The sequence below is a fragment of the Asparagus officinalis genome, chromosome 1, assembly GCF_001876935.1.
Source record: "Asparagus officinalis chromosome 1, Aspof.V1, whole genome shotgun sequence".
Classification (NCBI taxonomy): domain Eukaryota; kingdom Viridiplantae; phylum Streptophyta; class Magnoliopsida; order Asparagales; family Asparagaceae; genus Asparagus; species Asparagus officinalis.
The window spans coordinates 126,371,531-126,443,619 of NC_033794.1; the positions used below are offsets into that span (position 1 = coordinate 126,371,531).

The 72,089-nt window shown below is 34.1% G+C and overlaps 5 protein-coding genes across 10 annotated transcripts in view; 2 read left to right on the top strand and 3 right to left on the bottom strand.

Moving 5' to 3' along the window:
- Window positions 1-3,750, bottom strand: part of LOC109835383 (protein EMSY-LIKE 3-like) — a 17,252-nt gene extending 13,502 nt beyond the window's left edge. For all 3 annotated transcript variants that reach the window (XM_020403426.1, XM_020403471.1, XM_020403379.1), the window contains exon 1: window positions 3,601-3,750. In XM_020403426.1, coding sequence (XP_020259015.1) covers window positions 3,601-3,616 — 16 coding nt within the window. In that variant the 5' untranslated portion in view covers window positions 3,617-3,750. The remainder of the gene's footprint in view (window positions 1-3,600) is intronic.
- LOC109835541 (UBP1-associated protein 2C-like) lies at window positions 5,190-15,950 on the top strand. The gene is made up of 6 exons (XM_020403539.1): window positions 5,190-5,633; window positions 12,824-12,944; window positions 13,141-13,284; window positions 14,239-14,435; window positions 14,510-14,585; window positions 15,415-15,950. Exons 1-6 carry the CDS (start codon window positions 5,494-5,496, stop codon window positions 15,733-15,735), a joined length of 999 nt encoding a protein of 332 aa, XP_020259128.1. The 5' UTR covers window positions 5,190-5,493; the 3' UTR covers window positions 15,736-15,950.
- On the bottom strand, window positions 15,855-17,522 carry LOC109835627 (polygalacturonase inhibitor-like). The gene has a single exon (XM_020403628.1). The coding sequence runs from the start codon at window positions 17,204-17,206 to the stop codon at window positions 16,220-16,222; it is 987 nt and encodes a 328-aa protein (XP_020259217.1). The 5' UTR covers window positions 17,207-17,522; the 3' UTR covers window positions 15,855-16,219.
- On the top strand, window positions 22,487-23,731 carry LOC109835701 (polygalacturonase inhibitor-like). The gene has a single exon (XM_020403731.1). It carries the CDS (start codon window positions 22,490-22,492, stop codon window positions 23,504-23,506), a length of 1,017 nt encoding a protein of 338 aa, XP_020259320.1. The 5' UTR covers window positions 22,487-22,489; the 3' UTR covers window positions 23,507-23,731.
- LOC109835780 (G patch domain-containing protein 11) lies at window positions 23,367-32,682 on the bottom strand. Of its 4 annotated transcripts, none has more exons than XM_020403916.1 (5): window positions 32,517-32,682; window positions 30,992-31,522; window positions 26,595-26,660; window positions 26,348-26,446; window positions 23,367-23,496 (listed from the first exon to the last, which is right to left on the bottom strand). In XM_020403916.1, exons 1-4 carry the CDS (start codon window positions 32,625-32,627, stop codon window positions 26,387-26,389), a joined length of 768 nt encoding a protein of 255 aa, XP_020259505.1. In that variant the 5' UTR covers window positions 32,628-32,682; the 3' UTR covers window positions 23,367-23,496; window positions 26,348-26,386. The 4 variants fall into 4 exon arrangements, with proteins under 4 accessions (XP_020259505.1, XP_020259431.1, XP_020259551.1 ...); XM_020403842.1 differs by having other exon boundaries at window positions 23,494-23,592; XM_020403962.1 differs by lacking the exon at window positions 23,367-23,496 and adding an exon at window positions 24,914-25,307.

Below are 72,089 nucleotides of genomic sequence, written 5' to 3' on the forward strand. Positions count from 1 at the left end.
GCATGTTCAGTGACATCATCAACAGTACTAATTGCAGCTTTATGAGATAGGATGATGTATTTGGTGTTTATCATGAAAGTAAAGTGCCTCAACATAATGTTCAATGAATAAACCACAACCGTGAGGATGGGCAAAGCAGAGACCTACTGAGTCAGGGACAAGAAATCTTTCATGGAACCTGCCCTGACATGTTAACCTTAACTATAACTGATTTGGGTTCCCCATCCTTGTAAGGATGAAAGGATAATGAGACACGACAACGAAGCAAACAGTTCATGGATAACAAATGCTTCGTTTGGATACCATGGTGTTTTGCTTATTGTGTTCTTGTAAAAAAACCATGGTGTTGCGAGTGTTTTCAAAACACCATGTTGAGTGTTTTTGGTCAACACTATTTGACCCGTTACAATATTAGTATTAAGCATATTATTAATATATTATATTAATTATAATAAAATATATTATAAATAAAATGTTATAATATTTAGTTTATATTATTATAGTATTGTAAATTATAAATATTAGATATAACACAATATAATATTTTATAATGTATTAAAATATTATGCTATGCTTTAATGTGTTATATTATATTATAATTATTACATATTATTTGAAGATAATAATATATTTAACTAGTTTGGTATATCAATTTGTAATTGATATATATTATATAATATTTGTAAAATAACCTTATTTTATTATTAATATAATTTTAACAATTGTTAATATAATATAATATTATTAATAATGTTAATATTATGTTATTACTAGTATATTATTAATAAATTAGTATATTATAAATATTTTAACATTATATATATTATAGTTTTTAATATGTTAGAGTTTATTATATATGATATTTTATAATTATTAATTTATTACAATATATTTATTAAAAAGGTAATAATATTATAGTAATTATAAAATTGTATAGTATATTATATATCATTATTTATTATCAATAACTTTTTTATTATTTTTATTAGAGCATTTATATTTTATTATTATTTATTATTATAAAATACATTATCAACATATTAAATACTAGTATTTAATATGTTACTATATTATTACATAAGATATTTTGATTATTATATTAAATATTACCAATATATTAGATTAACTATAATATAGTATAGTATAATATAATACAATATGATAAGCATGTCGATAATAACTATATATTAATTACATTTAATACATTATGTTAAATATTATATTAACATCTCCTCAAACTCAAAACCAAAACACAAAACTTAAAACACCTAAAAGGTGTTTTGAAATAAGTGTTGTGTTTTTGGCTTGAGGATAATTTAGCTCAAAAAACACAATAGTTCCCAAACGCATAGTGTTTTGTTTTTGACAAAAACACCATGAAAACAAGTAAAACTCCATGGTATCCAAATGGAGCCAAAGAAACCAAAGCATCAAAAATTGCGAAGGAAATATTGGATAAGAGATGATAATCAGAGAACAACTTAGCAGTTGAATTGAATCTAGTGAAACAGTCTTAACACATACTCATCACCATTTATCCAAACCAAACAGCTAAGGGTAATAGAATTAAGACTACAATTAGAACCCACCACCCCCTCGATTTGGAATCCTGATCAACAGCACCAAGAAATGGTTAACAAAGCAAGTCAACATATGCTTAAGCGCTTATGAGGATCTTCTACCAAATAAGAGGTGAAAACCCCAGTTCATAGAATTAAACAGTAGGTTTCCATTTTTAGATTGAGATAACTGCTACAAATAAGTGGAAAGACTCCTAGGCCTCAGATTTTATACAACTTCAACAGATCATAATTGCTAGCCAAGAGAACAAGGTTGAAAACAACCCAACAAGCAAACATAAACATAACTTCTTGACCTGGAACGTTAATAAATAATTAACCAGATATTGGTTGAATTTCGATGATTTGATCCAAGCTTTACACATCTGCCTTTTCCAAAATGAGAAAAAATTGATTACAAGTTGAAGCTAAAACTTTACATACTAGTAATATGGACTGGAAGTATCAAATAAAAACCAGAGTATGAGAATTTGCTATAACTGACCGAGCATATGAGGGAACTGGCCAAGTTCTCCAATATCAATAAATGTGAGTCCTAATCACGCATATCTATAACCAGTGGGGGAGACATTCATTGGCAAGAGGGGGAGCCCCCCCCCCCCAACCAATCTAATTTTTTAATAGAAATTTTATGAGGGCGGTTAGTTTTGTATAAGCCATTCTCATGTTTCATTTAGTTTTTCAATTTGGCCCCTCCTCTGTCAAACCAAAATCAATTTGGCCCCTCCACTCCACCATCAGGTTTGACAAACCCTCACCCACCCAAGTCAAATTACATTCAATTTAATAAACAAAAAAATTGAAGCTACTATGCACGAGAAAAAAACAAAGTCTTCTCTAATTTCCTTTCTCTATTTTATCTTTCACAAACCTTAATCAAAACTACACATAAATCTCTCGATTCTTCTTTCGCCATCCCAAATTTCACTTCTATTTAACAAATCTAACCTTAATTGTCATTTACCTTGTTGGCTTGGGCGTCCGAAAGATTTTTGCCGAATCTTGAAAGCCCTTTTCGATTAAGGTGAAGAATCACAATATCCCTTGTTTAATAAACTTATTTGTTCTATTTTTTTATTTAGTAGTATTGTGTTAAAACAAAAATGCCCTTAGTAGCAAATCTTAGTTTTTATTGTTCTTTGTTTTTGTAGTGGAGCCAAATTGATAATTTATTAGCTTGTTGAAAATTTTAAATCTTAATTATTCTTGTATGTTATTTTTCTCTCCTCTTGATAATAATGCTTTATATATGCTTGTTCTGATCTATGAATTTTTTTTATTTATTGACAATTATTATTATTTGCAATTAATGGAGGTAACATTGTCAGATTTTTATTGTTAATGTTAGCTTGTTGGCATTAGCAATTGATTTCCTTTTTCCTTTGATAGTTTGATGCATTAGCAACTAATTCATTTATGATTTTTCTTTGATGCATTGCAACTATATATTTGTATTTTGACTGATAGTTACTATTTGATATAATATTTTATTTTATTCTGATGTTTATATATATACACAGTTACACACACACACTGAACTTGGAATCTTGGCTCTGCCACTGTCTATAACAATATGAGATACTCGTACAGCATTAAGCAATAAAAATTCTAACTGCTTTCTCCAAGTCGTAGCTCGAACTTTAATCAGAGTAAACCCTAATTCTCTAGAAATAAAAACCTAAACGCTAACTTAGATAACGGGAATCTTAATGAGCTAGAGTAATGCTATCTATCACGTGCTAATTTCTAGCATCCCTCGTAAGAATTACAGTAAAAAGAACAACTTCCACCCTTTTTCGAGATTTCCTACCCCAAAAGAAAGTAAATTTGCTCCAATTTCATCTTCCAGAGGCATCTCTCAACCATGAATTTCCACTAAATTTGCTTTATTTCCAGTAATTCCCTACCATAAGCCACTAATCTAAGCTCATCACTTCAAAATTGAACAGCATTAGAGGCAATGAACACAAACTAGTGAAAGAGAGAGTAAAAGATTAAAAAAGAAAAGCTCAAATCGAACCCGAAGAAGCGCTCATCTTCGTCGTAGAAGCTTCTACCTCCGATGGCCGGAGAATTTTAGCCGTCGTGCGATGCTCAGCTCGCTGCCATCGAAGGGATTTTTGTGCCCTAGAGAGAGATTTGGGCGGCTCATTGGGGTCGAATTGCGAGTTAAAAATATATTTAAGGAGGACAAATTTTCAAAACCAACCCATTTGATAAACTAATTGTAAAAAACGACCCGTTTCAGATTTATTTAGAGAAACCGACCTGGTTTCAGCACTGTCGCTGAAACCAGGTCGGTTTTTCTAAAAAACTTTACGAAACTTCACGGGAGTTCAACTCCCGTGAAGTTTTTTCTCATAACAAAACTTCACGGGAGTTGAACTCCCGTGAAGTTTCGGAAACTTTTTTTCAAAAACCGACCTGGTTTCAGCGCTGAGGCTGAAACCAGGTCGGTTTTTGCAAATAAAACTGAAATGGGTCTTTTTTTGGGAATAGTTTATCAAATGGGTTGGTTTTGAAAATTTGTCCTATTTAAGGATACCTCACTTAACTTTGGATATTTTGCAGTGAACCCGCCTGAAGTTAAAAATTAGAGCAAACTACATAACTTTGGAGGTTTGCATAAACCCCCCTGACTTTTAGAAATCAGAGAAACTGCCCTCAAAATTTGAAGAGTTTCACAATACCCTCTGAACTTCTGAAGTTTCACCCACACTTTAAAGCAGGTTATTCTATGATTTGTTAGGAAGAGAAGGTAGGAGGAAACAAATGGTGAAAATAGAAAGCGAGTTCTTTTTTAAGTTTTACTCAGAGCGTAGATTATTTTTTTCTAAAAAAGAATATTTCAATGATAGACGGTTGGATGGATTTGATCCTTTCTCAATTATTTTAGATTTGAATATCTTACCGGTTTTCTCAGAATTAAGTTGAATTTGAGGTAGACTTTAATTCTCGAGTTTTCTTAATTGGATTTAGTATTATGATGTGAGGGCTGGTCTAACCCTCCGACACATGAGTTCCCTAACCAAGTTTCACACGTTAAAAAATTCAATTTCATAAATGAAAGTGAGCAAACTTTTTTTTTAAAAATTTTGTGTGTTTTAGAAAACCACAGACAATCCAAATGATTGGGAGCCAAACTCTTGGGTTCGATTCCCTTATAAAAAAATTGTATACTTTAAGCTTTTCTTAGATATTACTCCCTCAAATCTTGAATAATTCCATATTACTCTCTCTAATCTTTAAAGATACTCACACATCTGGTAAATACATATTAGTCGCTTTGAAATTTTGTGACTGTAAGGGCTTGTTTGGATTTTAAGCGAGTGAAAGAAAGTAAGGGATATTAAAAAGAACTTGTTTCACCCAGTTTGGAAAATGTAATAAAATGATGGGAAGGAAAGGGAATATATATAAAATAACATAAATATCATTCCATGTTAACATAAATAACATAAATGATAGGGGTTAAATTAGTCTCTCTACATTTGCTTTGCTCCCCTTATGTACTTTCATCCTGGTTACACCCCAACTTGGGGGTGGGGGGGACTGTGGTTTTCTTCCCTCCTTTACTTTCCCTTCTCCCCTGCTACTTTGCCCAATTTGATTCCTAAACAAAGTTAAAACTTACCATACTCCTGCCTCTCACTACCCCCAATCCAAACACACACTAAATCAAGGGATATTTTAGTCACGTCGGGGCCTAATTGCAAGACCCTAAGAATTAGCGGAACTTATGAGCAATTTCAAAGATTATAGGATGTAGTATGGAATTATTGAAGATTTAAGAGGCTAGTAGGGAAGTTATTGGAGATTTATAAAGACCTCGCTTTTGTTCTTTCTCTCCTCTCATCGAGGGGAGAAAAAAACCCTAATTATCCGCACAAAGCGAATCTCGCCCGCGACCGCCATGGACGATTCCAAGAAGAGAAAGCTTGAAGAAGAAGAAGGAGGCAACGGGGAGCTCTCTCTCATCAATTCCGATCAACAGCTGCGCCTTCTTCTCGATCCTCTTCGAAAAGATCAGCTCGTCGACCTCTTAGCCAAACTGTAAGAATTTCCAGCAGTAAAGAACAGAATCGTGCATGAATTCTCTTTGAGAGTAGAATTCCTTGTTTTTGTGAGATTTTCTAGATTGAGGAATCCTGGGGTCTTTATATTATTCTCTCCAATTTACTAACTTGTGGGAGATTTGATGAGTTATGAGGTCTCAACTATCTTCTTTTTTATCTATTATTTTCATGGAGTTGCTTGAACTAAAAAAGTTCCTTTCTTCCTTTAATTTAAGCTAATGTTTCCATTGTCATTTGTTTTTTCACAAAATAAAAGATGAAATTTACAGGATTATCTAAAGAAGTAAATGGCCCCCTCCCCTCTTTATATATTGGTAATGCTCGCGTCGATGTACACACAAGCAGACAGACACATACACGGCTACACCGGACATGGCGGCCGACATTTAAAACACTGCATACACCTATGTACATATATAAAAAGTGGGCATAAATTTTTTTCATCGCATGAGTGAGCATAAATTTTGTACATTGTTATAGTTTTATGAAAAATGATACACAATAGAAACTACTAGTTATTCTGTTCAATATACACGTGCCTATTGCATAAGAAGAGCCATAGGGAGTTTCTACCATGACAATATAGAAAACTAGTAGATGATGCATCATGCATATTCTAGTTCTTGATATTAAAGATGAAGTTCCTTATGGTCAAAATTCTACCCCTCTCTTTACTTTAAATGTAGAGAAAATATCCCCACCTTAGAAAATTTTGTCAATGAGAATAACCTAGACAGTAACTGTTATTTGATCGTAAGAACATTAGCGGTTAATGTAATTTTACCTTCTAATTGTAGCCTTAATCCTTCATAAAGTGAAATGAACATATTTTGAATTCCATTCAGATGATAATACCTTGTAATTTTCAATTTTTTTCTTTATTCATGTTGAGAGTCCTACCATGGAAATGATTAATCTCTCTTATTTGTATGCTAATAGGAAATGACAACTAACAAAAATGCCCAATGAAACCTTTGTGACTTGACATAGAATCTCTTGTTCTGTACTTTTGATCAAATATCTGTGGTAGTACTTTCCAAAATAACCAGTCCATTTAGCCTCTTCCCCTTTTTGATGACGAGAAATAATCTCAAGTAAAGACATAAGGCAGATTCTTGAACCTGGGATCTTTCATAAACGAGGCTTACTAGGATAAAGAAGACTTAGGCTTTCTCCAGCTCTGCTTACTTTAAATCGCATTTTAATATGCAATTTCATATGTCTTCTTTACTAATATAGCAATATTTATGCTACTTTATTAATCATGTTCTTTTATATTACTTATATAATTTTATTTCCTTAAATAATGCAAACCATTACCTTGGTGTTCCATTTCTTTAACTTAAAACTTACAAAAGAGCGAAAATTACTAATTAAGCAACAACATCTACTATGTTTACCATTTGATTACAAATCAAATCCATTATAGGAGAATACAACTCATTAGCATCTATTTATAAGACAAGCCATGTATCTGCTCCTACTACAAGCAAGAAACTTAATTCTATAGCTATTACATAAAGAAACTAACTTACCTACACTACTTCATCATCGTAATAAGAAAACTAAACCACCTATCACAAGCTTGCCCATAGTTGCATGGAATTCGATTCATTGCGGTTCATAGGACGAGAACGGGAGCGTGGTATATCACTTTTTTAGAATTGCGTACGAGGGGTAGGCTTATATGCAAGGTTTTAAATAGCTGATATTGAGGAAATATCAGATGGTGAAAATCCATATCATGTTGCGGATATTTAGGAAATATCAGGGATATGTAGTAAATATCAGAGGGCCATATTGGATGATTTGAGTATGTAATATTATATCTAAAATGTAATCTAAACATACTTAATGAAATCAAAGAAAACAAAAATATAAATAATATATATGTAGGGCCACTAAGCAATTATGGAATCTTACTAAGTAAGGTTACAGAAAGCGCTAGGCGGCTTAGGCTTTGGACCTGACGCCTAGAGCCTAGGAGCCTAGACGGAAGCCTAAGTGGGGTCTAAGTGTTTTCTTATTTTTTTAGTTTTTATTACAATTACTAATGCCAATGTTATAGAAAGCTTAGGCGTTGGTCTGACACCTAGGAAGATTTCTTAAGTGGTGGTGGAGGATGTTTTGTTAAAGGTCGGGAGAGGTGGAGGTGTTCATAGTTGGAGTTTCGAGGAGGTTGGTAATATATATGTAGGACCACTAAGCAATTATGGAATCTTACTAAGCAAGGTTACAGAAAGCGCTAGGCGGCTTAGACGTTGGACCCGATGCCTAGAGCCTAGGAGCCTAGGCGGAAGCCTAAGCGGGGTCTAAGTGTTTTCTTATTTTTATAGTTTTTTATTACAATTACTGATGCCAATGTTATAGAAAGCTTAAGCGTTGGATTAACACCTAGAAAGATTTCTTAAGTGGTGGTGGAGGATGTTTTGTCAAAGGTCGAGAGAGGTGGTGTTCATAGCAAGGTTGCTGATAGCGGATTGCGGCGCGTCGTGGCGAGGTATCGCTTAGGCTATTTCGGGCTATTACGGCAAAATAACGGCAATAGCGCACAGTCAAATAACGGTCAAATATAAATATATTTAAATATTCTAAATAATAAGAAAAATAATATAAAAATTTTATAAATGCATACTTAATGCCTAAACATGAAATAGATGTGTAATAATTACATAATATTAACTAAGTACTATAATTATAAAGATTAAAGAATAAAAAAACGTACTTGTTTATCCAAAAGACTGTTATTTGTCCCATTTCTTCAACTTTCAAGTCTCTAATATAAAAATGCTCAACAATAAAAAACAATAAAAAAACATTGATTAGTTGCCAGAGGGAAGCTCGTCGGAGACCCGGAAGTCGTCATTGGAACTGTGGAAGTCGCTGGGAGCTAGAGCGGAAGTCGCTGGAGAGAAGCAATCGGGAGGCGCTGGAGCGGAGACTCGGAGAGAAGGAATCATCGTGGAAAGAAGGAATCATCGTGGAATCGGAGAGAGGCGGAAGTCGCTGGAGCAATCGGGAGGCAGCTAGGGCTCGGGAGTGGGAGAGAAGGAATCGTCGTGGGAGAGGGTTTAATTGTAACGAGTTGGGTTCGGGGCGAAAAACTTCATATATGTGTGATAGCGATTTAGCGGGTTTAACCGTTTTTAAACGCTTTTACGCGCTATTCGAATGAATAGCGGATTTTCCCACTTAAGCCAGCCGCAAAACCCCTACGCGTAGCGCTGAAGGGTCGCGATCGCTATTCGCGCCGCTATAGCCCCGCTATTCGCCGCCATTTACAACACTGGTTCATAGTTGGAGTTTCGAGGAGGTTGGAGACTACAAGGAGGAACTCATGATGAATGCCTAAAGGTGCAGTTAATATAGGCAGACCACACTCACTTAGGTGCTCCCAAAATATACGTGGGCAACCTAGGTACCGCCTAGACGCTAGGTAGGTGGCCAAGGTACCGCCTAGGCCTATACGTCGGTCTAGGCGGAGACTTTTTAAAACATTGTTACTAAGAGAAAAGAAACTACTAGAATTTTACTAAAAAGCTTCATGGGGCTAGATTTTTTGCTAAAACACATTAAAGAAATATTACAAAACCAAATTTTTTTTTGCAACAAGCTATATAAAAGGATATCGGCTAACATATTAACTGATATATCGATCATATCGGGGATATATCGTCAAAAGTTACCAAAAAGCGGTAAAGGATATAGAGACCATATCATTTTGTGGAAAGCCTAATAAAAGAATATATCGGCCGATATATTAGGCTATATCGAGGATATTTAAAACAATGCTTATGGTATGGACCGTATGGTAGGGAACGTGGTATACTTTATGTTCGGTTTTTAAATGTAGGACTCCGAATTTTTCTTTCTTTCTTTCTTTTCTTTCTTTTGATTGCATATAACTAAGCAAATGCAAATAGTACCACGATTCTGATTTCCAACATGTAAAAATATAATAATTAATATCTATACTGATACACATCATATAAATGGAGACGTTGAAAACCATTACATAACAAAGTTGCAAATAAGTATTTCTGTTTTTTAAATGCTAATTTTAAAAAATGATAACTAGCTTGATTTGTAAATCGGGTCGCCAGAGTTGGCGAACTGGGTCATGGTGGAACATGATCCAAGTCACTAGTGTTTTGTGTTCTAGGATGATTGAACATGGGTCGCAGTTCACTACTGTCTCGAATTCTCGACATCTATGTAAAAAACATTGATCAATTTGTAAAAGGGAAAGAAATTTATGGTACTAGTTTAATTAAATAAAGGATACCTGTGCTCTCCTCACATGGCTATAAAGTGCTTGCCTAAAAAAGATAACTAAGAGAAGAATCCTACTCATTAATGGAGATGAATAACCTAAAGAGGAAATAACTAAGCAAAGGAGGAAACTAAAAAATAGTCGCTACATTGTTCTCTCATCGTAATACATCCCTAGCCCAAAAAGGGCTTATCTAGAAATAGGATTCCCATTAGATTAGGAGTTCAAGTGGGTATAAATTTAAATCAGGACAGGTGAGCTATTAAATGGGGGTAGGCGTGCATCATTAAATTTGAGTTATTTCTTTTTCCTAAATATGGAACTGAAATTGATGTAACCTTTTTTGCTGTTGACCATCTTTTTAACTTGTACCATCTAGTTATCTTTTTTAGTTTTACTCCAATCATCTTAACATGTTTCTACTACAAGTTAAAGCATTTTCATTTTCTTATAACTTTTCTAATCCAAACGTTTGGGCATCTAAATAGTACTATGGAGCACGTGATAAAACGCATTTCAGTGTGGTTGAGGCCAAACTATCTAGTTTGGTTTTTGGTTTCAATAGAAACCATGTAAAATGGGTTTAGTCCTAATTTGACCCACATAACCATATTATTTGATTGAACCCACCTCTTTTCAGTTTCATTTTCCCTTCCTTAATTGTTATCAGTATCAAGATTCTCAACGAGGAGGGGGAAAAATCATGGAGTTGGACCACGCAAGATTGAAGAAAACTCAATGTTGTATTGCTTCCTCATCCCCTTGATTAGTCCACCTAGTCGCTTATTGAACATCAGAATAATCTTATCAAATCGAGCTTGTACACATGTTTTGTCGCTTTGTCCCTTTATTTACGGAAGAGGAAATGAGGACATTTTTTCTTTCTTTCAACCAAATTCTAGCCATATTGTTTTTATTAATTTCCTTTCTGTCATTTTCTGGTGCTTGATATGTTGCACCGGGACCAGTTAATGATGCCCTTTTTTCGATTAAGTACCTCAATGGTGGATACATATCCCTAAATCAATATTTCAAGCCATGTGCATATAGGAATTATGGCATCAGATTCTGTGAAGAAATTAATGAATTTTTTTAAAAGAAGGGCCCAAAATAGAATTTTTAAAAACATTAAATGAAAGTTACCTGACCTATGGTATAGGTTGCAGCCCTGCAGGAATGTGGTTTAGGGCTTATTTGGTGGATGCGAGAGGAAGTGGGGCTTTTATTTGCTATCGAGATTGAAAAATAGCGCAAATTGATTAAACAATTTTAAAAAGAGAAGAACAATGGAGAAAAGGAGAAAAGGAGGAATTTGAGGCTCATTGTTGTCTAGAATGAAAAATAGTGCAAAATGATGAAAAAATAGAAAGAGAAGAAGAATAGCGAACAGGTGGAAAGACATGAGTCCTGACTCATTAATCTCCCTGAAAACACAACTTTCAGGTATTTCACTTTTATATTTCAGTACACTACTGCCTTTACATAGGTTAGACTTGTGGCACCCTCTGAAGCACAGAGCCCCCGGAGGCCACGAATCTGTGTCCGACTCGAATCGGACACGGATTCGTCACGACACGTGTCGGATACGGTCAATCCGTGTCCGATACGGGTCAACGGTCAAACTAGGCTCGGACACGGTCAAAGGAGCTCGGACACGGCTCGGATTCGCCGAAGACCGATTCATTCGGGTTGCGGGTTTGGTTAAAATCCAACCCGAACTGTTCGATTAAAAAACTCATCCTTATTTCTCAAATCTCCCATTCGATTCGATCCTCAGCTGATTCAAACGAAAGAAAAAAAGAAAAAAACCCTAACCCTAATCCTCTCTCTGAATCTCTCAGCCCACTCCCGTTCGATTTGATCACATTCGCTGTTCCGACCCGATCCCGCCGACCGACTGCTCCTCCCTCCGACTCCTCAAGTTCACCCTACATTTCTCCTCCCCGTCCAGCACAATCACCACCACTGTCATCATCTCCTCCGGTTTTTGAGTTCGAGCAGCAACCCAGCGTCATATTATTATCATAAATCTGATGAAGAAAGTTACAAATAATATATTTTAGATTGTTATTTTGTTATAGATTCATATTTTAGATTGTTAGTTGAATTTTATAAATTTTTCTATATATAATAATAATTTAAAAAAATCCTTGCCATATCCCCGTATCCTATTTTTTTGGATTTTGACGTATCTCGTATCCGTGTCCGTGTCGTATCCATGTCCCGTATCCGTATCCGTGCATCATAGGTGGCACCCACCCATACCTTGTGGTGTGAAAGATTCATATTCAGCACTCAAAACATCTTGAAATTTCATTCAAAGACCTCACAGTACTACCATTCGCTTGATGCCAACTAAGGGTCATGTCAGTCTCAAAAATACCAAATTGTGACCTTTCTAGGCTTTTAGTCACACGTTCAACCCATCTGCAGTAGGCTTTAGTTCATCTATGAACCCTAGTGATCATATAGTTGATACATGATGTGTACTTTCAATTTTGTTTCTCTGTTAATGATGTCAGAGCATCATGTATAATTGGAACTTGTTCATATGTGGTGCGGGGTCTTGACTTTGATGATGTAGTCTTTAACGAAATGTTGCGTTATTAGTTACTGTGCTTTAGTTGCTTCTAAATATTTAATGGAGTTTTGAGTAGGAAATGATTGTCCTTTCTTTTGTCACTAGCTGAGGACAATTAATAGTTTCAGCTGCTTCTTAACCATTCTTTTGTTCTCTGTATTATAAGTGATGGCACACTGATACTCCTGAATTCTAGTTTTCGCTTTTTTTTTTGCTCATACACTTTATATCAAGGGAGTTGAATTTTGGAACTGATTGCTCCACAAATTGACATTGCCTGTATGTGTGCATGTATGCATGTTGAGCCATTCAGAGGTACCCAGTATGCTACAGTTGCAGATGAAATTAGAGGTGTGGCAAGCTCCGATCCTGTTCATCGCAAGCTTTTCGTTCGTGGGTTGGCATGGGAAACTACTTCAGAAACCTTGTGTGCTGTGAGTGCTATGATGTTTGCTTTTTGATGCTTGTGTGTTGGGAGTGCTTGATTTCTTCACCATTACACAATTGCATCTTCTCTTTTGTCTTCATAATACCTTATGCATAACTTTTCTGTTACTTATTCAATAATCTTGGTGAAGTCTATTTATATAGTTCCTGACAGCGTTGAAATTTTCTTCATCATATCTCAAGGCATTTTGTGATCATGGTGAGATCGAAGAAGGAGCTGTCATAGTTGACAAGGCGACTGGAAAGTCTCGTGGATATGGCTTCATTACTTACAAGCATATGGAATCTGCTCAAAGGGCCTTGAGAGAACCAAGCAAATTGATTGATGTAAGGAATATCATTAACCATATGTAACGTATATTTATGTCTATGCCCTATATGTTATGTTTACTTATTCATTTGCATAACACTGAAATACGCTAAATACATTCTGTCAAGTGCCCGCAGCTTGTTTTTTATTTTTTTAATCTCCCTTGCGTGGAGTCATTAGTCCTACCAAGATGAACACATGTTCATTCTCATTCAGATACACAAATAAACAGCCATAGCAGAAGAAATTATTTTCTTCAAAATTGTGTTGACTGCTGGATATATATTTTTGCCATAAGGGCCTGTCTCCGTCAGATTAAAAATAGTATTGCCTACCTCAGTCTTGACAACCATTCCCCTTCTCTCTTTCCTTGATACCTTACCCATTAAACTTATACTGTACCCTATATATTTTGAGTCTTTGTATTTCATGGACTTGTGTTCTCTTATGATTATGAACAATCAGGCATCATGCTTACCTGAAGAAGTCTAGAAAATTAGTTTTTTACTAGATGATTATCAGTCATCAATAACCATAATCCTGAATTTTGTCTTATGATTATGATTAGGAGCAAACATAAGTTAACAATCCACATCAACAGATTACAAAATTCAGGCAATAACATAGGCGATTTCTCGGGATTCATTAGATAATCTTTCATTGGGATTTTAACTTTTCTCATTTAAATGATATTTGGAAACTAGTTTCTATCTGGATTGGAGTTTTCTTAATCCTGAATCTCTTGGAACTTCAATTTGGACAATTTTTTGAATCACTCTATATAATTCCTGTACTTACTAGTGGTTACAAAATTTCTAGTGTCATATCCATTTATGTCTTCTTTGTCAAATATAACTTTAGCTCTGACATCTGTCAAAATGTTCTCTCATACTCAATTTTACCTTTTTGTTGGGCTTAAACAGAATGGTATCCGAAATTTTAACTGCATTTTTATTTAATTTGTATTCCAGGGTCGATTGGCAGTCTGTAATCTTGCTTGTGAGGGTCTAAACAGTGCATCTGTAAGTTCTGATATAGCGCTTAGGAAGATATATATTGGTGGACTCTCTCCAGACACTTCAACCGAAGTTTTGCTCAATTTCTTCAGCAGGCATGGGGAAATAGAAGAAGGTTCAGTTGCTTATGATAAAGAGACAAACAAATCAAGGTAAATTATAAGCTATTAGTGTAGCATTCTGTTTCTAACTATTAATTATTCATCATGAATCTTTAAAAATGCAGAGGATTTGGCTTTGTCACGTACAAAACTGCTGAGGCTGCAAAGAAGGCTATAGATGATCCAAATAAAATACTTGGGGTGAGTTGACCAAAGCATAATCAACCAGCTTACTATTATTAGTATAGTTAATCGTTAACTGGTCGTAGTAATGGAAATAAATTGAAGCAAATACAAAGATGTTCATATTTGTAGTGGTTAAATTTTTTAGATTCAGATCCGAATTCAAACACCCTTTCTTGATTTATTCAAATCTGAATTTAACCATGAATATTCATCGAATTTTTATCAAATATTAAACATGTATAATTTGTATTCTGTTGTTTGGGAATTATTAACTGAGAAGTTATTTTTATTTGGTTACAGAGATACTTTCATTTTTCCAAAGAATTTGATTATTACTGAGAAGTTATTTTTATTTGGTTACAGAGATACTTTCATTTTTCCAAAGAATTTGATTATTAAATGATAGCAACTCATAATTGAAAATTGTTTTTCCAAAGAATTTGATTATTAAATGATAGCAACTCATAATTGAAAATTGTTTATCTATAATTCTGAGTTATAAATGTGTAATTTGAATATTGGGTTAAGAAACCGATTTGAGACTCTTAAATCTCAAAATTAATGTAGAAGCTAAACTAAAAAATGCAAGGAAGGTGGAAACATACATTTGTTGTGTAATAATACAAGTCATGAAGGATCATACGTGTCAAGCCTACCAATCGAATATGCTAATGCTCATGTTTGATTCTTCTAATACCCGAGTACTAATAATCATTTGATTTCCGTTAGATAATCCTCTGAATTGAATTTGAGTGAATAATAATCAAATTATGATACTGTTCGATCAACGTACGTACCCAGCTTGATCCTTTGTTCTAACCTAATATGCCTATTTGTTTTGCAGGGGAGAAACATAACTGTGAAGCTTGCAGACACCAAGAACAAAGCTACACAAGGCCAGCTTCCACCAACTCTGCTTCCAATACCCATTCCCATTTCAGCTGCATATTCACAGCCTGGAAAGAACCAGGTTTCAACTGCAACAGCCTATGCTCCTTATCCGCAGCTTTTGCCATCATATCCTTCTGCTCCATATCCAGGTGCACCAACTCAGTACCCTCATCAATCGCACGGCTCATATTCACCGCTCTCAGCAAAGAAGGAACACATCGGTTTTCCTTCAGTTTCACCTACTGGACTTTCTGGATACCCGTATTATCGCTAGATTTCATCATGTTCAGGAGTTGTGTTAAATATTTTAGCAGTCTTGAGACAAATTGGCCATTTTCGCCAGAAAACCAAGAAACAACAGGCCATCTGCTGTGAAACATATTTAGTCTTGTATCTCTACTCTTGACCTATTTGCTCTAAATAGATTTTGCTAGTTCTGCACCCTCTGTAGTTTGAAACATATGTAGAAATTTAAAAACTCCGACATTTCACATGTGCATCATCAAATATAGTTTTTTACTGCATATAAATTAATATATCTGTTTTCTGGGTATAATACCAAGTTAATTTATCTCACAATCTTATTTTGTTAGCAAAAATATCAGGGTTTGATAAGCTCTTTTCTTTTATTACCTTCTCTATTTTCTATGCTTTGTAGTCATTGAATTCAAAAACTAAAGGAAGAAATTGAAATCCGTACATAGCAGCATTATAACTTCGTCATACAAACACGAACAAGATACGCGAAGTACTATACATCACATTTCTTGCTTGCATGAAGGCAGCGGTGCTCCACACAAGCACTTGTTATGCGCAAAGAATGAAGAATTGAACTGAGCAAGTTTCTTCGGTATTTTGCCACACAACCTGTTATAGCTCACGTCCAAGTACTGCAGGCCAGCAACATCAGCGATTTGACTTGGTATTCTCCCGTAAATCTCATTATGACTAATGTCTACTCTATCCAAGCTCTTCACAGGGAACTCCACCTTTGAAAGATCGAAGGTGAGCTTATTGCTTGCCAGTATAATATCAGAGACGAGCTTAGATTTCCCGAACAGTACTGAAGCATCCCCCGTTAACTGGTTATTCGCCAGGTTTACAGTGATAAACTTCCTATCGTCGAAAGTTTTTGGTATGTCGCCCGTTAGCTTGTTATCAGAAAGATCAAGCTGAATGTGCGAGACCTTTGTTTTTCTGAAGAGCGTATCGGGGATGCTCCCTGATAGCTGATTGTCCGATAAATATAGTAGGCTGAGGCTAGCAAGATCCCCGAGGGATGCAGGGATTGGCCCTGACAGTTTGTTTCCGTTCAGATTGATTGCCAGTAAATTGGATGAAAACTTTGAAAGGAACGAAGGGATGGCACCCGAGACGCTGGTATTGGATATTATTAAGAACTGGAGGTTACGGAGTCTTAGTAGTTGGTGAGGTATTGAGCCAACAACGTTGGGAAGATCTCGGAGGATCAGGAACTGGAGGGCGGAGAGGCGGCTGATGGACGGAGGGATCGGACCGGCGATGCCGGCATTGTCGGTGATTTGGAGGACGTCGACGCGGCCGGTGGTGGCGTTGCACTGGATGTAGTCCCAGTTGCAGCAGTCTGAGGATGAGTTCCATGTTGCAGGGAATGAGTTCGGAGGGAAGGAGTTCATGATGGAGAGTAGAGTTTGGTGGTCATGTTTGTGACACGCAGAGGAGAGGGAAACGAGAGTGAAGATGAGGAGAGTGAGAATGTTGGCCATTTTTATCGAAGTTGGGTGGTGTTTTTAGCGTTATTTATAGGGCTTGGTCTTTTTTTTGGTCGTTTTTGATGGCTCGTTCAAATGCTTGGGGCGTGTTTGGACCAGGAACCAGTGGGTGCATAGGTGCTGGATTTGAGCCAGATTGAGATTGCATGGTGGGGTGTAGCCGTGTAGGACATCAAAACTACTGGGGAGGATATTTAAGGAGGTAAAAGCCTTTACACATGGGATTCCACTGATCGGATCTCATGGTTGGAATTATATATATTATCTTGATGTTGAATGGTTGCCTATGAATATTCTGATAATCAAACGAATCGAATACCCGTTCAATTAATTCTACTCGTTTATAAGCGGAATACTAAAGTATTTGTTTATTGTTAAATAAACAGTCAAATGGGACATAATTGTAAGTCGCTGGTTGCAGCTAGAACTCTTTTTTGCGGATGCTGTTGTTGTATTTGTCGGTCATATTTGGGGAAAGAGACAGCTTCTACAGTTGCAGTTGCATTAATTATGTAAAAAAATTTACGGATGCAGCTATGAGATCTTGTATCCAGAGTGTAGCATATCCGTATAAGACTTCGCTCTACGCTCATATAATGTTGGTGAGGTACGTGTTGCTTATATCGTTAAGCTACATATCTCATATAGATCAGATGATTATTGTGGCAGAGTACGTAATTGTTGTTGAGGATGTGTATAATTTGATTAGTTGATTTTATAAGACTCGTATTGACTGCAACGCTGAATAATGGGGTATATTGTATAATTGTAGGTAAGTTGGATTTATAGAGGCTTTAGCTTTGTTTATCTTAGTTCTTCACAAATGACAGAAAACTGCCTAAAGTTTTCAGATGGACATTTTTACCTCCGAACCTATAATCAGAAATCATGAAGTTTTTTTGCCCCCTCTTCAAAAACGATCATGTACGTGTTTATAAGCTTAGAGGTAATTGTCATGTTTTGTTAATATATAAAATTCTACATTCAAATTAACTTTGAGAAATTGAAATGAAGGGAGGATCTTTTGTGATTTCTACAAACCGTAAAAAGTTTTGAGGAATTTTTTTGCAACTCAACCTTAGGCCATGTTTGTTTAATATTATTTGATGGCCTTTCATTATTGCGATAGTTATTCTAGCCTAAGTAGCACTTATATACCTTAGGCCATGTTTGTTTTTTATCCGGGGACTAGTGGGTATTATATAATCTTGGGACCATAGTCCTCAAATTGGGTCATCCTAGGACTATTTGAGTCTACTCTAATATTTATTTTTACACAGACTAACATTCGGACTAGCTCAAAATAATCCATATTAGTGTTTGATTTTAGGGGGATTATGAATGTTTAGACTAATATCATAGTCAAAATAACTTTTTCGCACTCTAGTCAACTCATATTGTATTAATGCATTTGTTAAGCGAATTTTTTCATCATGTGCATTAAGCGTACTTGGACATAGTATCAATAAAGTGGTTCACCGTGTCCAATTCAGTGGCTAAGCAAGCAAACATGATATATTTGATGTTCCTAAAGTTTGATCCCATATTTTTTGTTGTTGTCTGCTACTCGTGATTTTAAAATATATCAAAACTCCCTTAAAAATAATGGAAAAACTCCCTTAAAAAAGAAAATAAGTGGGCAATTTTGTCAAATAAATCTTAATACCCTAGATAATTAGTACCTAGATTATAAAGATAGGGGATGAGATGAGTTTAGTCTCTCTTGTGAGTATAATTAAGTAGTTCCAGCTTGAAAATAGTCCGAACCAAATAAAAAATAAACATAAGCTAAAGAGGTGGGTCTGGACTATTTTAAAATAGTACCTTGTCAAAAAAGCAAATAGGGCCTTATAGTTTTACACACTTTGCACTTATATACTCTTATTTGTTTTCCGCAGCATTTGTATACTCTAATCGTCTAAAATTGGCACATAGTACCCTCTATTGTGCAAACGGGAAAGTTTCCACCTAAATGTTTTCATTTGATACTCACGTGCTAATTGATTCTATCGTGTCTTATGAGAACATTCAGATAAAACTTTTCTCATTTACATAATAGAGACTACTAACATGCGTATGTAAACAACTTAGGATACATAATGCTGCTAAAAAACAAATGAGGATATATAAATGCATAGTGATTGAAACTATAAGGTAGTTAAATGCTATTTTGCCAATTTTTTTTTTTTTGAATAAACTAGTATCATGTAGCTCAACGGTAGCACGCTAGCTTCCCTAGCATAACGGTATAGGGATTGATACCCGCATCTAAATTTTTGTTATATAACTTAAATGTACAATTTTTCCAACCATAAAAGTTTATAAACTAATTACTTTGTAAAAAAAGTTTTGCAGCCTTTTCTTTTATGTACTGTTTGTCCGCTTTGATCATCCTTTCATCTCTCTGAACATATTTTCTTAAACAATAATATGAATGTGGATGTGTATCAAAGCAGACGCATTATTTTAACATAAGATTTTAAAAAAAATGAAAAGGCATATCGACATCACTTCTCAAAATTTGTTATTATTCACTTTCCATCTTTCTATCATTTATGTGACCTAAATGTTCTCTTTTACCATGTATTGGGATGTAGCTCAATTATAAGTTAAAATTTACTTTGTAGAATGGTTTTTTTTTTTTTTGCCTTTCATTTTATTTATTATAAATTTACTCATATCGTTCTTTATTTTTTTCGTTTGGACTTAGATAGTTTAAATTAAGAAAAAAAAATATTTTGGCCCCAAAGAAAGATCCATATCAAGAAGTAGGTGAAGGAAAAATGTGAAGGAAAATGTGAACAGAAATTTATTGATTAGTGAAAATAAAGGGAATATATGTTAAACAATTGAGAGAGCGGTCAGTTCGGTTTGTCCTGATGAGAATTTTTCTCAAATACAATCAACCAATATTTTTGTAAAATTGAACTGATCCAGCAAAATTCAGTTGGTCAAGTCACTTTAGTCACAACTGCTTATGTTGCAAAAACTAGTTGCATATAAACTGGTCGTTATTACGTAACTACAGTTCATGAACTGTAATTTTTTATAAAAATAAAAAAATTTACAGTTCATGATTCAGTCTCACAAGCTTAGCAGAAGCTGAATCAGGTCGCTGCCATCTGATGCAGTTTAAAAAAGTCATGAATCCCTGAACTTGACCTGCGGGGAACGCTTCTGCAATCCTTAATCAGTCGATTTTTTTTTTTGGCGTTTTATCTTCATTTTATCTTACTTTTATTTTGGACCTCCAAACTTTCATATTTATAACTTACACATCTAAATTCATTAACTTGTTTTAAATAGCACCCCTGATATTTGCGATTCACACCCCTAAATCAAATAGATTGCCTTAAGGGTAATTAGTATTCAAATCCCTTGTGGTTTCCTCCACTTGGCACATTTATATCCTCACTTGTTTTTCACGACGCTTATATATACCGTAAAATTTTAATATAAAACTTGCACTCTAATACCTTCAATTATGAAAACATGAGAATTTTCCCTCCAAAATTCCCACAGACACCCATATGCTTAGTTTTAGACCTATTAAATCCTTAATTCTGTTTTCTATTTTAAATCTACTTGAATTCTAAACAGAATTTGAATAGGTTTAAGAGTGAATTTTAATAAAAATTAAGAGCTAAAAAGTTTTAAACTTAGCACAAAAGTGTCACATAAGAATTTTCGGGAAAATATTCCCATGTTCGTATAACTCAAGACGTTAAAGTGCAAACTTTAAAAACTTTAGGGTATAGAAGCACAAGCCAGATGAAACTAGAAGGTATCCGAGTGCTGATCAGCCTCGTTTTAAACAACACCACCTTTCAAGCAAATATAAACATTTGGATACAAACATGAAGATCGATCTATTAGGGGCAAAAATAAATGTATAACAGAATGCGGGGTCTAATGTGTGAAGCCCATATTTATTTCAGAGCATGAAAATAGTCAATAGGCGACTATTGTCATTACCGTCCTTTGTTTTTTTAGAAGCTCTCGCTCTCACCAAACTTCAAAAGGAAAGAAGAAGGGCTGCTTTGCTTTGAAACACAGCTGGCTCTGCCCAATCTGGTCACGAGATGATGTTTCCAGCTGCAGTATGTTCATACCTTTTTTTTTTACTACAATTGAACTTTTCTTCTGCGTAATAATTTAGGTTCTTCAATGCATTAGATTTTGAAATATTGGTGTTTTGAATTTTTACAATATATAGTTGTTTAAATGTGAAGAAAATTTGCTTTTAGAAAAGAGAGAAAGATGGAGATAAAATAAGAGTTAGACTAGTAGAATATACTCTAATCAAGGGTATTGAAGTGAAACGGTTGCTTGTTAATTAAGATTTAAGCAATTATATAATAGATTTAAACCAAATTTTCACTTGGGTTAGTTGTGTGAAGTCTACTCTTTCACTCACCATGACTAAGGGCTATCTCCTCTACTAGATAACTAAAACGTATAAAAATGAATAACACAAGTGTTGCAATGCCTAATGGGTAGAAATCGGGAATAGGGGTGCTATTGACACAGGCCAACTCTTGACTTTTTTGGGACAAAGCCCTAAGCCCCAACCACTAGGCCGCTTGTAGGGGGGAACGTGAGCTTATTTGATTTCAATGGAAGTGAGCAATAGACACAATACTCCTCAAGTTTACACAATGCATAGAAAGATCAAAACATGTCTAGAACACACAGTAGCCTCTGGATCAGCTAGTGAATGTTTCACAAACTTCTTCACTTGGATGCATGCCTTTCTGCATAATTTTCATTCGCTTCCCATTAAATTTTAGAGAAAGTGGAATTCGCTGAAGTGTTGACATGACATCCGCACTTCTTGATAGGTATTTTTCTTTCTTGTATGAATTTCGATTGAGAATTTTATATAAGGTCTTATTTCTGTTCCTCATTGCATTCTATGCATGGTTCAGAACCGCCCGTTTGCACGCGGACGGTTCTGATATGATCCATAGGGTCTCATTTCCTGGTTGTAAATAAATGCTATAACAATAGCAACAATGTGTTATATGAACCAATAGCATATCTTCTTTATGCGGACCCCATCAAAGGTATTTATTTGCATTAATTATCAAGGGAGATTTGTAGCTGTAAGACCCACGGTAAGGAACAGTATTTCTCTACAATCAGCAATGTACGTAGAGAGGATTATCAAAGCTCAGCATATGCCCATTCCTTTCTCTACCCCTGCTTCCCTCAAAGGTCTCGTTCAAAGCCCTATAAAACAAACCCCCAGCCCTCTCTCTTTCTCTACATTTCTCTATGCTCAAAGAGGCAAACATTACTTACAAGATGGCTACCAACATTATCATTTTCACCACCTTTATCCTCTTCACAACCTCCATCTCCTCGGCATGCAACCAGCAAGACAAAGCAGCTCTCCTGTCCTTCAAGAAGTCCTTCCCCTCCGCCAACTTCCCCTCCTGGACCCCACACACTGACTGCTGCCGCTGGACCGGCGTCGAGTGCGACGACTTCAGCGGTCGTGTCAGCTTCCTCTCCCTCCATGAAAAACCCGCCCTGAACGGCACCCTCCCCTCCTCCATTGGCGACCTCGTCGGCCTCCAAGTCCTCAGCCTCAGCAACTTCCCCAACCTCAAAGGCCCATTCCCTCCCAAATTCAAAAATCTTAAGAACCTCCAACATCTCACTATCTACAAGACGTCTCTCTCTGGCTCCATCCCTAAATATTTCTCCACCTTCACTCAACTCAAACAACTCAGTCTCATGGCCAGCCGGTTCACGGGCCCCATCCCTTCTTCCCTCGGCGAGCTCAGCGAGCTCTCTATTATCGACTTCTGGGGGAACCGGCTCGCCGGAAAAATCCCTGGTTCTCTCTTCAGCATGTATAAAGGTTCTGATCTGGTTGGGTTTGATCTCTCTCAGAATAAGCTGACAGGCAACATCCCGCAATCTTTTGGTAATGTTAGTTTCACGAGTGTGAACTTGATGAGCAACAAGCTCACCGGCGATGCCTCGTTTCTGTTTGGGAGGTCGAAGCCTGCAACCCAGATAATTCTGGCTTCGAACAGGCTGGCGTTTGATCTTAGTAAAGTTGAGTACCCTGAAAAGAATTTGGAGTATGTGGATATCAGCCATAATGGGATTTATGGGAGGATATCAGAGAATATTGTGAGATCGACGAAGCTGGGTCATTTTGATGTGAGCTACAACAGGCTTTGTGGCAAGATACCGGCGAAGATGAGGAACACGGTGGATGCCTCGTTCTTCGAGCATAACAAGTGTCTCTGTGGGAAGCCACTGCCGGCCTGCAAGTGATTGTAGCATGGAGGAGGCTTTAGATTCTGCACATCATCAATCAATGACATCCTTCCTTTTACTGAAGAAGTATTAGTTCACTGTTTCTGCAGTAGTTTCATGATTCGTGTGTTAGAATGTAGCTAGCTGTTGGTTGGTGATTAGTGTTGATCCCAAGTAAGGCACTAATATCTGAAATAGTTCCTCTATCTCGAGTATCAGATTATGTTAGTTATCTTTGATAAAGCTTTTACTTCATAATGTGCTAATTTTATATGAACAATTGCTTGGGTTTACAATCTTAATTAACTCATCACATGTAGATATCAAATGGGTTTCTCATTAAACTAGGGATCGGGTCTTAATAGTGGTATTTATGCATAACCCTTACAATGACAAGGGTACTTCACAACATATTAAACCAGGTGGTTCTTTTAGGTCTCGACCATCCATCATCTGTGCTTACCTTCTCCATGTAAATCAGCACCAATAGAATTCTACCTATCCTAGGTCCATATTCTTAGCTCCGATCATGCTTATTTTAAAAATTTTTTCCCTATTTTGTTTTCAGATTTACTCTCCAAATTTGACTATTTGCTAATTTACCCTCGTATTCTTGACATTGGGCTAAGACACCCATTTCATCTCACGCTGTTAGGGTTAGTAACCCACTTTCTGAAGGTTGAGTATAATTTATTTGTGACAAGCTGGACATACACGATGCTTATGTGCATCTTGAGGAGCAGGACTAAGGATATATTAATATATAGGAAGTATATATTAAAGAAATTATGATTGAAAGCAATATATGAATATGATTAGGAGAATCTTAAAGATAATTGAGTTTAGTCTGACATTACGCAGCACAAATACTCCTTCATAGTAGTGTAGACAAATATATATATAATATATATATATAATATATAATATATATATATATATTTATATATATATATATATATATATAATGTGTGTGTGTGTGTGTAGAGTACTCGTCGGCTTTATATCAATGAGAATCTACAATTCATATTATTTAACATCAATTATTAATCAATGAGAATCTTAAAGATAATTGAGTTTAGTCTGACAATACGCAGGCACAAAACTCCTTCATATCGTGTGAGACAAAATATATATATATATATATATATTAATATATATATAGTATATAATTACAATACATACACATAACATACATACATACATAACACATATTATATATATATATATATATATATATATATATTATATATATATATATATATATATATATATATATAATATATATAATATATATATATGTTGTGGAGTAGTACCCATAGGCTTTTATCATCAATGAGAATCTACAATATCCTATTATTTAACATCAATTATTAATCAAACTTCTTATAAAAGAGAATCCCTAAAATATTATTCTCATTTTTTAACCTATTAGAATGGTGAAGAAGTAAACCGATGGATGAAAACTAAATAGTTTTAATCAAAGGAACAAAAGAGAAAAATAGATCCAAATGACGGAAGAGGAATTAGATGGTGGAGTTGGTAGTGATCAAGAGATTAGTCAGATGGAGATCAAGAAAATGATGAACAATAAAAGCTACTATGCTTGCCAGTTGCCCCTCAAAATCATAATAAATTCAAACATAACAGTGGAACTCTAGAAATGAACTAAATTGCCAGGAGGAGAGAGATAGAGAACGAAAACTGGGGATTTGCTTACAAAGTGTGTCATCCTATTCCAAAAAAAAAGATCTGGAATATCAAAGGTTTCTGCATGATTGTACATTAGACGCCCAAGTGTTTCCATACATACAATTTACACCTGTAAATTCATTAAATTAGTTCAAATAATACCCTTGAATTCGCAATATGCACCCCTAAAACAATTAGGTTGTTTTAGACAACACCAACATATCAAACAAATATGAAGATTTTGGGCAAAGTTACAAATGCAAAGTTTTTGGGGGAGTAATATGAGAAACCTTTTATCTTTACAGAGTGTGATTGCACGTGACTAGGTATGCTATCAGTTCTCTAGGTTCCACTACTCTCATTTACTGTTCTATAGTTTGAGGAAGCTCTCACACTCAGCAATCTCAAAAGTAGAAAGGCTTTGCTTTTCAAACACAGCTGGCTCTACCCAATTGGTCACTATAATGATTTCAGGAGCAGTACGTCCTTAACCCCTGCACTATAATTGAACCTAATTCTGCATGCGCCACTCTGTAGTATTGGACTCCTACTTTTATTGTGGTAGGTCAATATAATAATTAGGGTTCTTCACTACCATTGCAAACAAACAAGATTTTGAAGTATAAATATTTCAAAATAGAAAATTTTCTGGAGCTTATAAATGGACCAGAATGTTAGTCATCTGAAATTAGTTTATCTTTCTCTAATATCAGAGCATGTTCGTTATCTTTGACAAAGCTCTCCTTTCATAATATACTGCTTCTAAATGATCAATTTAATGGGTTTACAATCTAAATAAACTCATCACATGTAGAAATCAAATGGGTCGCTTATCAAACTATGGATTGGGTCTTCAAAGTGGTCTTTCTTTATCCATAACACCTGGAGTACTTGATAGGGTACATTTGTTTTAGAGAAAGAAACACCCCGCAAAGATAAATGATGAGGTTTCAAAGTAACTTCTCTTGGTATTATGCCCCCAGGTTTTTCTATCTTCAAAATTTGAAAATAGGTACTTAAGAAGTAACCTGATAATTCTATTTAGGTATTGAACCTCCATTATCTAATTCACACAGAGAATAACAAACAAATACATGAAATAAAATTGCTAATCCGTACAGGGGAACAAATCATCAGTAAACTAAAATAGATATATTTTTCAGTACTCACAAAGTATATCATGCGAACCAAGTCAGTCAGGACTGAGATCTAGTGGTCATCTTCATACAATCCAGGGCAATTGACTTCCAGTGCCTCCGCGGATTCATACTGGAAATGGAACCGAAAACAATTAAGAGTAGACAAGTAGTCATTCTACTGGAAAATGAATATAAAAAAGATGAATCTAAACAAATTTGAACTATGTCAAGTATGTGTTGTGTAAGTTGAATAATTATCTAACAATCGAATCGAATACCTGGCATCCACAGTAGAGGCAGTATCGGTGTTCGACTCTCAGCTTCATCAAAATGTCATTCAGATCCTGCAAGGGAATCACACATGTCAATCACTTCAGTAAGAGTGTAAGTTTCAAAGACTGGATAAAATCAGGATATATCTCAAGGTAGAAATTATCTTTTAAGGATCTTGAATAGTCTTTGATGAAAACACTACTAAGGTTGAGCTGTAGCCAAAGAACAACTTTGCTCTTATGTAATATTTGACCAACATCAACTCATTTCTTAAAGGATGTTTGCATGTAGAAATATTATTCCATATAAGTGATTTTTATACATATTTTATACATACAAAGTACGATTTACATAGCCCATTTATGACTTTGATATTACTTGCCCATCATCGGGATTTCACAAGAGCAGCAACATTGGGATTTTACAACTATCAGTTTCCATTAAAGAAGTTGCATATTTTGATCAAACCACCAAATATATCCAAACTATCTCCATTCCACCAAAGAGACTATACAGAACTAGGTTAATAATCACAGGAACTAGTTTAACCATCAGCAACTGATACTTTGCTGTCAATCATCTGAATTAAAAGTTATCACATTCCAAATTCCAATTAACTGGCTATCACTCCAGAAAAAAAAACATAGTAGTATTTTGGCACATCAACTGAACGTTAGAAATTGTATCCCAAGGGTTGAGCATATTTAATCTTTGCTTCAGGTGAAAAGCTACAGTCTATTATATATTATTATGTCTGTTTTCTTTCTTGTCTTCTTTTTAATCTGAATTTAGCTTGCTATACAAAGGAATTATAAGGCACAGCGCAAAATAAATAAAGTTTTGAGAAAGTAACCATGAAGCATTAATAATGGCAAAATTAAGTGCAGGACTAAGTATTTAATTATGGTTCTGAAGAAGACACAATTTTTAAGGATGATGGATAGTTATTACCAAAAGCTAGAATATGAGCATAGGAAACCCCTCAGAATCAAGGTGAGATATAAGGGAAAATATTGTAACAGAAAAAATATAAATCTAATAAGAAAGAGGAAACTTCATGTATGACCCACAGAATGGAGGTGTTAAAATTCTAATGTTCTGGATGATAATGAATATACTCCTACACTTGAGAGTAATCACCACAAGAAGCGGTACTAAAAGTGAAGCACAGCTAATTGCAACTCAGAATACTACTTGCAATATCACATAAACCGTTTGAAGCAAAACGTAGTTTTGTTCCTAAATGTTACAAAATATAAGACTCATAGTTCCCAAATCACAAGCCATTTTTTGCACTAATAGACTTTATCTGACTGAGTTGACTTCTATGTAATATTCACAATCTACTATTGCATAAAGCACTGTCCTCTCATGTTTTTGACTTGAGAATTCTATAAGATCCAAGATATCCTGAGGTTCATAGTGTGAAGGTGTCAAACAAGTTAACATCATTTAACCTCTATTAGGCCTTTGATGATTTGTCAAAGTAAACATAAAAAAAGAATTTACAGCAACGATCCACAGTAAAAGGATTATATCAACAAAATGAACAATTGCAATTTTGTTTGTTTTATAAACAACCTCTAGACTATTATGAAAGTATTACACTGATGAAGTGCATATAGTCAAGGCCTTTTATGCAAGTAGTAAAAGGTGTTAGTAAGTATATAGAAAGAGCACAGAAGGCTATCCAAACCCAACGCTGTAAGACAAGTCTAGATTTTCAATAAAAAGAGAGAAAAAGTTCTTTCCAATTTCATAAGCACATGATCCACTTTCGGTTTCATGGTCCTAGATGTTTCCGTTCCATAAACAAAACAACTGATATTCCTCTAAAGGTTCGACGCATTTGAATACTTCTAAGAGTTTATTGCTGTTATATGCAAGGGGTATCCCGAGACTCTAGCATAATGTACTCTCTCAAATAAACAATAGAAATATAGTTTCAGATTCATGCAGGCAAAAGTCTATTCCTTTCCTCCCATCATTCATAAAAGACTTTAAGAGGGGTATAGATTGAATTGAGTAATTATTGATAGACTCCCAAAGGAACTCAACATCAAGATATGGTTTAACAGTTCGCTTCTGTTCCACATAAAGCACAGTGCTCGTACTCGGAAAGGAAAAAAAAAAGGTGGAAGCATAGTTACAAAGTGGGAAACATCAAGACCAATGGTCAAATTACTTCAAAAAAAGTGAAAAGGCTGGCATTTTGTAATGACACCTGAAGAATTAAACAAGTTCCAGAAGGTTATCGACTACTGAAAGTTTGAAAATTTCCTCATTAAACAATAGGGCTTATTTAACATCCCCAACATACATGAATAAGTTAAGTACATCCTTTAAAGGATTTAGTCCATACGAATTTTCTATAAAATATGAATATGAAGAGAAGTATGGAACATTAAATTTGACGAACCAATTAAATACAGTTAATAGAGTTATAAGTAAAAAGGATTAAGTAATTCAAATATAAAGACTCTAGTATTCAACTCAGACTCCTATATGATCTGATAACCTAAATGTTCGAGTCTGTTAGCCCCTTGACAGAAATGGTTTAACTTTGTAGTGTTCATTTAAGAATGATCTCAAGTTATGGTACGGTAAATTAGTTACTAAAACACCATGTAAGAATTTGATCTCCTTTAGCTTTGCATATGAGCATGCATTTATAAATGTGTTTTTGCACATTTGAATGTTCATAACTGTTCATATTGCATTAAAACTATGATAGCATTTGAGTGTTCATATTGCACTAAAACTATAATAATAATGAAGAGTAAAGGTAGTGTAGGAGACCTGGTTTAGAGCCTTATTATCATAAATAGACCTCGACAAGCAAAGTATAGAAACTATATCTATATCAACCAGAGGTGAACAACAACCTATTTATAAATATTAAACCAGAGGTGAACAACAACCTATTTGTCAATATTAAAGGCCTGCTAGGAGCTTCATAGTGAACCAAGAGTTGGAGCTGAAGCACTTCAATCCTTAATGTTAGGTCTCATGTTTATGAGCCTACTCCCTAATCTTATTTTGATGATTTACAAACAATCGTTAACATCGTTTGTCTAGTATTTGTGTTTTTGTTTATTAGGTATTCTAGACAAACATCGATGTTGGAGATTGGTTGGAATTACGCTTTTTACAAGTGTTTAAGGGTGTTTTAGGTTTGTTTTACAAGTGTTTATGTGAAGAGAGTTTCACAAGAGGAGGAGACCATATCTTTGATGTTTGGGCTTCAATCTCAATCTCTCTCACTCTTGATTCTTGGAGAAATTTTTCTAAACTTATCTTCTAGCATATTTACATTTTGATTCTTATATATATATAAATATATTTGTGCTAGTTTGATTTAAGTTTAGTTTTATTGTTATTTATTATTTCACACAACCATTGAGCTTGAGTATTTTCATACATTGTATAATTTGGGTTGGTGGTGTGATTGAGTGAGCTTACATTGAGTTCTCATCCATTGTAGAGAACAAACCCTTGTATTTGAGCTTATTTGTGAGATCACTTTGTAATACACAAGTACACCGAGAGAAGTGTGTGGTGAGAGACGAGGTCGATTCCAAGAGGAGTGACATCGGTAATAAAGCCTAGGGAGAGGTTATAAATCCGAACACTTGAGGAAGATGACACATGAGAGGCCAACACTTAGAGGGTATATTGTGTGATTGCATTTGTGAGAGTTGTGAAAGTTTTCGGTGAGCTAGAAAACCGATTGTGTGAGTTGTAAACGTTTTCGATGAATGTTAAAAACCGGTTATGATAGTGGAGTTTCTCATGAAGAGTGAGGAGCAGAGACGTAGGTCGAGGGTGACCGAACTCCATGATCATATTGTGTGTTTGAGTTTACCTTGGCGTATTATTTTTGTGCTCATTGCCTATCATATTTCTATATCGTCATTGTCTTATAGTTATATCACCATTTGTTTATTTGTTATCCTTACATATATCACATTGTATATCATACTTGCTAGGATATTGTTAATAAGTTTTAGTTTGGCATTAATATCGGATTAGATTAGCAAATATCCTATTCACCCCCCTCTAGGGTAATTTCACTTAAAACAAAATGACTTTAGAAATAAAACAATAGGGTTACCAGAATTTTGTAAACAATGTATAAGGGGAACAGACTAATTAAAAAAGGTAATAAAAAACCTTGAGATGAAAAGAGTAGATTACAAGTCTTTCTCTTTCTAGTTAACTTTGAATGACATAGCACTCTTCAACATTTTGTTGAATTTATCAAGGTTTGTTATCACTTAGATGACTATAGCATGCTCTATGACAGTTAGGAAAAACGCCATTCCAGCAACACATTTACAAAGTCTTGGCAAATGAAAAGAGTACATATAATGATATAAACACTGATTATTAGTAAAGTTACCTCCTCTGTGATCTCCTCTTCCTCCTGTTCTTCCTCTACCTTCTCCTCATCATTGGCATCCTTCTCAGGCTCAACAATTTCCCTATTCTCCAACTGAGCTAGTGCGCCCTCTGCCTTCTTATAGTCCCAAAAAATCCTCTTATTTCTCCACTGATTCTTCTTCCTTGATCCAAACTCCTCCATCAATTCCTCTTCATTCCTCCTCTGCCTTACCTCCTTAACTCTCTCTGTCCTCTTTGCCTCTTCCCGTGTACCAATCCCTTCTCTCGACCGTCTGATGTCAAGCCCCACTGGTTCCGACCGTCCAACCCCACCCTTCCCAAGTGCGGAGCCGGGATTGTAACCCATGTTCTTTAGCATCTTGAACCCTATGTTTGACTCAGGGATCGCCGATTCTAGCCCAGCTAGGGTTCGCTCATCCTCTTCTCTTTGCTTCTGCTCTCTCTCAAGTTTCCGCCGTTCTTGCCAATTAAGGCCTTTGAGTTTCTTTGCTTTAGGGATTTGAGGTGGTTGAGTCTTGACAAGGGGTTTCTACAAAGAGTGAATGATCAAGGTTGTGGTTAGCTCCTTCGGCTACCAAATAACTAGAATTAGTAGGTCAATCAAAATTTGGCAATTTTATCCCTTCAAACATGGAAGCGTTAATTTCGCACCCCTAATAAAGATCTAGGATAAATTACAGAAAATTCCTTAGTTTTGCAGGATTGACATAAAACCTCTTAAGGTTGCAGGATCGACATAGAACCTCCTAAGGTTGCAGGATCGACATAAAACCCCTCGAGGTCCTAAAAGTGACACTTTACCCTCTCTCTTTAACTTCTTCAAAAATATACTTGGATGTAAATGCTAATAATAACAGGATATGGCAAATATATGTACCTCTGTATAAAACATATATGTGATCCTTATTCTAAAAATTTGATGATTAATTGCTTAGATATCGAAAACGAGAGAGTCAAATGGCACTTCTAAAACCTTACGGGGGGATCTTCTATCAATCATGAGAATCTTAGGGGAACTTTGTTTTGTTATTTACCCTAATATTTAAGATCAGGGATAGAGTGTCCTTGAGTTATATCCAGAGTACGAAAATTTACACGTCTGCTCAATCAAGTTGACACTAAGGCTTTTAATGCCTAAATTTCAATCTGACATGAAAATTTAAGGATTTACGTTCCATCTGCTTAAGAGAGTAGAAAATCTAGGGTTAGGGTTCGTGGGGACAAGAGAGGTAAAAAAAAGAAAAAAAGTACTATTTTGGAAGTCAATCTAAAGTAGGAATATTAGTTTTACATCCACTAATTATGGTTTAGGATTAGGGTTAGGCTGATCTCGCATTTATATGTCCAATTAGGGTTTATCTTCTTAAAATCTGCCCAATTGAAGAAAAAATTAAGGCTCTGGATGCCAAATTTTTGAATTGAACATGCCAATTTAAGGGTTTAGGTTCTATCTTCCCACGACAATAGGAAGACTAGGGTTAGGGTTAGGGTAGACGGTGACAGATGATGAAAAAAGAGAGTACCTTTTTGGAGGTGGAGGACGAGGAGGAAGTAGAGACTTCTGGCGGGAGGAAGAGGGAGAGATCGCCCATGTAATCTTCTTCCCCATCGCACGCGTTCTCGTTTCCCGCCATTGATGACGGATTAAAAGCTCGGAATCCGTTGCAGCCGAGGAGGCGAAATGCTAGGGCTGGGCGTATTCGGTTCGGTTCGGTTTTAAGCCCAATCCGCATCCAATCCGAATTTTTCGGATTCTCAAAACTCTCATCCAGATCCAGATTTTTTTCCCTTCATCCGAATATTCGGCCTAACCGAAATTCGGTTTGGTTCGGTTCGGTTTCGGTTTTGAACCGAATTAACTCTATTTCATAAAAAACTGGGTAAGTTTTAGTTATATCCAAAACTGAAAAGAAGCAATCAAAACTGAAAAGAAACAATCAAAACTGTACTAAGCCACTTAATCAAATTGTATGATCTGAATATAACTAGCTTAATACACTAGGAGGACCATGTAATTATGTAGCCTTTTTTAGAGAAAGAACAATGTTTGGCAGGCACACACACCTTTTGATGATTTTCGTTAATTTTTAGCTGCCTTTTTCTCATCAAGAATTATCTTATATCCTTGACAGCCTATACTATAGGTTAATTTGATATCCAGCACCAGCAAGCTGTATTCATGTTATCACTGAAATTTGACCAAAACACTAAATTTATCCTTCAACCTCAACATCTTGTATTGATTTACGGAAATCTCACTTAACTATATCAGCGTACTCAAATATATGTTAGTATAAACTCCACCCCACAATTCTTAAATGCTAAACATTCAGCCATAAATTTTCTTCACACCCAAGGCTCGCAGCTACTTTTTGTTTAAGAATTCGGTTCGGTTTTTTTTGGGCGGTTCAGGGGTTCAAACCGGATCCAGACCGGTTTAATTCGGTTCGGGCGGTTTAGAGACTTCTTCTCATCCATTTAATTCGGTTCGGTTAACCGATCCGTTTTTTCGGGCGGTTTTTTCGATTGAACCGGTTTGTTTCGGTTTTTGCTCACCCCTACGAAATGCCGCAAGCCAGGGAGTGGGGTAATATATATATATATATATTTCTATGTAAATATTAGTATTAACTATTTTAAATATTTTATTTATATCTTAGTCTGTCCTAATCATAATTATATCTTATCCTAATTTTATGTGAACTATCTATAGTTCAACAATTTAAAAATATATATTCATAAAACATATAAACCATATTTATAATATGGGAAAAATGTGTCCAGGCCCCAAAAACAGAAAGTTCATGTGACCCGCCCCCTTGTATTTTGCCCCATGTGATTCAGCCCCAAAAAGTACCATTTAATATTTCAAGGCCCCTCCACGTCAGCGGTATAAAAAAAGAGATTGTATTTTGAAAAAAAACCCAAAATTACCCATCCACTTATCTTCCCTAGACGTCTGGTCCACAAACTACATGGAAAGTCACGCCCATTAATGCGATCTGATGGAAAAATAGAGGGAAATTTCCCGCCCTTTTTTGAACTCTATCATGAGCAATAACTCATGTTAGTTCTACCGAATAGATCTAACATGGTACCTATTAGAACTAACAAAACAGACAATAGAACTAACAAGAGCGTTAATAGAACTAACAGAACTAACACACTGAGCATTAGAACTAACAAAACAGACAATAGAACTAACAAAACAGACATTGTACCTAATAGAACTAACAAAATAGTCAATAGAACTAACAAAACAGACAATAGACCTAACAAAACAGACAATAGAACTAACAAAACAGACATTGTACCTAATAGAACTAACATGCTACACATTAAAACTAGCATGCCACTGTACAAAACTAACACACTGATCATTAAAACTAACACGAAAACACATAGAACTAACACACTGAGCGTTAATGGAACTAACTCTCATTACAACTAACAAGAGCGTTAATAGAACTAACAAAATAACTAACACAACTAACACACTGAGCATTAGAACTAATAGAACAGACAATAGACAATAGAACTAATAAAATAGTCAATAGAACTAACAAAACAGATAATAGACCTAACAAAACAGTCTTTTAGAACTAACAAAACAGACAATAGAACTAACAAAACAGACAATAGACCTAACAAAACAGTCAATTAGAACTAACACACTGAGCATTAGAACTAACAAAACAGACAATAGAACTAACAAAACAGACATTGTACCTAATAGAACTAACAAAATAGTCAATAGAACTAACAAAACAGACAATAGACCTAACAAAACATGAGCTAACTCTAGTTATTTATGCCCTTTTTTAAACTCTATCACTAGCTAACTCATGTTAGTTCTAACTTATTTCATGTTAGTTCTAACTTATTTCATGTTAGTTCTAATGACAAGTAAGAGCTAACTTTAAGTGGAACTAACATTAACACTTTGGCTACTTGGTCAATTGGTAAAGCTTGGGAATTTGGAGAGGAGGTCAGGAGTTCAAACCACTACACCTACAATATATATTTAAAGAGCAAGTTAGTTCTAGTTCTATTTCATGTAGTTATTTTCACCAACATAAAATCTATAGACAATTGGGGGTACACAAGCTCATACCTGATGTAGTTACTTTCACCATCCTTCTCAAGGGAGTGGCTGTGAAAGGAATGTTGAAGGAAGCAGCAATAATTTTCTTTCAAATACTAAAGAGGGGATTTATGCCAAATGCCATAGCATACTGTAGTTTGGTTGATTGCTTGTGCAAGCATAGCAATCTAATTGCTGGGTTTAAACTTTAAGAATGATGCTTAAAAATGGTGTTCATCCTGATATTGTTGTTTATAATGTTCTCATAAAGAAGGTAGAACATACAGAACTAATATGGCAGCGAACAGAACTAACGTAGGAGATAACATATCACGAAAGCGGGTAGAACTAACGTAAGAGATGACAGAACTAACATGGAAGCTGGTATAACTAACAGTTCAGTCCTCAGAACTAACAGTCCAGCCTTTAGAACTAACAGTTCAGCCCTTAGAACTAACATTCTAGCCCTTAGAACTAACATGACAGCCCTTAGAACTAACATTCATAGTTCTAATTTTCCTTGTCCCCCCTTTCAAATTCACAGGTTCTTAGATTCTTTAGTCGACTTTTAATCACATTATCTTCAATTTTTAGCTAAATGTCGATATGCCTGAAGATTCAATGTGAGCTTTTGAAAATTTCTGCTGTTAATCTCTTATACAGAACTCTGTCAATCACCAAATCACACAAGAAAAAGGCATTAAAGAAAAACCCAAACTGCTGTTCAAGAATCCAAGGAGATCTCATTTCAATTAAATGAAAGAGAAAAACTACAAAAATCCAATATCGATTCCCTTCATAAATTACAAGAAAACAAGAGCACTATCTTGATTAAGACATTGATTTGGGTAAAGATATTCCGTAACCTAGAAAGGGGAGAACAACGATGCATCAGACCAAAGCTCTGGGCTCCGTCAGCTCGCGGGTCCTACCGGACCATGTTCCGTGTTTGTCGTTGAACCCGCGTTCACGAGCTATTTCCAAGATGACTCCCCGACCTCCAACTCCATGACCACCGTCCTCGTCTTCGCCTTCCACGGCCTTCCCAAAACCTGATCATTTTCAGTGGCCATGGCAAGTGAGAGAAGGAGAAGTTGAGAGAGAGAGAGAGAGAGAGAGAGAGAGAGAGAGAGATGGGATGGGGTTAAAGGGATGGGCGCAGTTACCAAGCTCAATCAAATCAAAGGGTAAATTTGTAACTTTTGTTGGGCTTTTCTCAGGATCTGGTACTTTGGGGCCTTAACACAAATACAATGTGTATTTGGGGCTTATACACATGGGTCAGAATACAAATGGGCGGGTCACATGAACTTCTGCTTTTGGGGCCCGGACACATTTTTCCCTTATAATATTAGTTTGATTAAAAAAATAATATTCATAAAATATATAAACCATCTTTATGGTATTAATTTGGTAAGATAAAAAAAATTATAAATATTGTAAAAAAAACCTAAATTTTTTTAAAATTACAAAAAATACTCTGAAAAGTTTAAAATTATAAAAACTATCCTGACATCTAAAAACTTAAAACAACAAATATGAAATCAAGAAATTGACACCAGCTTGCAAATAATTTAAAATTTACGGTTAATATCTCAATATATTAAAAATTATAGAAACACTCTCAAAAGTTTAAATTACAAACAAGCACCTAAAATTTTAAATTTTTAAAACTTACAAACAATATACACGAATTCAATGGATTACCATAATGCACCTAAAAATTTCTGACATTTTAAAACTTAAAATAATAAATATAAAATCAAAAAATTAATAGCATCCTCCGAAAAATTTAAAAATCTCAATTAACACCCTCAATCTCCTAAAAATTATAGAAACACGCTCAAAAGTTCAAATTATAAAAACAACCCTAAAATTCTAAATTTTTTAAAATTTACAAACAACAAAAGATGAAATCAACAAATTAAATTTAAAATTTACCGAAATTAACCTCAAAGTTACAGAAGTTGTAGAGAAAACTCTTTCAAAATTTAAAAATCACAATAGCTGTAAATTTTTAAAATTTATAACCAGTACACATCAAATCTGGAAACTATTAGTAGACTACTAAAATTTAAAATTTTAAAAAATTAATATTCAATCTTAACAATTGTAAAAAGCAGTCTCAAAATTTCAGAGTTATAAGAAATATTATGACATTTAAAAATTATCACTAACACATGAAACATAAAAGTTACAACTACCAAACTTAAAAGTAATTTTTTTAAATGCTCCCAAAGTTTTAAAAATAACAAATCACACCCTCAAAGTTTAAAACCACAAAAAATGACTGAAATTTAAAAACAAAGAAAAGTGTAATTGTTTGGTATTATATCTGATTAAAAATATCTAAGTTGATACTCGTAAGCAAAAACAATAAGAATTGATTAAAAATATCTGATTAAGAAATAAAATTTTAAAAAGTATTATAGCTTAAAAATTATTGTCACCATATAAATTAAAGCAATTGCATAAAAATTTACTAATAAGTTAGTGCAGCAAAACACATTAGTAACATTAATTGATAGATGTTTAAATCCATAAAAATAATAAAAGACTATAATAACATTAATTGATAGATGTTTAAATCCATAAAAATAATAAAAGACTATAATATAATAGCTTAACATTAATTAATTATAATTTAGAAACATTAATTCCATAAAAATAATAAAAGACTATAATATAATAGCTTAACATTAATTAATTATAATTTAGAAACATTAATCTCTGATGTTAATAATATTTATAGGGTAAAAGAATACAATGAATTACGTATGGAGAAACTATTAGAATGTTCAGAGATATCCTTAAAAAAAATCAAGCTATTTCCATCGTAAATAGGAAAGTGACGGAAATAAATCTAAAATTCAAAAAATGTTCATGAATCATTTGAATTGGCATCAACATAAGACATGTCTATTAAAGAAGCACCAACTGAGTTACATTGAAAAATAATTTAATAACTTTATCCCAATCAAATAAGATTTTCCATGAAAGATATAAGAAAAACGGTTAAAGATGCTCTAAAGAAAATAAAAAGTGAAAGAGCTGTAGGACCGGACGATATCCCTATTAAAGTTTAAAAATATATTGGAGACATAGACTTAGGATGGTTAACTAAACTATTTAATAAAATTATCAAGATCAAAATAATGTCGGATGAGTGGATGATTATTATTTTGATACCAGTATACAAGAATAAAGAAGGTATACAAAGTTATTTAAATTATCAAGGTATAAAACTCATGAGTCATATTATGAAACTTTGGAAGAGGGTAATTAAGCAAAGATTAAAAAAAAGACAAGTATATCTAAAAATCAATTTGGTTTTATGCCTGGGAGATCAACTATGGAACTTATACATCTTTTGATACGGTTGATAGAGAGATATAGAGAGAAGAGAAAAGATCTACATATGATTTTTATCGATCTAGAAAAAGCTTATGATGGAGTGCCTAGAGAAGTAATGTAGTGGGTATTAGAAAAGAAACATGGATCTAGTATATATATATTAATGTGATTAAATATATGTATGATAGAGTAACAACTAGAGTAAAAACTAATGAAGGAGAGACGAAAGCATTTCCTATTACTATAGGTTTACACAAATAGTCAGTTTTAAGTCTTTATATTTTTACATTAGTTATGAACCAACTTACTAAGCACATTCAGGATAAAATCCTATGACATATGTTATTTAATGATGATACAGTATTAGTTGATGAAACTAGAAGAGACATTATTTCTAAAATAGAAAGATGGAGATAATATCTTGAATCTAAAGGTGTTGGAATTAGTAGAATAAAAACTAAATATATGGAAAAATACGTAAAACTAATCAAGAAATACGATATTACTAGTCAAGAAATACGCAAAACTAATCATTTTCACTATTTAGGATCAATCATTAAACATGATGGTGAGATAGAATACGATGTTGTGCATTGAATCAAATTGGGATAGTTCAAATGGAAGAGTGCTTCGGGAGTGTTATGTGATCGTAGAATACCAATGAAACTAAAGAAAAAAAATTCTATAAGATGTTTATAAGACCAACCATGCTTTATGGGTCAGAGTGTTAGGCAATTACATGTTTTAAAAAAAGAGTGTAGTAGAAATGAGAATGCTACGATGGTCTCGTGAGTATACATTAACAGATATGATAAGAAAACGAGTGTATCCGTAATAAGTTAGAGGTTGCGCCTATTGAGAAAAAAATGAGAGTAAATAAATTAAGATGGTTTGGTCATGTAGAACGGAAACCCCTTAGTGCATCGATTAGGAAAAGCGATAACATTAGAGTTAAATGAGATATGAGATTTAGAGGCAGACCTAGAATGACTTGGTTAGAATCAATTAAAAAGGATATGATTAGGACTAACTTAAACAAGGGAGATGAACCATAACAAAATGACATGAAAAAATAAAATTCATGTAGCCGACCCCAAACATTTGGGGTAAAAGTTAGGTTGTTGTTCTTGTTGTTATAATGTAGGTATGTACATAATTCGTATTCACTTATGACCACTAATTATAATATTTCTTTAGAAAAAATAAGAAAAGATTCGAGTGTAAAAAATGAAAATTATTGGATTTAAACACATTAATCAAGGTTCATCTTCTAACCCTAGTGCTCAAGCACGTGCACACATTCATGATTTTTATGAATTTTAGACCTAATCGCAATGAACAATTTGGATTATTAATCACTATGCTACTACAGTTAGCTTTATTAGCAACACAACTTTAATTAATTGTTTCAAATGGAACCTAATTGCAATGGTTATGATAACACCTTCCTATTTGAAACAGTCCCATCTATAACCTTAATTTATTTAATTTAATTAAAATTATGATATTTCTACCAAAACACGGGAAGGATAAAATCGGGCGAGAGGATAGTATTCATGCCAAAAAGCCCAATCGTGCCTCTCAATTTTTCACCCGCCAAAAATTGTTACCTCCATGGAAAAATTTTCCCTCCGATCTCTACCGCCCCTCTTCAAGAAATTAGGAAATAAAGAGAAAATCATAACAATTTGGTCTACATCTTCTCTGTTTCCACTCGTTGAAGGTGGCAGGTTGGTGTCTAAGAAAACCAGCCCTCCGAACCAACTTCCCAGCTCCGCCGCCTTCTCCTCCTCCATCTCAACCTCGGGTGGTAGTTTGGCGTTGAAGAAAATGGCGTTGAAGATATTTGAGATTCAAAATACTAAAACTGATTTGATTATTTTCCAAAATAAATTTAGTTTCTAGTAATTTTGCGCAAAACATTATTAGTTCATGATAGTTTTGCAAAGTTTTACCAAAAGAATGTATATAGACTATAGGACAGCCGAACTATATCAGAATGTCATGTTATCTATGCTTTTTTTTTTCCAAATCCTGTTATAGAGCAACTTGTGGAGCATAAATCAAGGATTAGTTGGTTACATGAACATCATATGAAATTTAGGAAAATTAGTAGTTGAGATTCTTAATTTTGAAACTTGAAGGATAACTTTGTATGTTTGGCAATATCCTTATGCCTCAACTTTGTACTATAAATACCATTAGTATTATATTCCTGTTGCCATCTGCAAATACATCTAGCAAAGGATAGGAACTGTTTATTCTATGGTTCTCTTCTCTTGTCACTCCTTCTCCTTGTTATTATTCTAATAAAAATATTGTACTCAATTTTATTGCAAAAAGTGCCTTCTTCTAGCATGATTTCTAATTATTTTCTTGCTTTTGCGATATTGTGTCTGTGGCCCTTCCCTTTTCCTCATGAAGGAAATTTTTTGTCATGGTTTTATTTTAGTATTTAATTTAATTTTTCCTTATCAATATCTATTTTAATTTACTTTTTTTTACAGAAGGATCCTAATTTTCTAACTGGAAAATTCTTGATCCTAATCTGAAGGACGTGCTTCTCATTGCCTACTGTAATTCTTCTACAGGTAAGATTATGTCTTTGATTTTTTTCCTTTATGATTTTTAAATTATTTGTTTGAAGAGTATGTTGTGAATCCTTAGATTTTGTATTTTCATATACATTGCTTCTCTTAAAAGAATTTGAAGCTATTGCTTAAACTTTTTAAAAGGTAATATGACAACTTATGTTTGCAAAGGATGTTTTTTATGTGGAGGAAAATATGAGAATGTAGTTTATTCTACTTGTAGACGACTCTAGGGTTTTAGGATGTATTTTTCATTCAAAAATCTAGTAGAGTCTAGAGGATTGATTCTTCATTTTGATTTAATATACTTCATTGAAATTTTTTACACTATATACATAATTTTTGGTGATGGAATACAACTTAATTGTGATAAATATTTATGGATATTAATCAAAGGAAAATTTTCAGGTAGTACAACATGCCATCTGAAAAGGCAATCATGATGAAGAAGAAGAGAACAAATATCCTCAGGAAGAAGAAAATGCTATATGTTGAACCTTGCACACAGAACTTTGAGGACACAAATAACACTAACCCATCAGATTGTCATCAGAAAACAGTTGATGGAGGTAATTGTCTTATTTATTGAGAAACTAAGAGTTTAGATTTAGCCTATGGGTTTTTCATGTTCATGAGTGTGCTTCATATTTTGGAAACACACAGATTTTTTCAGCTTGGATCTATCATCTATGGCTAACCATATAAGTAGTAGAATTTTAACGCATGTGATTTCTTTTTCTCATCTTGGTGACTTTTGGATTAGTAATTTTGCTTGGGTACATATTCAACAAAATATTCAACAAATGTCATTCATAAGTGCGTTAAGCCTCAATATTTGTCTTGAAACCTGGGCCCATTGTTCCTTGATGATCTGTTAATCTTGTAGTTTTGAAACTTGTTGTATATCATGTCACAGTATATCCTCTAACATTTGCAAATATCTCCCTTAGCCAAGCTCTTGATGAAATTGAAAAGTATCCCTTATATGTTACTCAAGTAACTTGAATAATTGAATATGAAAAATGACGAGGTTCATGTGCACATATTATTCACCTTCAAATACGATTCAATACTACTTGTGAAGAGATGGGTACAAGTTTTTTAATTAAGAATTGTTAGTCTCATTTGGAAAATTGTCTCTTTGACAATCGTTGTTCTTGTTATAAATAGGAAGAAAAAAAGCTGTTTTTAGCCAATTTTTATTATAAATAGGAAGAAAAAAGCTGCTCTACAACTAAACTGTTTTTAGCCAATTTTTATTAATTTTCAAATAAATCCTCTTATATATTGGTACAATGCATGTGCTTTGCATGAGAACGTGCATGTTTTTAAGTTTTAAATTTTTTATTGAATGATAAACTATGTGTTGATAAATAAAATTGTAAAATAAGGTTGTTAAAAAAGAAATGTATGAATTAATTATTATTGTGTAATTATTCTTATTGAATGTTTTTCTTATAATGATCGCCCAGTGTTAAGCCTTTTTTTAAATAAGTCCCCAAATCTATAATTATTCTTAAATAAAACTTTTAATTCTATAAGTTCTATTAAATATGACCCATCTAGGTTGAAAGTTGTTAACTTGACTCTAAATTAACTAAGTTGTATTAATCTTGCTGGCTTTTTCTTGACGTTCCTTAAATGGTTACACTTGATACTTACAACATATCGCAATAATTAATTCTCATTATAATTATTTAATAGGGTAGATTACACCATTCTTATGAATTTTCAGCCTATATGAACTTTCACAATTATACTAACCCCCTAATGAATTTTCTGTTTCAAAGAAGACCCCCAATAACTTTTTAAATTTTACAAATAACCCTTATAAATTAAAAGCAGAAAATGGCATTAAAAGGCATTTCAAAAGCTATTGGGGTTTTGGTGCAATTTATCTAAGAGATATTGGGGCTTTCTACAAAGTTATTAGGGGTTTAATGTGATTTCAAAAGTTCATAGGTCTATTTACTGTAAAATGCTGAAAGTTTATGGGGGTTTACTATAACTTACCTTATTTAATATTATAATTATTAGTTCAAGATATACTATTAAAAATAATTATATTATCTATATACTTAAAATATTTATCTAATTTTATTTTTTTAATTATGCTCTTAAATAATTTAGTAATATAAATATTTTATAATTTTTTATTATACTATCATTAACAATGAATATACTATTATTAATATTAAAAAATTATAAAAAAGTTAGCTTTCAATCATTGCTAGGTATAATTCTTAATAATATAATACTAAATAAATAGTATAATTTATAATTTGTGTTATACTATTAAACTAAGTACACTATTTATGCGATTCAAAAGTTATTCTATCTATTTTATTGCTCATTGAACTATAGTATAATTATCAATAGAATTTAGTAATATATTATTCTATTTATACTATTATTTTAATTATCTTATTAGAATTAATAAATAATTATATAATAATTTAATTAGTTACTACTAATATTTGCGCATATATACTTATTTTATAAATTATTTTATTTTATTATTTTAAACAGTTAATAGTTATAATATTATTGATAGTTATAATTATCTAGGAAGGTGAGAAGGTGCATAATTAATAAGAGGTTATATTTTTTTTAATAAAAAATTAATTAGAGATAATAGCATAGTTAGATTTATCAAAAATTAAGAGGGCAAAAAAGAAAATTAAAAGTTTTAACACTTTAATACTCTTTTTATAGTAGTATAGATATAGATATAGATAGATATAGATATCGAATAGACGGAGCACATATGCTTTATTTATTTCTTATACTACGCTATGTCAAAACTCGACGAATTGTGGTCAGACCCTACCAACATTACTCTCTTTTGACAATTTAACAAGAAGAATTTAGTTACTAAACTCGACCAATATAAGATTAACATTTTTATCTATGATTGTTTGGGCTCTAGTATTCTAAAGTTTACATTTTTTTTACTTTGACACCCCAAAACAACTTCTAAAACTTCCATGATTTAGAGTTTGCAACTTTTTTTTTTAATTTTTTTACTTTAATATTAAAAGTTTCTTTTTGACACTCCAATATCCCAAACGTTACACATTTTTGAGCTTGATATCCTAAACTGTACACCTTTTTTACTTTGATGCTTTCAAGTTTAAATTTTTTAAAACTTTGACACACTTGTTTGCGTCGAAAATCAATTTATTTGTGGAACCCATTACAACTCGTTTATCGAATTACAGATTCAAAAAGAATTGAGCCTTTTTATAAGACTTCTTTACACAGATAAAACAAAGAGGTGACTTCCTAGAAACACACACATAGAACGTTTATCGATCGCTGCTTGCGTAAGATCTTTGCCTGTATCGGGGACGCGTTAGTCCGTGGACCACCTATTCACAGATCCGGATTGATCGTGAAGAAGGCTTGGTGTTCTTTGTTTCAACGAGAAAATTAGAACATAAGTAAATAACCTCACCAATGTGAGATTAATACTCTTCTCAAGATCAAAACAATGTTTGATCTCAAGGTAATGAGTGAAGGCTTGCAGATCTTTCGAAATCTTCCTCTTTATGCTGAAGTTCGCCAAGATCTCCTCTCTCTCTCACTCTGAAATTCCTGGCTCTATGCTTTGGAATTCGTCAGCACTTCACCAAAAGATCAGATCTTTCCCTCGACAACTTCTCAATTCTTGGTGAGGGTTGAGTTTGAGGGTGTTTAATTATAGCTTTTGGGTTGGTTTAATACCTCGCATTTGAAATTTTACCTGAACCGTTGACTTTTCTGTAGATTGACAATGTCTCCCAAGATGTCATGCATTCCGAGGAGTCGGTCAGCCTCTCAGGCGCCTGAGAGAGAGAGGCCCATGTGGCTTCATCATTTGGAGGTAAGCGTTTATCACTTTTGTCAATTCAACAAGTTAGGAATTTTGCACGTGTATCCTCGTTTTCCCTCCTTCACGAGGCATTCGAGAAGAGTCGGTATCCTCCTTTGTGGGGGTCGATACTTAAATGATGTGTTTTGTTTGGTCAAAACACGTCTCAAGGCAAAAGGGTGATTTCATGCTGCATCCGTAAGCCTGAGTATATTGTAACGTTATTTTCGCGACAATGTACATTGTCTTTCATGTGCGAAACAGTTGAAATCGTCTCGCCAATTACAATGCAATGATTGTATCTCGCGGATTCGTGAGATGAGTTCGACTTCTTGTATTGCCTTGAAAATACTCCCTTAACTACGTTTAATAAATACGCGTTGTTTGTTTCAGTTGAGTTCCCTTCAGATGCGTTCTCGCCCCGTGCGTCAAGTGGTTGCAGTGGTGAGGCTTACGCCTCTGCTGAGGATGCATCCTTCATCCTTGCGGCTCCCCAATTCAATCCAAGTGGGACTGAGGAGATTCCTTAGCTGGTGCGGGAAGGAGATCGTCGTACACTGAGACAGCTGATCACTGACGCCTCACTCGTCAGATACTCAAGCTCCACCCAACCTTTTGAGGAAACCTGGTTACATGTTCGATGACTCCGTCGAAGACCCGACAATTCTAACCCTTGAGGCCGAGCAGTGGTTAAATGAAGATGATGGGAGTCTGAGATATATTCCCCTGATCCCTCACTAATATGCGCTAACTCATCTGAGGAAGCATGCTGTGACGCGGGAGATGTCTTGGCGCCTAACGGAGGACCAGGAGCGAGTCCATTGCGGGTACATCACTCACTAGAAGACCCCAAGCTCAAGTGATAGAAATTATATCAACGGGCTTCATCCCGTGTGCTGGGGCCAGATGAAGCACCACAGAATGAGCTGCCGATAATTGCCAACATAGTACGGAATCGCCTCGCGAGGCTGGGAAGAGAGTTTCCCGTTAAGGGCTACATGTGTTACGGCTGGGTGCACTCGTCGGCGGATAAGTGGTGGACCCGGACACACTTTGGGTCTCGCACATGTGTGCCAGACACCTTTTGGTGTCTCACTTGCGAGACACATTATTCTGTCTCGCAAGTGAGACACATTATTGTGTTTCACAAGTGGGACACCTTCTGGCTGTCTCATTTCGCCGTTTTGTTGATTTGCACGCATCGTCGTTTCGTCGATTCGCATGTTCTTTTGCTTCCTTTTGGCATCGGATGATCTTCTTTGACTAAGATAACGACGTTCTTCGTCTTCTATTCGTCTCGAGTTGTGTGCGGGAGCCTACATGCAATTTTTGACGCCTACAACCCTAAATTTTGGGTTATCAAAGTGTCAAAAGGAAATTTTGGAGTATCAAAAGTTAAAAACCGTGTACACTTTAATGGATCGAAATCATTAGGGTATCAAAGTTAATAAACATATAAACTTTATGATACCATGGTACAAATGACCCTTTTATCTATTTGGAGACATGCGTCGTCTCAATTCTTCTTCAACAAAGGCCAGCGTATCCCAACTCACTGCACAAACTCTTGGGCTAACGGACGCAGATATACGTTTTCTTTCGGCCTTGAAGCCTCTTAGCCCACTCGAATAAACCAGGCCCATAGTTTTGACCCATCAATCTGCTTTAAATAAAAGGCTGGCAATCTGAGACGTTTTTACTTTTTAGTTGATGCCCATTCCCCGTCCAAATTTTAACGATAGTCTTACTTTGCTTTCTCAAATCCAAATTGATATTATGGTGAAAATTTTCTGTAAATTCTCCTGTCTTTTGGTAGTATATACTATTTATCTACATTATACTTTTCTACTGAGGGGGGAAACATAAGAATTTTATTGATTTAAACAATTACATGATTGTTGATGTTTTCCGCCGTAACACGCGGGGCTTTCTCCGTCCATATAGAGGGTTGTTCATCAAAGTAGTATAAGCAAGTTTAGTTAAAGCATGAGCAGCTTTATTGCCATCTCGACGGAGATAAGCTAAAGTTTAAATAACTAAGAAGCTCTAGAATATCACCCACTATTAAGCCTATTTCCCCATTAACATCTTTAGATTTTAGGAGCTCATCGAGTTGACTAGAATCAGATTCAATTTTCCATCTCAGTTAAAACTGTTTGATCACAGAGAAGAAGAGAAAAGAATAGATTTCGTTGAGGGGGGCTCCGGTAATGGGTAAGAGGGCTTGATTTTTCTTTTTCGTTGTGTTTCTATAAGTAGATTACACTCCTTTATATAGGCCATAAATCCCATCATCTCCACCCCCCTAAAACTGCCTCTGAGAGATTTTCTCTCAACAAACCCCATATCCCACGTTTCTCTCCACTTGAGAAGCGTTGATTTGGTCACACAAGACCAAGTCAGACTAACATCTCCCACTTGACCAAATTAACCAAGTGACATGCCTCCCACTATCCGTGAGTTCGGATGTTTCTGCTTACCATTACTCCCACTATCCGTAGAGAGTAACTCTTATTTTATTATTCATAAAATTTTACTTGGACTTATTTATTCCTAAGTCCCATCAAACTTACATGTTTGATAAAAGATTCCGCTGATATTCCTTTTGTCAAAGGATCAGCAATCATATCTGTAGTAGGGATATAAGTCACTTTGATTTCTCCATTCTCTACAATATCTCGAATATAGTGATACAGAATCTCAATTGTTTTCCTTTGGAGCTATTCGCACCACTATTGATTAAGCTAATTGCTGCTTGATTATCATAATAAATATCAATAGGTCCTTCCAACAAATTGAGATCAAGATCAATCAAAAACCGTCTTATCCAGACAACATGTGTAGTTGCCATACTGCAAGCTATATATTCAGCTTCTTGCGTATATCTAGCAACACACCCTTGTTTCTTGCTACTCCAAGAAACAGCTCCTCCTCCAAAGATAAATAAGTGTCCCGAAGTGGACTTTCCATCATCTTTATCACCTCCAAAATCTGCATCGAAATAACCGAGGAGTTCAAGCGAATCAGCTTGATAAACTAATCTATGAGTCAATGTACTTCTGATATACTTCATAATCCTTTTAACAGCTTCCCAATGTGCTGGTCCTGGATTACTTTGATATCTACTGACTAGACTCACAGCATAAGCTATATCAGGTCTGGTGTACAACATTGCATACATTAAGCTTCCAATTGCTTGAGCATAAGGAACATCTAATGGCTTCTGCCCCTCTCCAGGGCTTTGCTCTTTACATAATCTCTTTCCCATAACCAACGGAGTTGGTGCCGGATTAGAATTCTCCATTCCAAACCTTTTAAGAACTGATCTTAAATATTTTTCTTGGTTTAAACTTAGCATTCTAGACTTTCTATCTCGAATTATTTGAATTCCAAGAATATTTGATGCATCTCCCATGTCTTTCATCTCAAACTTTTCGCTGAGATCTGTCTTGGTTTTATTCAACATTTCTATGTCATTCCCAGCGAGCAATATATCATCAACATATAAGGATAATATAGTAAACTTGCTCCCACTTTTCAAGACATATACATAATTATCTAATTTATTTTGAATAAAACCAAGTTTAGTAACTGCATCATGAAATTTGAGATACCATTGTCTAGAAGACTGTTTTAAACCATATAGAGATTTCATTAATTTGTAAACTTTATGTTCCTGTTCTTTCACCTGAAAACCTTCAGGTTGTTGCATATATATTGCTTCCTTCAACTCTCCGTTAAGGAATACAGTTTTAACATCCATTTGGAATAACTCCAAATCAAGATATGCAACAATAGCCAAAATAATTCTAATGGATGCAAATTTAGCTACAGGAGAATACGTCTCCTGAAAATCTATTCCTGCCTTCTTGTTAAAACCTTTGGCAACTAACCATGCTTTGAATTTATCAATAGATCCATCAACACGATATTTCTTTTTGAGCACCCATTTGCATCCTATGGCTTTCCTATTTTCTGGTAGATCACATAACTCCCATACCTTATTCTTTTCTATGGAATCAAGTTCTTCTCTCATAGATTCTAGCCATGAAGCTGATTCATGCGATTTCATCGCATCAGAAAAGGTTAAGGGATCTTGTTCTTCTATATTTGTATCTACCGAAAAACAGGATGACTCACATGAATACAAATAGTAATCATCCATCCATGAAGGTTGTGTTCTTGGTCTTTTGTTGCCTACAACCGGTTGATTAGGTACATTAATTTCCATAGGTATTTTATCATTTTCAAGGTTAGGTTCATTCACAATATCAGGGTCATTAGTGGGAACAGCACTGTAATAATCATCATCTATTACAGTTAGAGGTTCTGTTTCCTCTTGAACTTGTTCCTCTTCCTCTAGATTCTCTAGAAATGTAGCATCTCTGCTTTCAATGACACCTTTTTCTTTATTGTAGAACTTATAACCTTTTGACTTTTCTGAATACCCTATGAATCTACACTTTATTGTTTTAAAATCCAACTTATCTCTAAGTTGACATGGAATGAGAACATGGGCTATAGATCCCCACTTCCTGAGATGACTCAAATTAGGTTTCCTCCCATTCCATAATTCATAAGGTGTAGATATAACTGATTTGGTGGGAATTCTATTTAAAATGTAGTTTGCAGTTAACAATGCTTCTCCCCAAAAGTTTTTAGAGAGACCAGAATGAGACAACATGCATCTAACTACATTTAATAATGTTCTGTTTTTTCTTTCAGCAACACCATTCTGTTGTGGCGTATACGGCATTGTTGTATGCCTTTTAATTCCATGCTGAATACAATAACTTTCAAATTCTTTAGAATTATATTCTCCACCTCTATCAGTTCTCAGAATTTTGATTTTCAATCCAAGTTGGTTTTCAACTTCTGTCTTATATCTCTTAAAGCAGTCAAAAGCTTCTAATTTTCTGGATATAAGATAGACGTGTGCAAACTTGGAATAATCATCTATAAAAGTAATAAAATATTCTTTATTACTATGAGTTTTGACACTTAGGGGACCACAAATATCCGAGTGTATCAACCCTAAAAGTTCATTGGCTCTATGTCCGCCAACAAAAGGTTTTCTAGTCATTTTACCAGTTAAACAATGTTCACATGGTGGCAATTGAATATTAGATAGTGCAGGAAGCAAGTTCATTCTGATAATTTCTTTCATTTTTGAAATACTAGCATGTCCTAGTCTAGAATGCCACAATTCAGATTCAGAAATATAACAGGACAAGTAGTTCAAATTCGAAATTTTATTATCAGAATTATTACAAACTACTGGAAGAATGCATAATTCATGCTCGGGCATATATTTTCCCATAGCATATACTTTATTATTCTTGCCTATAGAAACCCTGTTATTATAGAACCTCCCTTCCAGTCCTTTCTTCATCAAGCTGGGAACAGAGATCAGATTGCGTCGAATTCCTGGCGCATAGAACACATCTTTGAGGACAAGAATGTTGTCCCTAAGATCCAATCTATATGAACCAATACCTTCTACATCGAGATAGGTATTATTTCCCATATAGATTCTCTGTTCTCCTTTCTTCAGCTCGGTGAATTCTACGACTCCATTCTTGTCCTTTGCGATATGCCTAGTCGCACCAGAGTCGATCCACCAACTACTGATATCCGTCATCACAGCATTACATTCCGTCACACCGACGAATTCTCTTTTGCTAGTACCCCCTTGTTCTGGATGCTTATAGCCTCCTTTATTCTCCTGCTTTTCACCTTGTGGGCAATTGGGTTTGAAATGCCCAAACTTTCCATAATTGTAGCAGGCTCCGCGGGGTACTTTCTTTCTTTTGAACTGCTGTGACTTCGGTCCTCGCGGTTGTGGTTTACTAGGACCAGGGTTTTTATAGCTTTCAGTATTATGCCTCTGGCGGACATAATTCAGCTCTTGCTACACCATATTCAGTTCTGGTTCCTTCCTACTGGCTATTAAGTCCTGTTCTATCGCTAGGTGCATAGGAAGATCAGTGACAGACTTAATGGCAGGATTCATTCTTAATGTGGTGGCAGCCACAGCAAGTGAAGGGGGAAGACTATTCAAAATGGTTGCCACTTGCATTCTTTCCGGGATTTCGGTCCCAGCAGTGGATAAGTCCTTAGCCATGACAATCATTTTATTTATATGCTCTACGACATTATCTCCCTCTTGCATACGACAAGAATTATACATATGCAAGAGTAGTTGGATGTTAACTTCAGAAGCAATGTCGTATTTTTCTTTTATTGCATTCCACATGTCCATGGAAGTCTTATAAGTTTCAAAAACTTTGATTAAGTTATCTTCCATGAACATGAGCATAAGACTCTTCGCCTTTTTATCTTTCGACTTCCACTGTTCAAACCATTTCTTTTCTTCAGGTGTAGATTTGTCAGTAAGGGTTGGAGCAGTGGTTTCGATTATATCATCAATATTGTCATGAATAAGAGCATACCCTATTTTTCTATGCTACATATCATAATTACTGCCATTAAATTTGTCAATTTTCCCTAGTTCTGATAGAACGAGTTTACTAGCCATTCGGTAGAGAACTAAAACTAAATTAATTTAAAAAATTTATAAGGTTGATATTTTGACAATTATACTAAAATAAAATAAATTAGATAATAAATAAGTAAATAAATAAAAAGAACCTGATTGTTCCGAGTTGATGAAAGAAGTTCCAATTCGAGCGAGATTGTCACTCAACGGTGTTGATTGGATCAGCACTTGTCGAAGATTCGGCGCCGTTTATGACTAGATTTTGAAGAAGGTCCACTATGTGAAGAATCAAACCCAACATCAACCTTGATTTTCTCCTCACGCTCACTGATATCGAACCAACAGCAAGCCCTTTTTTTTTAAGGTCTGCTGGTTTCGAAGAAGGTGTGATATAGGAAAAATGGGCTTTGTAAAGATTTATTAAGGGAACATGGGCCTGGCTTTGTTTTAAAAAAAAATGGGCTTTGAAAATAAAAAGAAGGATGGACAGATCCAAGCTAGAAATAAAGTGAACGTGGGCTTGTGAATGTGGGTTTTGAAAGAATAAAGTGGTTGGGTTGATTTGTAATTGGGCCTCGTGAAACTTGAGACTTGGGAGGGCACATCTTCTGTTTCTTGGAGTAGAGGGCACCGGTTCAGATCAGACCCCTTCACAGCGGCGACAAAAAAATAGATCCAGAGCGCCTAGGGCAAAGGGTCGACGGCGAAAACTTTGATCTCGTCGACTGATGGCGGAATCTGATGGTATGATGATCCTTTCTCCGGTGATTTGATCTCCTCCAGCAGCAGTCGAAGTCGCAACATCGTCGTCGTCGATCGTCGATTGAGGCAGTCATTGTCGATGGCAGCGTGATGGGAGTTGAGGATCAAGTCTCTGATACCAGTGTTTGATCACAGAGAAGAAGAGAAAAGAATAGATTTCGTTGAGGGGGGCTCCGGTAATGGGTAAGAGGGCTTGATTTTTCTTTTTCGTTGTGTTTCTATAAGTAGATTACACTCCTTTATATAGGCCATAAATCCCATCATCTCCACCCCCCTCAAACTGCCTCTGAGAGATTTTCTCTCAACAAACCCCATATCCCACGTTTCTCTCCACTTGAGAAGCGTTGATTTGGTCACACAAGACCAAGTCAGACTAACAAAAACTACCGCTTGCAAGGCTATATCCAGGCTCCGTCTCATGCTAATTGCTCCATCGTAACCTTGCTTCAGTTAAAATCCTTTTGCATTTGTCAACGCTAGCTCGACAATTTTGATGGGGGGTGGCATTGGGAAATACCATTTTGTTCCGTGCCCGCCAAGTTGCCCACCCAAGCATTAGAAAAATTTCAAAACTTTGGACATTTAGGACGATGCATAACGAGTTATAAACGGTGTAGCTGCAGATTGTAGAAAAGGTAAGCAGTCAACTCGAATTCCAAGAGGGAAAAAAGATGGAAAATTGTCTCCTCGTTGTCATGGCAAAAATGGACATGACACATCTTGCAATTCGATTTCGATTCGAGATTCCAGATATGTGTTTTTCATGTCGTGCTCTCTGTAGCAAAGATGATGGGACTTCGTGTTAGATCTAATAAAAACTTGAGATCTAAACCATAAAGCCATGATTTAATTCAAAGAGATTAACAAGAATCAAAAGGTGCGGAAGCATATACCTGAATCCATTGAAGAAAACTTGATTAGGGTTTTGATGATCTTCTAACCTTAGGGTTTCTCTCTTATGGATCTCTTTAGATGGGGATAAGGGAATGAGAGTGGTTAACCCTAGATTAGGGACCATAACCCCTTATATATAGGTGTTGTACATTTATAATTTGGTCCCTTATCAAATTATAATTATAACCTGGTATCTGCACATATAACCCCCATGATTTATTTAAATACCTATTAACCCAAATTAATTGATCACTTTAAGTGGGTTATCCTTAAAGATAGTAATACACATTGATTAATCATATGTGCCCACAAATAGATTTAATTAGATTTAAATCCAACAATCTCCCACTTGGGCACCATATGATTCCTTAAATTGTGTATAACCTTATGAGCTCAAAATTGCTATCATTAAAAAAGATATTTCCAAACAATCTCGTCCATTGACTATATCAATATAGGATCAAAGCGGTCTTTGTCATATTTATCGTGACTCGACCCATCAATGGTCACATATACCAATACAATCAAACGACATAGATCAATCATGGATGTGCAGCATGAAAATTACATGCAATGTGATCAGTACATGTCTATTTTCAACTGGTCCTCCTTTAGTGAGGTCAAAACCAAACATAATGTAACATAGTGTCTTAACTGAATACTTTATTCTGATCAGACAATACAACCAAACACAAAGCACCAGAAAATTATAAACTCCCACTAAATCAGGATATCCTTGAATAACACCACACCCATATGAGTAGTATGCTCATGAAAGACCTTGGATGGCAATCCTTTAGTAAGAGGATCTGCTATCATGGAGTTTGTCCCAATGTGCTCTATAGATATCTGTCCACTCTGTACCCTTTCTTTTACAACCAGGAACTTAATGTTAATATGTTTTGAATTAGTTGAGCTCCTGTTATTATTGGAATACATTATTGCAGATTTATTGTCACAATATAACCTTAGTGGTCTTTCAACATTTTCCAAAATGCGCAGTCCCGTGACAAAATTTCGCAGCCATATTCCCTGATTGGATGCCTCATAGCAAGCTACAAATTCTGCTGCCATAGTGGAGGAAGCTACTAGTGTTTGTTTGACACTTTTCCATGATATAGCTCCTCCTGCTAACATATAAATGTAGCCTGATGTAGACTTCCTGCTATCTTGGCATCCAGCAAAATCAGAGTCCGAATACCCAATGACCTCTAATTTCTCTGATTTTCTGTATGTGAGCATGTAATCTTTTGTTTTCTGAAGATACCTCATAACCCTTTTGACTGCTATCCAATGATCCATACCAGGGTTGCTTAAGTATCTGCCTAACATCCCAACAATGTACGCAATATCCGGACGCGTACATACCTGAGCATACATTAGACTTCCTACAGCCGAAGCATAAGGAATCTTCTGCATTTCCTGAATTTCAAGGTTGCCTTTAGGGCACTGATTTAGACTAAACTTGTCTCCTTTAGCAACAGGGGTATCTCCTGGTCTGCAGTCTTGCATGACAAACCTTTTAAGTACCTTATCGATATAGCTCTTTTGTGATAATCCAAGATTACCCCGAGAGCGATCTCGATATATCTGGATTCCTAATATAAAATAGGCGTCCCTAAGATCTTTCATCTTAAAATTCTTTGATAGAAATCTCTTGTTTTTGTGCAACATATATGCCTATATCATTAGTGGCAAGCAATATGTCATCAACATACAGAACCAGAAAAATATACTTACTCCCACTGAACTTGTGATATACACAGTCATCAACAATGTTCATCTCAAAACCGAACGAGATAATTATTTGTTAAAACTTGTAATATCATTAACGAGGAGCTTGCTTGAGTCCATAGATGGATTTCCTTAATTTGCAAACCATATTCTTCGGGTCTCCTGACACAAAGTTTTCTGGTTGCACCATATAAATTATCTCATCAATGTCACCATTGAGAAATGTAGTCTTAACATCCATCTGATGTAACTCAAGATCATAATGAGCAACAAGTGTCATGATTGTTCTGAAAGAGTCTTTCGATGAAACCGGAGAGAAAGTCTCTGTATAATTAATACATTCCTTTTGAGTAAAGCTTTTAGCTACAAGACGTGCCTTATACCTCTCCACATTACCCTTTGCATCCCGCTTGGTTTTAAAAATCCATTTACAACCAATTGGTTTTGCACCTTCTGGTAATGGGACAAGTTCCCAAACCTTATTGTCTTGCATAGACTTGTACTCTTCATTCATGGCATCAATCCACTGTTGAGAGTTAGAACTTTTCATGGCCTGAAGGAAGTTGATTGGATCATCTTCCAACATTCCACTACTCTCCTCATGTTCTTGGAGAAATATAATAAAATCATCTGGAATAGCATTTCTCCTTTCTCTCGTGGATCTCCTTAATGGCACTGGTGGTTCTTGAGGTTGTTGAGTTTGTTCTTCTGGAATAGGGAGTTGTTCAACATTATCATCTTGAGGTTTCGGATTTACTTCTTGAGAAACAATCGGTATAGGAACCTGAATATTATCAAAAGTAACTGTATGGATTGGATCTGAAGCCAATTCCTCCTCAAAACTAATGTCTCTAACCTTATTTCTCCCCCCAAACTCAACATCCTCAAATAATGTTGCTGTTCCCGTCTCAAAAATATTCCTTAGTGTGGGATCATAAAACTTATAGCCCCTAGAGCGTTCAGAATACCCAATAAAGTAGCTGCTAACTGTTTTGGAGTCCAATTTCTTTTCATTTGGCCTATAAGGCCTTGCCTCAGCTGGACACCCCCAAATATGTAAATGCTTTAAACTGGGCTTTCGACAAGTCCAAAGCTCATAAGGTATTTTAGCAACTCCTTTACTTGGTACTCTATTCAGAATATAAGCTGCTGTCTTTAGTGCTTCTCCCCAGAGAGACTTTGGTAAAGAAGAATGAGCAATCATACTTCTTACTATATCCTTAAGAGTCCTGTTTCGTCTTTCAGCTACACCATTCATGCTAGGTGAATCCGACATGGTGTACTATGGGACAATACCGCATTCCTCTAGGTATCTAGCAAATGGTCCTGAACGTTGTTCACCTGAACCATCATATCTGCCGTAGTACTCACCACCACGACCAGATCTAACTATTTTAATTCTTTTGTTGAGTTGATTCTCAACTTCAGCTTTAAAAGCTTTGAACATGTCCAGAGACTCATATTTCTCATGAATGAGATATATGTACCCATAACGTGAGTAATCATATATGAATGATATAAAATATTGTTGACCATTACAAGATGCCGTAGGGAATGGCCCACAAATATCCGTTTGTATCAATTCTAAGACATCCGAAGATCTATTAGCACCTAATCTCTTTACTTTGGTCTGTTTTCCCTTAATGCATTCAATACATACGTTAAAATCTGAAAAATCAAGGGAATCCAAAATACCATCAGACACAAGACGCTCAACTCTACCTTTTGAGATATGACCCAAGCGCTTATGCCATAATGTCGCTGAATTTTCCTTATTTAATTTACGCTTAGTACCACGTGATTCCACATGCAAGGATTCATTATAAGAAGCAATTGTATCAAGCAAATATAGGTTGTCACAAGTACTCAAGTAACCAGTTCCTAAAATAATTGAATTAAAAGATAAACTAAATTGATTATTTCCAAATGAACAAGAGTAACCTGATTTGTCCAATACAGAAACTGAAATCAAATTCTGTCTAAAAGACGGTACTACAAAAGTATCTTTTAAATCCAAATATGAACCAGTTCCTAACAGCAACCTAAAGTGCCCAATTGCTTCCACATCTACTGACTGACCATCGCCCACAAAGATGTATCTTTCACCATCACTTGGCTTCCGGTAGCTCAGGAAACCCTGCATAGAAGCACTTATGTGAGTAGTAGCACCAGAGTCTAACCACCAAGTGTTTCTAGGTACTGAAGCTAAATTAATCTCAGAACAGACCAAAGTAAGGAACATACCCTTCTTAGCCGCCAGGCGTGATATTTGGTACAATCATTCTTTACGTGTCCAGACTTGTTGCAGAAGAAACAACCCTGACCATCCTTATGTTGTTTCTTCTGAACATGACCCTTAACAGCTTCATTATCATTCTTTCTTTTCTTGCCCTTATCCTTAGAGGCATAGGTCAAATGAGCACTTTCAGTCTTATCTTGTTTCAACCTGTCTTCTTCTTGCACACAGTATGAAATGGGCTCATTTAGATTCCATTTCTCCTTTTGACAGTTATAACTGACCTTAAACTGATTGAATTGTGCAAGAAGAGACAACAGAACCAGATGTACCAATAACTCATCACAAAGATCGAGTTTAAGTGCCTTAAGCTTTGAAGCAATATGAGACATTTCCATAATGTACTCCCTGATATTTCATTTGCCCTTATACTTTATTAAAATCAGGCGAGTTAAAAGTGTGCTTGTTTCTACCTTATCATTTTTCGCAAAACGTTTCTCAATTTCGGCAAAGAAATCTTTAGCCTTAGTAATCCCTTCGGATTCTATGCCCCTGAAGGTTTCCGGAATGCCGCGCTTAATGATCATTAGACTCATGCGATTTGAACGCTCTCATTTCTCATACTCCTTCTTTGCATCAGGAGTGCTATCCACATTGAGAGGTTGGGGTTGTTCAGTTCTTAATACAAAGTCTAAGTCCATGCAGCCAAGAACAATTAAAATGTTCTCTTTCCAAACCTTAAAATTAGTCCCATTGAGCATGAGAATTGAGTTGATGTTAGCAGAAATTGTTGCAGCAGATGCACTAGCTGAAATAAACAAAAGATTTTTAACCTTAATTAGTGATCAATTCAAATAATGATAAATCCCATCTCAAGGTATCTGGTATAACATTAATATCAAGTCTTTGGACAGTAATATTAATTGCAAGTGATACCTTATTGCAATGATCAAATACTGATAATAACGCATGTTAAATAATGAAACTATCTTTGGATCGATTCATTATCCACATATAAACCTTATAATCGTCACGTATTTATCATCACAGATGCGTATGCAATCTAAAAATAAATAATAACCTTCCTTTGGGCCGATTAAATATTTACACGAAAACATACACACAAACATCTAACATCCCTCATAAACAATCTACACAAGAGATGTTACTTTGGCAACTTCTTGTTTTAATCGATCATTTAGAATGAAAGACAACTTTAATACCTTAGTGTCATATTATTTGAAATAACTAATTGATCCACTACCAAATTTAATTTAAATTAAATAATTTAATTTAAATCAACTGAATTTCCATAGCTTAATTAAGGGCCCATAATGAATTATGACCTACAAATAGGATTTAATTGATAAATTCAATTAATCCTTGTGCCCAAAACGAGCTTAAAGGAGCTTATACCTGATAATTAAATACAGGTCCAAATTCTTAATAAATTTCTCAAGTCAAGGCCCAATGTTTAAAAAAGGACACTAGAATGAACGCAAGGCTCATTTTGGAACAAACGCAAGGCTCGTTTTGGAACGAACGCAAGGTTCGTTTGACTGAGCACGAGGCTCGCCACAGGATTCGATGAACGCAGATTTCGACGAACGCAGGTTTCGACGAACGCATGGTTCGTTAGAGAACGAACGCAACGTTCGACGAACGCCTGTTTCGTTAGAGAACGAACGTGGGTTCGTTTGAGAACGAACGCAAGGTTCGTTTGAAGCTTTTAAGCCTCGCCAAAAATTGAGGTAACCACCTCCTTAATTTCCACACGTTTTCACACGCACGAACCCCTTGAGGGTTTAATCTGAAACCGCCGCCGCTGAATCAACTCCGGCGAGGAGTTTTGGAGATTGACGACAGATCAAAAAATCCCAAAAAAAGATAATTATTTTTCTGTCGATTTTTTGAACTCAAATCATTTAGATCCAAACCTCAAAAAAATTGAATCAAACACAAAAGAAATGAACTTTAGAGTTCATAATTGCTACAGATCCAAAAATCGAAAGAAAAAACCAAACAACTTGGAAATTTTACTATTCATCCGAAAATAAAAAACCTTTACCGTTCACCCGAAAATAGAAAACGGTTACTGTTCATCCGAAAATAAGAAACTTTATTGTTCATCCGTGAACGGATCTGAATCAAACATAAATTAAGATCAAAGAACCCTAATTTTAATCTTAATTTCTTAGAACAAATCAATGGTGGCTCTGATACCACTTATTAGATCTAATAAAAACTTGAGATCTAAACCATAAAGTCATGATTTAATTCAAAGAGATTAACAAGAATCAAAAGGTGCGGAAGCATATACCTGAATCCATTGAAGAAAACTTGATTAGGGTTTTGATGATCTTCTAACCTTAGGGTTTCTCTCTTATGGATCTCTTTAGATGGGGATAAGAGAATGAGAGTGGTTAACCCTAGATTAGGGACCATACCCTCTTATATATAGGTGTTGTACATTTATAATTTGGCCCCTCATCAAATTACAATTACAACCTGGTATCTGCACATATAACCCCCATGATTTATTTAAATACCTATTAACCCAAATTGATTGATCACTTTAAGTGGGTTATCCTTAAAGATAGTAATACACATTGATTAATCATATGTGCCCACAAATAGATTTAATTAGATTTAAATCCAACACTTCGGTGATAAATAATGAGGAAAAGAAAAGATGATAATGGGTCCCCTTGCCTGAGTCCCCTGCATGGCTGACCAAAACCGCAAGGTTTCCCACTGAGTAAAGTCACAGAAGTAACACACAACATAATGATATGAATAAAATTTGATTAAAACCCATTTGGAACATTATCTCTTCACGGAATTAAAGCTCATTCAACTCTATCATATGTCTTGCTCATATCCAATTTAAGTGCAAAGTGACACGTTCTACTAGTTCTTTTATTATTTAGATAGTGCATAATTTCATAGGCTACTATCACATTATCATTAATAAGCCTGAAAGTATTTTGATTCTCCAAGATAACTGAAGGAAGCAGCTGTTTTAGCCTATTTGCCAGGACCTTTGAGGCAATTTTACAGAGCACATTACAAAGACTAACGGGTGGAAAATAAGTTCTGGGGTCTTGAAGTTTTGTAATCAAAACAGTGTGAGTGTGATTAAAGCCTGGTGGAATAGTATGTTTTTATTGAGGAAAGCTAAAACAAGAGAAGAAATATTGTTCCTGATAAAATGCCAATATGACCTACATTATACTAGACTAATATTAATCTAATAAAGTAATTATTATTGGTTATAAAATTGCAACAAAAGGCTGATCATTAGCTATATGACTCCTCATCTTATTTGCTGTAATGTAATACATAATATGTACCCTCGTTGTGGAAATATCAAATTCCTTATTAGTTGAGAATCAATCTAATCCAATAGCTTGAACCGATATGTATTGATTCTAACTTTCTATTTAGGTTCATTAGTCTTTTTTAGTCATTCCAATATGAAACTTGTTAGACCTGAATAATAAAACCTTGAGATCTAAACCATAAAGCCGTGATTTAATTCAAAGAGATTAACAAGAATCAAAAGGTGCGGAAGCATATACCTGAATCCATTGAAGAAAACTTGATTAGGGTTTTGATGATCTTCTAACCTTAGGGTTTCTCTCTTATGGATCTCTTTAGATGGGGATAAGAGAATGAGAGTGGCTAACCCTAGATTAGGGACCATAACCCCATATATATAGGTGTTGTACATTTGTAATTTAGCCCCTCATCAAATTACAGTTACAACCTGGTATCTGCACATATAACCCCATGACTTATTTAAATACCCATTAACCCAAATTAATTGATCATTTTAGTGGGTTATCCTGAAGGATAGCAATACACACAGATTAATTATATGTGCCCACAAATAGATTTAATTAGATTTAAATCCAACAATCTCCCACTTGGGCACCATATGATTCCTTAAATTGTGTATAACCTTATGAGTTCAAAAAACTGCTATCACTGAAAAAGGTATTTTCGAACAATCTCGTCCATTAACTATATCAATATAGGATCAAAGCGACCTTCGTCACATTTATCGTGACTCGACCCATCAATGGTCATATATATCAATACAATCAAACGACATAGATCAATCATGGATGTGCAGTATGAAAATTACATGCAATATGATCAGTACATGTCTATTTTCAACTGGTCCTACTTTAGTGAGGTCAAAACCAAACATAATGTAACAGAGTGTTTGAACTGAAAAACTTTATTCTGATTAGACAATATAACCAAACACAGAGCACCACAATTACAAACTCCCACTAAATCATGATATCCTCAAATAACACCACACCCATATGAGCAGTGTGCTCATGAAAGACCTTGTGTGGCAATCCCTTAGTAAGAGGATCAGCTATCATCGAGTTTGTCCCAATGTGCTCTATGGATATATGTCCACTCTGTACCCTTTCTTTCACAACCAGGAACTTAATGTCAATATGTTTTGACTTAGTTGAGCTCCTGTTGTTATTTGAATACATTACTGCAGATTTATTATCACAATATAACCTTAGTGGTCTTTCCATATTTTCCAAAATGCACAGTCCAGTGACAAAGTTTCGCAGCCATATTCCCTGATTGGATGCCTCATAACAAGCTACAAATTCTGCTGCCATAGTGGAGGAAGCTACAAGTGTTTGTTTGACACTTTTCCATGATATAGCTTCTCCTGCTAACATATAAATGTAACCTGATGTAGACTTTCTGCTATCTTGGCATCCAGCAAAATCAGAATCAGAGTACCTAATGACCTCCAGCTGTTCTGATTTTCTGTATGTGAGCATATAATCTTTTATTTTCTGAAGATACCTCATAACCCTTTTGCTTAAGTATCTGTCTAACATCCCAACAATGTACGCAATATCCGGACGCGTACATACCTGAGCATACATTAGACTTCCTACAGCCGAAGCATAAGGAATCTTCTGCATTTCCTGAATTTTAAGGTTACCTTTAGGGTACTGATTGAGACAATTTGTCTCCTTTAGCCACAGTGGTATCTCCTGGTCTGCAGTCTTGCATGCCAAACCTTTTAAGTACCTTATCGATATAGCTCTTTTATGATAATCCAATAATACCCCGAGAGCGATCTTGATGTATCTGGATTCCTAATATAAAAGAGACGTCCCCAAGATCTTTCATCTCAAAATTCTTTGATAGAAATCTTTTGGTTTCGTGCAGCATGCCTATATCATTAGTGGCAAGCAATATGTCATCGACATACAGAACCAGAAAGATATACTTACTCCCACTGAACTTGTGATATACACAGTCATTAACAATGTTCATCTCAAAACCGAACTAGATAATTATTTGTTGAAACTTATGATACCATTGACGAGGAGCTTGCTTGAGTCTATAGATAGATTTTCTTAATTTGCAGACCATATTCTTTGGGTCTCCTGACACAAAGTTTTCTGGTTGCACCATATAAATCATCTCATCAATGTCTCCATTGAGAAATACAGTCTTAACATTCATTTGATGTAACTCAAGATCATAATGAGCAACAAGTGTCATGATTGTTCTGAAAGAGTCTTTCGATAAAACTGGAGAGAAAGTCTCTGTATAATCAATGCCTTCCTTTTGAGTAAAGCCTTTAGCTACAAGACGTGCCTTATACCTCTGCACATTACCGTTTGCATCCCGCTTGGTTTTAAAAATCCATTTACAACCAATTGGTTTTGCATCTTCTGGCAATGAGACAAGTTCCCAAACCTTATTGTCTTGCATAGACTTGTACTCTTCATTCATGGCATCAATCCACTGTTGAGAGTTAGAACTTTTCATGGCCTGAGAGAAGTTGATTGGATCATCTTCCAACATTTCACTACTTTCCTCATGTTCTTGAAGAAATACAATATAATCATCCGAAATAGCATTTCTCCTTTCTCTCATGGATCTCCTTAATGTCACTGGTTCTTGAGGTTGTTGAGTTTGTTCTTCTGGAACAGGGAGTTGTTCAACATTGTCATCTTGAGGTTCCGGATTTACTTCTTGAGCAACAACAGGTATAGGAACCTGAATATTGTGGTTAGTCCGTACTGGTGAGAAATCTTATAATTTTGGTAGTCGTGTTGCTCCGACTATTTGTTGGCCACGAATGATGATTGATGTCCAAGATTGTTCCCTATAGTCTAACTAGTTCATAAATTTTCAGGGGGAAAAAATCCTTTGCGTGTTAGTAACCATGGTGCTCTCCATGGTTGTCGACTTGGACTAAGTCAATGCTAAGCCGTTAATTTTCATGATTAATTGAGCTCTACTGAAGGAAGAGATCGTTATAACTAGGCCTGTCCATCCGGGCCGGCCCGGCCCGGACCGGCCCGGCCCGGACCGGCCCGGAAATCCGGGCCCGGGCTGGGCAAAACCGGAGCCCGGACCCGGGTACCCCGGGCCGGGTCCGGGCCGGGTTCCGGGCCGGCCCGGGTTTTTTCTTTTTTTTTTAAATTTTTTTTTCAAAATTTTAAATTTTATTTAAGTTTTAAATTATAAAAAAGACAAAATAATAATAGTAAAATAATAATTTTATTAATCACTTAAAATAACATAAATTATAAATAAAAATTATAAAAATAAATTCTTTATTAATAATTAATAAATCATTTACAAATTACAAGTATAAATTTATTTTGGAATTCATCGCATCACAATAGATAAGTACATCCCACCTAGGTTTTTTTAAATTTCTTTTCTTTTTTTTTTTGATAAAAAAATATGCTAAAAATTAGTTAAATATTATTATATTTTATATAATTATGTATTAGTATATACTTCTAAATTATTATGTAACTATATATTAATATACATATATTATATGTAAATATATTGTATATATTTATAAGTTATAATTTAAGAGAGAGAGAGAATCGCATAAGTAACCTGTAGCCGTTGCTCGTGTGGCCAATGGGAAAAAACCGTTGTAATATACTATACTTCTATACTAAGAGAGAGAGTATACACACACATTATATAAAAGAGTATACTTATATAATAGGGAGTATACATAATAAGAGAGAGTAACCTTATATATACATATATACTAGAGAGAGAGTATATTAGTAATATATATATATATATATATGATATATATTATATATATATATATATATATATATATATATATATATATATATATATAATATATACCGCAACCACACATATATTATATATATATAAGAGAGTGTATACTAATATATACTTATAATAAGAAGAGGTATACTTATATATACATATATACTAAGAGAGAGAGTATATATATACATACATACATTATACATATATAAAAAGAGAGTATTCTTATATATATATATATATATAATATATATATATATATATATATATATATATATATATATATATATATATATAATATATTATATATATAAGAGAAAGTATACTTATATATACTTATACATATATATACTTTATATACTAAGAGAGAGTATACATATATAAGAGAGAGTATACTTATATATACATATATACTAAGAGAGAGTAATATAATACAACATGCATACATCTATACATATATAAGAGAGGGTATTCTTATATATACTTATATAAGAGAAAGTATACTTATATATACTTATACATATATATACTTACATAAAGAAGAGTATACTTAATATAACTATACACTAAGAGAAGAGTATATATATACACACATATGACATATATACATATATAGAAATATGTTATATACATATATAAAAATATATTATATATACATATATTATACATATTATATATATTTATATATACATATAATATAATACATAAAAATAAAAAATAAAAAATAAAAAATAAAAAAAACTACTATCCGGGCCGGGCCGGGCCCGGGCCCGGCACAAAAGAGCCGCCCGGCCCGGCCCGGAGCCGCGACTTGGCCGGTTTCCGGGCCGAGGCCGGGCCGGGCCCGGCCGCGGGCTGTTTTGGACAGCCCTAGTTATACATACGACTACAGTTGTCCCATTAGAAAGAGTCACAAAAGAATTCAAAATTATAGATGTCGATGTCGATATCTAACAACTCAAGATTTCGGATTAACCCCGATTTCTTGCCACAGTGCACATTTTCTTAATCACTAGATAATAGCGCGCGAGAGATTATTCGATGGAGTTCAAATGGGAATTTATTTTGGTAGGCTAAAAAAAGACAAAAAAAAAAAAAACATTTTGTTCGTATCTATACAAACAAAGCAAATGAATACGGAAAATTGTATAAAATGGTTGTGCACATACATGCCTCTCGTGACGCCTAAAATATCCGCATCGCGAACGCCGAGTATCGTGCTCCAGATACGAGCCAGCACATTAAAAGCTTGATATGACTTCTTGATTGTATACAATATTATAAGGATCCTGTTGTAATTATAAAACTCGTCATAACCTCAGCTTATGATACAAACCCGGATCGGGGTCTAATAGAGCAGGGTTCAAGCGATTAGTAGAGCATAAGGTATAAAATGAACACACAGATTTACGTGAAAAATCCCCTAAATGAATTTAGAGTAAAAACCATAGGTAAGTATAGAATAATCTACTATGAGAAAAAACTTTGGAGTTATAATCTCTCTCTATTTTTCTCTCTCAATCTTCTATATGTGGAGTTGATGTTGTTTCTGTGATAGATTTTTTCTAAAGAGCTTTGAGCCTATTTATAGCAACTAAGAAAATACTATTTATAAATTTAAATTTTTTTTTTCTATTTTCTCAAAAGGCTACCTAACCTCACTGAGTGATTTGAGCGGTGAGGCCCGTCTTTTTTTTTCTTCAACAATTGTGGCTGGCAAATTCTTGAGTGTATATAATATTATAAGGATCATGTTGTAATTATAAAACTCAACATAACATCAGTTTTTTTTAGTTTTTTCGGTCAATGAAAGAATTTTATTCATCACCAAATATGAAAGATATAGCACATCAAATGCTCAGATAGGATCTGAGAGTACAAAAATCATCCAAAAGAACATCTATAAGTCAAAAAATCACCAAGCAAAGAGAAAATCACATTCTGATTTTTCCTGCTAAGGGATCATTGAGGATGGTGATCCAAATATCAGTCTTGATCTCTCTAACCAGCTGCGATGTGCTCCTGTTTTTTTACTGGAAAATTCTAGCATTACGTTCCCTCCAAATGTTATAGATAGTTGCTGTCAGTGACAAGCTTTTGAGCTGTTGCTTAAGTCCATTCCCCCGCAATCTGACAGTGAACCAATCCAATACATGATTCCAATGATAGGAACGCCAATTAAAGCCCATCCAATCCATGATTTTGTTCCATACTTCACGGGAAAAAACACACTCGAAAAACAAGTGATTCCTGGATTCACTACTTGCACCAGCACATAGGCTACATAGGTTAGAATTGATGATACCTCTCCTAAGTAGCCTGTCTTTGGTAAGTAGTTTGTCTTGAAAGGCTAAGCAGCTTATGAATGAATGTTTAGGGGAGATTTAATCTTCCCCAAACAACTTTGGACCATTGCACATTATCGGTTGAATGTAAGAGTGCATTATACAAAGCAGAAATTCTGAGTTTTGAATTTTTACAGCAGGAAATTCCGAATTTTTGGATATGGAGTTTTCAATTATATCTGACAGTTCATCATATGGACCTATGGATGTGAAAATATATCTTGTTTCTTATTGGACATTGATGCAAATCCGTAAATATCCCAACCTGATAACCACATAAGCACTTCCTTAAATAAATATATAAAAAAACACGTAAACACTTGTATAATTTAATTTGCTCATTTTCCTAGGCTTAATTATGGAAAACCCCCCTATAAACTTTTGGGTGAAGTAATCCCCCGTAATTTTTTAATATTAAACTAAATCCTTAAACTTTAAGAGTTATTGCATATAACTCTCTCATTTAATATTTTATTTTACTAAATCTTATCTAAAAATTTATTTTTTAATGTTCGTATCAACACCATCAACTCTAAAACATCACTAGTGAGCATAGGACAAAGAAGTTAAAAAACTCCTTCTTAATCCTTAAAATACCATTTTATTAGAAAAGAAAAGTAGATAATTCTTTGGGGCTAAGGAATTATTTTCATCCTTTTAAACATGTACTTGCCACATAAAATGTTAGAATCAATAGTACTAATTTGGAGATTAAATGAGAAATTTCATACAAAATTTAGTGAAATAAATAGTTCATGGGAGTTATATAAAACAACTCCTAAAGTTTAGGAGAATTTAGCATAATAAAAAAGTTTATGGGGGTTTAGCGCAACTCCTCAGAAGTTTATGATGGTTTTCTGTACTTAACCCTTTTTTAAATTAAACCACTTCTTCTTCTTCTTCTTCTTCTTCTTCTTCTTTTGTTAATGATAATTATAAAAATAGCATAATGAGCAAAATAAACTTAGTAATTAACTCTATTTGCGTTTTAGCCGAGACTTATAGTTTTGGAGAGATATGATGTGGATATTGGATAGTCTGAAATCTGTCCAAATTCAGTAACTATAGATTAGGCTTTGATACTAATTAATTAAGCAAATTTTGTGTTTCTTAGTGGGTTTGGATCCAGTGGATCCTAGAAAATGTTAGAAGATTTGTGCAAATAAACCCATGTATTAAATGAGAAATAATAGAATTAATGGCCTATTAAGAGAGAATAAATTGGCTCTTAATGAGATATTATTCAGGAATATTAATGATCATTATTTAAATTAATGGGTGGACTAATTTGGATTAGTTTAAGATAGATTTCGAGTGGAGCTGATTAGGAGAAGGAAGTCTCTGTAGATTGAGTGTTTCTTTGTGAAGAATAACACGCTGCAACAAGAAAGAACCTCTCACTGGATTTGCAAGTGATCTTATAGGATTCAATCAACATCTAACTCGTTGACTTGTGTTGCAAAGAATATGATATGTTGTTTTGATCACTTTTATGTGCAGGATGATTTACTTATATATTATTATTATTATTATTATTATTATTATTTTGGGGGGAAAGATGAGGCTGGGGGGTCGTTATCCGGAATATGATTTTTGAACCGTCGGACTTACAAACCATGCTATTAGAGCTAGAAATATGGTTCATATTTTTGTAACAACCGTGTTTTTAATTTTGCTGGTTGGAGCAACCGTGATGCTCCAACTTTTTTCTAAAATAAGTAAATAAATAATAAAGTCTCTCTAATAATATAGGAGATGTACATAATTCATATTCACTTATGACAACTAATAAAATATTTCTTTAGAAAAAGATAGAAAAGATTTGAGTATAAATAAATGAAAATTATTGGATTTGGGTACATTAATCACGGTTCATCTTCTAAACCTCACGCACATGGACATATATATGATTTTTATGAATTTTAGAATTTGCAAATGATAATGAACAATTTGGATCATTAATAACATGGGCATGAATATGTATTTTCATATATGTAAACAACTTCCATATGAATTATCACTTTACTATACACATGAACATACACATATATATGAACTAAAAATACATGGAATAGAGCTTATTATTTTGCTAAAAAAACCAGCTGGGGTCTTATACTTATTTGTTGCTTTATGATAAAGTAGATGAAATGTCTTAATCATATGCACTAATGCACATCCCTAAATCCAAGACTTTTCTAACAACGATACAATATATATCATACTACTTTTAAAAGTACGAGTTCGGAAAAATCTTTTCATGTTCAATATTATCCTTATTTTTTTAAATATTACATTATTATCCTAATCTATTCTAATTATCCTATCTTCTTTGAATTGGTAAGTAAATGATTTATCCTATTCATAATGAGACTTAACATGTTATTGGATAAAAGAGATACGATTCATATAATTCAAATCCCTTACTTATTTCAGTTCGTAGAGAAATCTATAAAACATATTCTAGTTAGCACATAAATATTTTTGGACTTTGTAAAAAATATTCTTTAAGTTTTTTAAATTACAAAAACACCCCTACAAATTTAAAATTTTATTAAAGCATCTTGAAAATTATAAATTTTACTTATTTTAATTCATTAAGAAATCTGAAAAACATATGCTAGCGAGAAACTGAAAGTTTTTTTACTTTGGAGAAAATATCTTATAAGTTTTAAAAATTACAAAAACACCCCTAAAATTCAAAATTTATAAAAACACCTTAAAATTTTCAAACCTATAAACACACTAAAAACCTACAAATAACACAAACAACCCCAAAAAATTTATAAAATTTATCATAAACACACTGAACTTTTTATAAATTGTAAAATAAAACCCTCAAAATTATAAAATTTATAAAAAACCTGATATTTTCCAACCTAACAGTGCATTAAAAATATAAGAATTATAAATATCTCCTACATAATTTATAATTTATACAAAACACCCATAAAGTTTCAAAAATTACAAATAAACCCTTAAAATTTAAATTTTACAAAAACACCCTGAGAATTTTACAATCATTAGTAAATTAAAAGCATAGGAATTATAAATAGTCTATAAATAATTTATAATATGTTAAAAAGGCCCATAAGTTCATAAATTACAAAAAACCCCTAAATTTTATAATTTATGAAGAAAACACCATGAGAATTTCTAACCTATCGACATTAAAATGAATATGCAAAATTACTAACAACCCCTAGAAAATTAAAATTTTGTAAAAAATATCATACACCCTTTAAAAGTATAGATTTAGAAATTTTTTTTCATGTTCAATATTATCCATAATATTTTTAAAAAGAACATAACTAATTAAAAATCTATTAAATTTGAAATTTAGTATATTGCAAATTACCCCTCCAAAGTTTAAAATTTTTTAATAAATTTTTATAGTTCCTTAATTTCAATGTAATGTTTAATAGTTTTATGTATTTGTAAATTACAAGATTTTAGGGTGTTTTTCTATAATTTTTAAAACTTTTGAGGGTGTTTATTTTGTAGTTTTCTAAATTTTTATTGTGTTTTTAGTGTAATGCATAGATACTTCAATTAATAATGATATTAAAGAGTAAGTTATTCTTAAGATTATTAGGCCATAGTTAAGTATGCACATCACTATTCTTAGACAGTATAATTTATATATGCAAAAGTTTTCAAACAATCTATATAGTGGTTAAAAAGATTTTGACTTTAATGTACTATTTTTTATAAATTATATTTAATATGAACCCATATGAGTTTGACTGTGGTCATCATAATTTTAATAAGTTTGATTAATTGACTATATATGTATATAGATCATAAATTACTTTACTTTCTCACATGAGCTAATATTTGGCGCTTATTAACTTAAATTATTACTATCAAATTTAATATAAAGATGAGCTCTAATAACATTTATTTATTTACCTATAGGATAATCCAATCTCAATTCTTTTTTTTTGCTTGAGATTTATTCTATAGTTACGAGTATCAAATTAGTAACTAAAATAATAATTATTTATGCTTAAATTAGGATGATTGTAGTTGGTTGTTCACTATGAAATTTTTATGAAGATATACACTTTACTTTCTATAGTTATTTGAACTGCCCATGTATATTTTATAAATTAGTTGTTAATTTGACATATTAAATTACTTTTTCTTTAAAGAAATTTTTTCTTTGACTTTTGGACTGTGTAATCACTATATCATCATTCTAGCGTAGAAAGAATCTCACTTTAAATGGTTTCAAGTTAATGTTTGAGTTAAACTGAAGTATATATTATTGCTACTATGTGTATATATTTTTTAAGAAAATAATATCAACATTATTAAAATAGAAGAAAATATTCTAACATTTGATATTATAAAAACTAAATATAGCCAATTGAGTGATTAGCAAAAGAGAACTTACATCAGAAAAGAGTGAATAATAAGATAAAGAGTAAATGTAATGACATTACCAACAATACTATAAATAGCAAACTATATTAATGTAAAGTTAACCTATTTTGTGGAGACCACCTACTGGCTATAAGCATTGAGGTTTCCATATATATATATATATATATATATATATATATATAAAAAATAATTTATTAAAAATGGTCATATAATCTTATATAATAAAATTGATTCAGTATTGAATAATAATATCATTATAATAATATCGTTATCAGAGAAAATTCTTCATGAACTAATATGTTCTTTACGATATATAAGCTATGTACTCCAAATTCTTAGGTCTTTATAGAGCCAAAAAGTTTAAATACGAACCTCTAACATGTTGTTCTCACAATAGCAAAATCCACTTAGCAGTTGTGGATATTTCAGATGAGTTATATGTCTTATATACAATATAATTACCCTAGGCAAATGAGTTATAATAGCATTTTTCATTCACATCGTTTGGGGTAAGGTTTGTTAGGGACATTGCATTAAAGAAAAAAAGAAAATTTTATATTTAGAGCTCATGGCGAAATATATCATAATCTCTCTGCTCTAATTTCGCAAGAAAACAGTTCTTCATACTTTCAGTTTTATTTCTATAGTACAGAGAATGAGCTATAAAATTGAATAAAAATATTTTATAATATAAATATGAGTGAAATCAAAACTAAAAGTTATCGTGAATATGAGTCAAACCACAACTAAAAGTTTAACGGACATATTGCAAGTAAGTTCATATACAAAATTCCTTTGTGAATTGAATAATCACCCATCCTTTGAAGACTTTAAGATACTAATAAATAGAGATATTGTACTAGATTAATTAATGTGTTTATAACTCACAAATAGTAGATCACGTGGACACAGTCTGGGTTGAAGGAAACAATGACAATATTTTATTTGAGAGAGATATTATTGAGTTGATGATCAATCTCATAAAAAACTTTATTTTCTTTTTTTATTTTTACTCTATTTTTATCAATTTAAATAATCATGATATTCAACCATGTGCATTGCACGTGCATCTGAACTAGTATATTCAAAATATTTGAACACCATATCTGATCAGTTTATGTTTTCTAAAGAAAATAAAGTATAAAATAGGGTGATACTCAACGTACCTCCCTCACCAAACCGAAAGTATGTCCAGCTCACAAAACTAGTATCTACATAACATGCTTTTTTAAATAATTATATATA

Bases quoted from the DNA above. Each gene is read 5' to 3' on its own strand.
- LOC109835541 (XM_020403539.1), top strand. From the start codon at position 5,494: ATGGACGATTCCAAGAAGAGAAAGCTTGAAGAAGAAGAAGGAGGCAAC. The intron at 12,945-13,140 runs GTGAGTGCTATG...TCATATCTCAAG, and splicing joins CTTCAGAAACCTTGTGTGCT to GCATTTTGTGATCATGGTGA. The intron at 13,285-14,238 runs GTAAGGAATATC...TTTGTATTCCAG, and splicing joins AACCAAGCAAATTGATTGAT to GGTCGATTGGCAGTCTGTAA.
- LOC109835627 (XM_020403628.1), bottom strand. From the start codon at position 17,206: ATGGCCAACATTCTCACTCTCCTCATCTTCACTCTCGTTTCCCTCTCC.
- LOC109835701 (XM_020403731.1), top strand. From the start codon at position 22,490: ATGCTCAAAGAGGCAAACATTACTTACAAGATGGCTACCAACATTATC.
- LOC109835780 (XM_020403916.1), bottom strand. From the start codon at position 32,627: ATGGCGGGAAACGAGAACGCGTGCGATGGGGAAGAAGATTACATGGGC. The intron at 31,523-32,516 runs GTACTCTCTTTT...CACTCTTTGTAG, and splicing joins CGTCCTCCACCTCCAAAAAG to AAACCCCTTGTCAAGACTCA. The intron at 26,447-26,594 runs GTATTCGATTCG...TTCCATTTCCAG, and splicing joins GCCTCTACTGTGGATGCCAG to TATGAATCCGCGGAGGCACT.